Here is a 72,089-nt window from a genome sequence, read left to right as displayed (position 1 = left end):
AAGGATATGCAGAACTCTCCCCTCACCCCTCCCTATGGCAGTGATGGCGCCTGTCTTCCAGATAAACCAACACACGATGAAAGAGAGACTCTTCATTTCAAACCATTCTACATTTAATTCGGGCTTTATCAGCAATGAGAACTTAATTAGGGAAATTAGATCTCCCTAATCCCATCTTGGAATACAAAAAAGCATGTTCACAGCACTTTGATGAATTTGGGAATAGCTAATGGTAGACTTTCGTGTGCCACATGGAAATATTTTACATTTCCATGCCTGCACATTTTATCCTGTGAACTTTATCTTGTCTGCTAAATAAGTTGTTCACTTACTTTAAATAACTACTGAATTAAAAAATCTATAAGGTTGCCCTGGGTTCAGGCAGTCATTTGCATTGAGGCCACAGAGAGGGGCCATGCTAGGATGAACTAGTTATAAACTAAATTCACAGAGGTCCCCCCTCCCCCCAGTAAGAGAATGAGTCAGCTTTATTGTTCTTTGTCCCTGCAAAAGGGAGGTGATTTGGGCTGATCTGATCTTTTTAAGGATTCCTTTAATGCCTTTATTTCAATTATCCAAATGGATTAAAAATTATAGTCATCTAAACTAGGTGAATCTTTCTCACTTATTATTCTTGTTTCGAGAACCATTTCCGATGTCTAAAACTAATAAAATCCCACTCAGATTGTGTTGGGGTCAGGCCAACCTGAGTCAGGATGCTAAGTCTGATATATAACCAGAGTGGAACTGCAGACAACTTACTTAACATCTTTGAGCCACATTTGCCACCCCACTAATGTGGGATTGAGGAGGTTTACCTGAAGAGGTTGCGTTTTGAGATTAAGTGTACCCTTCCATAAGAGAATGCCTATACAGCCCCTGGTTCACTGTAGGGGCTCACTGGGGAGTAATTAAACTTGAATCCAGCTAATGACTAAGGAAGCAGGAGGAAGCCAATGTCTGGTACAAAGGGCCTGAGTTCAGGTACAATGAATTATTCCATCATTCAGTTGTCTTAAGTGCCCTGCAACCAATGCACCGAACCTCACTCTTCTGGTTAAAATGGTGTCAATCCATGGTAGCTCTTAAACTTTATTCTTCGAATCTTTCTTTACATAAATATTTATTAAATATCTACCATGTTCTAAGTGTTCAAAGCAGTTGAAGGTAATAGAGAAAATTTAGATGGGGATTAGAAATAGAGTATGTCCTGAAGAACTCATATTAAATGAGCTACATCTGAATAAACATTCTAATGTGGTTATAGGGCTTATGTCGCTGATGTGGATGACAGAGAAGGGGGAGAAATGAGTCTCGCTTTCTTGCGGCCACACGCTTCCAAGGGGGATGCCAACGTTTTCTTATTCATTTTGTCCTTGTCAGTCCCTAGTAGCAGAGGTCTGCCAATGAGACCTGAATGCATGTGATAAATGAGTAAGAGTCCACCAGGAAATGCCAGGTTTTCCCAGTGTCGCATTTACACACACTCAAAAATACCTCATTTGAATCAGTTTGAAGAGCTAATTATTTCCATTCTGTGCTGTAAAGAGGTTCTTTTACAAATGAAAAGCACTACAAAACAAAAATTGTAACACATGCTAAAATGTGAGTCAAGGCAAAGATCTCAAAGCCAACAACTGTAAGAGAAAAGCAAGAGAGGTGATTGAGAAAAGAAGTCAGGAGGCACAGAGAGGCTCCAGGATGGAGTTTGGACAACAAGCCTTCTGGGCCAGAGACCCCCTTCCAAGCATCAACAGTCAGACCTACTTCACTCAGAATGCTTCTGAGCTACACCCAACTCGGAGCAGTTGATGGATATTTTCACACAATTCTTTCTCACTGCTTCAGTCTCTGATGGCATGGGGGAAAGTTTGCTGGTTGGCTCTATCACCCAGCACCACTGCCAAGAAACACAGTTGAATCCGAATTCCCATCCTGGGAGCACAGCACCCCAATGTGCTTTTGGGTGAGCATCGAGAGTGGTAACCCCTGGAAATCATCAGGGTTGTCACTGTGGCCTTTGAACTCCTTATCCCTGAGGACTGTTGCCTCTCTGAGATAGGAAAGAAGACATTTCTGCTCAATGACTTCAATTTCACCCAACATACCTCACATACTGAGTTGTCCAACTCTCACTTCACCAGCCTTATCTAATTTAAGATCTGCTCCCCGTGCACTGGGCCTCAGGATGGTCATTGGAGCCCTCCTAAGTTTGGAATGCTCAATGGTTTTGATTATCTGAAACCGGTCAATGATGCTAGCCACCACCAGCCCCCCAACCCCACAGACTACCTTTTGAAAGTGTTTGGCTGTTTACTTTGTGCTTGCATAGGCACGATTTCTCTCGAGTTTTAATATCATTTTGAGGCAAGTAGGGAAGGAAGATTATGTGTATTTTATTACTGAAGAGGCAGTGGTTCAGAGAACTCATTTGATTCTTGCAACCAGAATCCCATGTCTAACAGGCGTGGAGTTGGGGCAGATCTGATGATGATTTCCATTCGAGCAGTCTCCATTACATGCCAAGTCAGTCCTTGTCCTCTAGGGACTCCAAGTTGGAAGAATTAACCAACATGGAAAATATGAATCTTGAATAGAACATTTTCCAGTTATCAACACCAGTGGCAATACTGATCGGTTTTCCAGCATCTCCCTGTAAAAGTTACCCAGGTAGTTACCGGCCCTTATTTCCAAAAATACCCCACACGAACAGATTAGCCAACCATCATGTTGTTTCCTGCTGTTAATTATGTTCTCCTGGAGAACATTAAGCAACTAGGCTAAGATGTAGCATTGAGAAGTGGGGAGCTGACCCCCGCTCTCCTTGGGGCTGCGGGCAGGTTAACGCTCACCACTGGCAGATGAAATAGGGCTCTTGGGCCCCCACAGAGCCTTCCAGCTACGTTGGCCTTTGCTCTGTGAACTCTGCCCTCTTATTTACAATAGGACATTTCTAAAACAAAACCAACATTTGTGAAAGGTCAGCCGCCAAGACGAGCAGAGACTATCAGTGAAAATGACAGGAAGAAAATAAACAAACTGGAAAACATCTCTCTCAAATATTTACCCAGGCTGGCCATTTTGGGATAATGGCCTATGGGGTGAATAGCTAAGATGCTGGAGAGCAAAGCCCCTGCTCCTTCCTCCCTACCCTCAGACATGAAGGGGACTCCTAGAGGCTCACTTGCCTACTGACTGTTCTCTTTATGGCTCTGATTATTTATATATGCTGCTGTCTAGTTTTAACAATTACAAAGGACCATGCTTGGGAAACATCGAGCATCTTGTGAATTCTAGAAATAATTCAAGGTATCACACTAGGGGCTGCATGAGGGGTCAGGCGGGCAGGGAGAAAAGGGTGGAAAGGAAGCATTGCTTTTCTGAACTGCTGGTGTTAGTTTAATTAGGTTTTTCGTTATTCTATTCTATTATTTTGTTTTATTTTGTTTTAGGGCTGGTCATCCCTACACAAACAGGAGCAGTGTATCTGGAAAGAACAGCAGCTAGACTGTTGAGCTACCAAAGCCCACTTGTTCCATGGCCTTGCCTGGGTCTCCTCTAGTGCAAGTTTGTCCTATTGCAAACATCGTGGCCGTGGGGAGGAGCCCTTCTGAAAGCCATCAAAATAGCCCTGACAGTGTGAATCTCACAGGTTAGAGGTAGATTATCACTCAATCCATCAGTGACAATTCCAGGGAGGAGGGGAACCAGCAGCATTTTAGGTGGCCTGTTTAGTGGAATTGTGCCCAGGATGCATGGGTTCCCAGAGACCCAGGCAGAGGACGTATGTGTTTACTGAGCCCATCTTGAACGCCAGTGGAGGGGATGATTTACTGGGATATATTAGGTGAATCTTATGGCAGCATCTATCATGAGAGACAAACTTCCTCTAGATTTACCATAAGGTTCTGGACTTTGTCTTTGAAATCAATATCATAAGATATTAATGTTTCTATATAGGTCAATGCCAAAGATTTGCGGTGTAGCACTACTAAAATTTATTAATTTATAATAGCAGTAAGGATAATTCCTGGAAATTTTCGCTCTTGCAAGAATAGCTAAAGGCCCTCCCCTTGTTAAAAAACGGGGCTGATTATAATAGTGATCTGCATATCCTGGGGGTTAAATCATTTTCCTTGAAATGAAGCAACTCTAACAATTAAATCCTGATAAAAAGTTGCCTATAACACTGGTAAGGATTCTGTCTCCTGCACCAAACTTAGAAAATAAATTATACTTAATAAGTGAATTTCTTAGGGTTTTGTGAAAGATCTTAATGATATCATCTGTGTTATTTCCCTTTTTTAAATATCTACTTTCTATGTGTTTACACAGTTATCTGTAAATGAAAATGGAGGCATAAACATGTATCATTTACACACGCACACCCCACCCACACACAGAGCCTTTCCTCATATAGACTTTGCTTTTTTCTGTCCAATTTTTCTCCTACACTAAGTGAACGTTGAGGGGGTCTTAGCATTGATATCTATCTGTACTTCTATTACCAATATGATAGGATATGGTAGAGCACATGTGTTATCAAGAAAGAAGTATGGCAAATAGTTTAGAACATTTGGTGTGGGGTCGAACTAACCTGGTTCAAAACCTGGTTCTGCCACCGATAGGGGCCATCACTTTAGGTCTTATTGAACTTCCCTGAGCCTCTGTTTACTCATCACTGAATTTGGTGCCATCATACCCACTGTACAGATGTTTGCACCTGTGTGCATGTGCAAGACTCAGGTGTTCAGAGCCACACCTGAATCAAAGTGCTCGATAATAATGGTGATTATTATTAGCATTAGAATTCTAACCATAAGGCATAAATTATATTAATGATTTCCATTTATAATATCTTACCACTAATAATAATTGCTACCAGGGAGGCAAGAGAACATGATGGAGAGAGAACACGGATCTACGGTTTGAGAACTTGGATTTTTTTTTTCCCCCCAAGGAAATGTTTTATTTTCCAAACAATGAAAAGGGATAACAATACTGTAATATCTCAAGTTCTCCTTCTTGTCCTGCATGTTCACGGTGCTACGGTGAAGATAATGAGTCAAAGAAATAATATAGGTAAAAATTCTTTTTGATTTGTAAAATGATCTCCAAATATTGGTTATTATTCTTGGCTGCATGTCATTATCACTGACATATAAGAGAGGGTCGATTTACATTAGATCCTACCCAACAAGTTATCAAATGTGCGTATATTATCTATATATGTATCCAATGGATATATACACTTAGATGGAGTGTTTAAAGATCCTCACAATATGCTACAAGATCCTTTTATGGTAATGGTTCCTTAGAACCATGGTATGATAAAATTTCAAGGTGAACACTTCCGTGGTCCACAGTAATGAAGGATTTCTGTTGATTGGATGAATTAAGAAAAGTCAGGTACACCAACCTATATCACAGATAATATCTTTAACAGGTACTTTTTGAGGGAGAGGTTGTGAAATTCTCGTCAGGAGACTTATGGAGTTTGGGCTCTATCTCCTTCTTTCCAGCTGATGATCCAAGGCAAACTACCTTAGTTTCCAAGCCTTCCATTCTTCCACCTAAGGGAGTCAGGGTGGTCAAGAACACACTAAGTGACCCTTTTTCTAACACCTCTTGGAGCTCTAAGATCAAATCATTTCGTGAAGACAGAGGTGAATATGCTTACATACAAGGAAGGTGAGAAGGTGAATATTTTTACCTACTCATATGCATATCACCCAGCAGCTAGAAGGAAGCCTCTCATTTTGAAAGTGGAACTAGAAAAAAAATATGTGAAATACTTTTGAAAAATTAAAATTAAGGTTAGATTATGCCAATTGACTAGGAAAAAAAAATAACCCTTTGGCTAACATCGCCATATCCAGATCTGATTCTTAAAATGCAAAGACTCGGCTTTAAATCATGGTTCTCTTAATTAGGGTCATTGCTACAAATGAAAGCTGATTTGGGTGCTCGTCTAATAAGAAAATGCCAGTTACGGTATATTATCAACCCCGACTTGCCAGGCATTGAATTTCCTGATATGGTCTGCTGGGAACCTTAAATGAACAAGAGCAATTATAAGCCTAAAGTCTGCAGCCATTTGTTGGCATTATCTCAGGATAATTTCCCTGAAACATTCATGATGAAATGCAAAGGTAGATAATTTAAAAATCCATTTAAAATAGCTGTGGTATAATTTAAGCTAAGATCTTTCTCTATACTGGACATTACAGCAAGGCCGTGCATTCTGCGAAATGAATCCTTTACAAATGATCTTTGGTTGGATATCATTGCCCTGGGAAGCACTTTAAACACGTCAAAACAATTTTCTTTGGTAGTATGAGTAAAACATAAACATCAGTACTGTTGGGTTTTTGTTTAAACGAAGAGAAGCATAAAAGTTCACCTGAACAGGAGTTTGCCAAAGGCTCGTTGTCACCCAAAGGAGAGAAAAAAAATCGTGAACAATCTCGCAAGGACATCACTACCTTTTCTCTTTCATGACTTTTGTACAGTGCTAAACTTCACGTTCCTTTTAAGTTTATTTATTTATTTTTTTATTGGAGTCTCGTTGACATGAAATCTCATGCTCTTTAGTTGAAGAGCAAATTAAAAGTGGAAGACGTGGTTATTTTGTGGACATGTAGGTGTGGCATCTGGGTTGAGGGAAAACTAATTTGACTTTACTGTTAATTTCCCTCTCTCAAGTAATAATTCCGCTACCAAATAAGCCCCATGATAAATGGAAACATAATGAAACAAAAGTGTACCTTATAATCAAAACACAGCTGAAATAAATTCATAAGTGCAGGAATTACAGTGCCTGTCCAATGGTTTGTTTTCCATTTCTTTCTATCTCTTTCCTTCTCTCTTTAATTTCTCCTCTTACGTTCTTGGGCAGGGACTGCATATCAAGATTAAGGTTCAATACTAGCCCAATTTTATTGTTGATCTCTCAACCCAGAAAAATATGGCTTTATAATGGAAGCCCTGACACAGGCTGTGCTCTAATAAACCACGAGATGGACCAATAAACTACAGCAAGAGCCTATTACGACAAACCATTACTACTCAGGGAACAGAGTAAAATTTATCGTGTTCTGAATCCTGCTGGAGATCTCTAGCCTAACACAGGCGAGTTTGGACTTGGCTCCATGTTGAAGAGAAGCCAGTCCATGCTTAGCCCAGAGGGAAGCCTTGGGCTCCTGAAGGAGGGACTCTTCCTGTAATATCCCATGTGTGCCACGTCAAAGTGGGAAGTGACTCATCTCTGAAGGACACTGACCTTGGGCTAAAACAGAAAAGGCCTACGGGCCATAGCTACCATTGGTTCTAAAGTGAACTCCTTGAGAGATGGTTAACATATTGTTTTCCAGCTATGGTGGTGTCGTGGTGGTCTGTGACCTTTCCGTCATCCTGGAAGCTACTTGGATGGGTTCCTTTAGAAGTGGTGCTCTGGTCACTGCTTCTTTGTCCCTTCTCATGTCTTCAAGTCCCATAGTACCTCTTACCCCTAGTTTTCCAATCACTTAGCAATGGCAACTTGTTGAGAATGGTCATTTGATGTTACCCACCATAGAATGACGAATCAGAATTGAACCTGCTGCCCTCCAGGCCCACCCTTGAACTTGTTCTTCTTTCAAATATCAGTTATTGGTCAAACACAGAGCCATTGCTATGTCCAGTATAAGGCTCATCATTTCTGGTGCTGAACTCCTGGGTCTTGCATTTCTAAAATGGGCTTTCAGCAAGATTAAATGCAAACAATTTCAGGTTCAAGGACACGACGCCCGGGTGACTACTTCCAACACTGTGAATCTCCTGCCTTTATCAGACTGTAGTGGCTTTGACTTCGATTCATCATAGGATTGTGCCTCTTGGTTTTGCCCCAATGAGGATTTAATTTCTCATTTGATTTCCCAGAATTGGGCATTGATCATTTTTTCTGAATCATTCCCTGTGGTACGGTTCAGTCTTGGCATCCAAATGCCTACCTTCTCTTGGTTTTACATTTACCTTTTGATTTCCAAACAGCCCTGCCCCTGCCCTCAGCACAGACAAGTCATACCAGTTCCACCTTGGCAAATGGTGACGTTTGGGATGGAGTGGAACTCTGTTTACCAAAGGCTGTACAAACTGTGTATCTATGTTAAAAGCAAATTCACAGACAAAAAGTCTAACATCATCATAAAATAAAACTCAAGCGACTGTTTTATGCATACTTGCAAATTATACACTAGAAATGAACAAAAAAAAATAAAAGAATGCAACCGTGGTGAGTCAATATCGCTGTACAAAGATCTTTCTTTACGACTTTGTCATCTTTCAGCTTGTTGGTTGTTACAGTAAATAATTAGAGGCAGAGCAATTCCGAGCCATTTTATGTGAACGTTGTTAAAGGAAATAAAGGTGAAGGCAGACAAATATAAAAACTACTAAGAAACCATAAACAGAAATGGCTAATTATAGAGCTTCTATTAAAGTGCATTTTCCCCTTTCTTGAAACAGAAGTTTTGTTTGGTAATTAATAGACCTACAGGTCCCATTACATTCTCAGACTCTGAAGGTATTGATCTCTCTCTCTCTTGCTGCCACATTTGTTCTTTCTGGGTCTTCTTCCCTCGAGAGTTTTGCTGATTTTATAACTGAGGGGTGGAGTTAAGACTGGTGTAGTCACCAAAGAGGACCCGCTGGGGTGGGGGTGGGGGGCGCTCTCTGGTTGCCTGTGCGATTTCCCTGCTTTATTTTGTTTTGTTTTGTTTTGTTTTATTTTATTTTGATTTCCATAGTATGGAGAGTCCATATCAGGGTATAGTTTAAAAAAAAAAAAAAACCCTCGGATGCAACATATGCATGATTAACCCAAACAGGTACTCTATCACTAGACATATATTTATCTTGTAAAACAGATGATTCCATTTAACCCAGGCCCTTTTCGTGTCTTTCAATTGAAAAGCATGAAGTGCAAGCAATTTCTACAACCATGAGTCCAATTCATAGCTCAGGAATGCTCAGGTTATAGCGAATTGGACAATGAGACACCTCACCCCATTTCCTAAGGAGGTTTCAGAGGATGCTTCCCTACAAAGACATCTTCTTGCCTTAACCGTAGGGACCCAGGAAAGAGCCCAGTGGACTCTGGATTCTCCTCTAAGCCGTGAATGGTGGGGTAAGGGACAGGCAGACTTAGCTTTGAAGGCTTATTAGAAGAAAGCTATGTGTCAGTCCATCTTCAAAGGAGAAGGGGTCTTGTCCAAATGACATTCTGACTGGCCACAGGCCATTTATTTAGCTCCTGACAACTTCTGGTGTTATTCCCTGGCAAACAGCTCCCCTGAATACTCCTCTGACCAGTGTGCAAACCATTTCATCTCAGATAGTCTGCACTTATGCAAACCCAAGATCAAGAAAGAGATGTGGTGGGAAAAATACAGAACTTATGTATTCTGAAAACATCAGAGTTCTTTTTTTTTTTTTTTAAGGTCTTATTTTAGTATTAGGAGACTCATTTTAGTAATGAAGGACAGTTCAAGACTGAATAGAGTGAAATGATTTTTCCTTTCCACTTCTAAATTGTAGATTTCTTTAATATGGATCTTGCGCATAGTAGGGCCTTGGTAGATTCTTGCTTTGGGATTTTTTTTTTTTTTTAAAACACACCCTGAGAGTGAAAATAAGAAAAGAAAATAGAGAAAGGATTCAGTGTTAAAATTTCCGTGTCTCATTCCACTGTCACACACCTGCTGGAGTTGAGACTATGGGTTGGAAAATTAAGGAGGAGGACAGACCCTTATTCCTTTATGCAGTGAGATTAACAAAACGGGTGGTCGAGGGAGGACGAAACAAGTGTCTGTTACTGGAGAACAAGGTCTGATCTGCCCTGGCAGACTGGCAATGAATAGCATGTTAATCCAGGCAGAGCCACAGAAACTCCATAATCTACCTGAAGGTAGTCCTTGAATGCCAAGAATTCAAACTGGACCTAAGTTCCCTTGTGGGGCTCCCCCTTCAGAGATTCCCTTACCATACTGGTCCATGGGGGGCAGAGTGGACGGCCGTGTGGCCTTCTCATGGGCTGCCTGCCTGTGTCACAACTGTTAACTTTAGCACTAGGGCCAGAGATTTATTCCTGACACCCGCCACAGGTCCAAGGCTGGAAGGCGACCAGTGTGCCCAAAGCTCTTGGCCAGGAGCTGGGCTGGTTCCCTGCACCCTGGACTAGCCGGACTTCTTGGACTGTGATCTGAATGTCCTTATCTCTTTGGCCCTATCTGTGGCTTCTTTCTTTCTTCCTCTCTCCCTCACTTCCTTTCTTCTATTTTTTTTTCCTTCTTCCCTTCTTTTTCCTTCCTTCCTTCCTTCCCTTGTTCCTTCCCTTTCTTTTCCCTAAATCCTGAGCAATAATTTGATTCTTGTGTTGTTTTAATTCCTGAGGTTTAGCTGATTCATAACCTCTGTAATCTCAGGGCTTGGCATTTTTCTTCCCGAAGAATCTAAGTGAACAGGCGGGAATCCATCCACATTATGGACTCCAGTCACCCCTCCTTTCATCCCGCTCTGTCCCACACATGCCCTCACTGCTCTGCTACTCACCCACCAAGGCCGGCAGCAAGAGGTCGACATCAAAGCTCGCTTGCAGCCCGCGGCTTGCCTCTAATGCTGGCATTATAGAGGGAAACGGAGTGTGTGAGCGAGGGGCCGAGAGAGAAAGAGAGCGAGGGAGAACTCCCTGATGGCTTGAATGGCCTCTCACACAGAAAGAGCCTGAAGAATAGAACAAAACCTTCAATTCTCCCGCTCTTTGTAATAAGCCTGGGCAGAATGGGCATGTGTGGTGCATAGCTGAGTTTGAACTGCATTAGCACTCTTTCAGTTTACAAACAAGAGGCCTAATTTAGAAGAAAAATCTCCTATCTGATTATTTCTTTGTGTTCATCCATGTGGAAAAAATGTCTGTTCAGGGAAGGGGGTGGGGTATTGAAGGTGGCTTATTAACTCTTCAGGTTGAATCGTGATTGTGAAGGGCAATTGGGAGATCATTATTCATCCTTAATTTCCAGACTAAAAAATAAATTAAGGATTGCTAGTCTTGAGCACTATATAAAAATATTAAGCAGATCTTATTGTCACTCTGCCTAACCAGCTTCTTCACAAGCAATGCAGCCAATACGTGCAGTATTTGATTAAATGCCTCCTTTCTCTTAATTATGTTTTATGGCAATACAAGAGGATGCAATTAGGGTCACCGAGAGACAGAAAGCTCCAGAGAATTTCTTGAAACCTCTCTGGGTTAGCAAAACCATCACAGGTGCTGATTCCCTGGGTCCTAACTGGCCGCAGGTTTTCCAGAGGTCATCAGCTCAAATGGGTTGGGAGAACACAACTGGGAGCTTCATGAGAAGGACAGATGATGGTTAAGTGTTTTTGTTTTTGTTTTTTTTAATGTCTGCCAATGCCAAAAGTCTCTACTGGGAAGAATTGATTTCTCAATAATGAAGGAGGAGAAGAAAGACAAAAAAGATTGTAAGACAAAAAGATTGATTGCATGGTAGACAAAGAGTTGGTTTTTCTTAAGATAATATCTGAGTCTTTCCCAAGTTAAGTGAGGTAGAACTATATTATGGAAGAACATCCCTTCTTGCATATTGAACATAAAATATGTTTTAGGGAAAGATAAACCCAGATACTCCTTTTAGAGGGTGTATGGTCTCTCTCCTCAGACAGTTGTGTGGATCATTCTCATACTGTCATCTTTTTCCCAAAATTCTTAGAAGCTTTTCTGAAGTTGAGTAGCCTGGGGTCTTATGAATGTGGTTCAAACACTGCACAGAGGAGGACGTTAGGAGGATTTAACCATTTATAGCTGGAGGCAGTCTCTCATCTATAGACAAGAATGAGAACTTGAATAGGGATGCCACGCTTGGAGAGTATCTTCATTGAAGATCAAAATCTAGGGGAAGTATTATTGGTCCTCAGCAGTTCAGATGTGTTCTTTCTCCAAGGTAGAAGGAATGCAAAGGTATTTCACTTCACATGTGACCACTGACTGATTGGTAGTGGTTATTTTTTTCGTGCCTTACTCAAATGGCTAGGTTACCCATACAATCTCGAATACAGATTTTGAGAGTAGACATTCTTGTCTTACTCCTGCCCTTAGGAGAATAACATTTAGTCCTTCACTTAAGTATGGTGTTAGCTATAAGTTTTTGTAGATGCCCATTATCACGTTGAGGAAGTTTGCTTCTATTCCTAGTTTGCTGAATATTTTTAATCAGAAATGCATTCTGCTAAATGCTTATTTAACATTTGTATTGAAATCAACCTATTGCTGTTCATTTTGGGTTGGTTAATATAGTGGAGTGCACTGATTGATCTTACCTTGTAGAGATCTTTTTCTACATTGTAGATCTTTTTCTACATTGTAGATCTTTGCATGTAAAGTTGGCTTTGCTTTCCTTTAATAATCCCCACTTGGCCATGATGTATTATCATTTGCAAATTGTTGGGTTTAATCTGCTAATATGTCTAGAATTTTGGCTTCTTTATCCAAGAAGTCTATTCTTATTTATTTTTCTTTTATTGTGATTTATTTGTCACAATCTGATCTGTAGGTAACGCTGGCCTCATAAAATACATTGGGAAATATCATTTCCTCTTCAATGTTCTAGAAGAGCTTGTGAACAATCAGTATTATCTCTTCCTTAAATGTTTGGTAATATTTACTCATGCAGTCATCTAGGTCTTTGCTGAAAAGTTTTAACCCTAAATTTAATTTTTTCAGCACATACAGGCCGTTCTGATTACCCATGTCTTCTTAAATGAGTTTAAATATTTTTCTTTCTTTTCCTTTTCTTTCCCTTCCTTTCCCTTCCCTTCTCTTTCCTTCCCTTCCCTCTTTTTTAAATTTAATTCCAGGAATGCCAGGTTGGCTCAGTTGCTTAGGCATCCAACTCTTTATTTTGTCTCAGGTTGCACCCTCAGGGCTGTGAGATGAAACCCTGCTTCGGGCTCTGTACTGGGCATGGAACCTGCTTGAGATTTTCTTTCTCCCTTCCCTCTGTCTCTGCCCCTCCCTCTCCCTACTTACTTTCTCTCTCAAAAAATTAATTCCAGTGTGGTTAACATACAGTGTTATATTAGTTTCAGGTGTCCAATATAGTGTTTCAACAAGTCCATATATTATTAAAGTGCTCATCAAGTAAGTGTACTCTTAATCCCCTTCCACTGTCTCACCCATGCACCTCCCCTCTGGTAACCATCAATTTGTTCTCTATAGTTAAGAGTCTACTTTTTGGTTTCTCTCTCTCTCTCTCTCTGACTCTCTTTCTTTCTCTCTTTTTCCTCTTTTGTTGGTTTGTTTTGTTTCTTAAATTCCACATGAGCGAAATCATATGGTATTTGTCTTTCTCTGACTTGCTTATTTTGCTTAGCATTATACTTTCTAGCACCAACCATGTTGTTGCAAATGGCAAGATTTTATTCTTTTTTTATTACTGAATAATATTTCATTGTGTGTGTGTGTGTATACCACTTACTCTTTTTCCATTCATCTATTGATGGACACTTGGGTTGCTTCCATTGTTTGACAATTGTAAATAGTGCTGCACTAAACATAGGAGTGCATGTATCCTTTTGAATTAGTGTTTTCATATCCTTTGAGTAAATAACCCAGTAGTGTGATTACAGGATCTTAAGGTAGTTTTATTTTCAATTTTTTGAGGAACAGCCATATTGTCTTCACTGTGGTGGTACCAGTTTGCATTCCCACCAATGGTACACCAGGGTGCCTTTTTTCCACATCCCTGTCAACACTTACTTCTTGAGTTTTTTATTTTAGCCATTCTAACATATGTGAGGTGATATCTCATTGTGGTTTTGGTTTGCATTTCCCTGATGGTAATGATGTTGAGCATCTTTTCATGTGTCTTGTCTTTCAAGGAACTGACCAATTCCATTTATGGTATTGAATTTATCGACATAATGTTGTTTGTAATACTTCCATATTACCCCTGTAATATCTGTAGAATCTGAAATGATGCCACCCCTCACATTCCTGATATTTATAATTTGTGTCTTCTCTCTTCTTTTTTACTGATAAGACTAGATAGAAGTTTTATGATTTTATAGCTCTTTTCAAATAACCGGTTTGGCTTCATTGATTTTCTCCCATTTTTTATTATCTATTTAATTGATTTCCACTCTGATTTTTATTATTTTCTTTCTTCTTCCTACAGTTGTTGGACTTTGCTCTTATTTTCCTACTAATTTTAAAGGTGGAAACTGAGATAATTAATTTGATACATTTCTTTTTATTATAATGTAAGATGTTAATTGCTATAACTTTCCCTGTAATTATTGCTTTAGAAACATCTAACATTTTGATATATTGTGTTTTCGTTTTAATCCAATTCAAAGTACTTTCTACTTTTCCTTTTTTTTTTTTTTTTTTTTTTTTTTTTTTAAGATTTTATTTATTTATTTGACAGACAGAAATCACAAGTAGGCAGAGAGGCAGGCAGAGAGAGAGGAAGGGAAGCAGGCTCCCTGCTGAGCAGAGAGCCCGATGTGGGGCTCGATCCCAGGACCCTGGGATCATGACCCGAGCCGAAGGCAGAGGCTTTAACCCACTGAGCCACCCAGGCACCCCTCTACTTTTCCTTTTGATGGGTTATTTTTATGTATGTTATTCTGTTAATAAATCTTTGGGGATTATGCAAATATCTTTTTGTTAGTGATTCTTATTTATTTCCTTTGTTGTCAGAGAACTTACATGATTTGCTCTTTGAAATTTTGCCCACCTTTTATCCATATATTTTCTTTTTTCATGGTCCAGAATATAGCATATCTTGGTAAACATTATGTGCATACTTGGAATAAATGTTGTTGAGTAGATTTTTTGTAAATGCCAATTAGATCAAGTGTATTGACAGTATTGTTCATCTATATTTTTACTGATTCTTCTAATTGCTTTATCACTTAGTAGGGAAGGTTGGATAAATCTCCAGCAATCATTAGGGTTTTGAAAATTTCTCCTTGCAGTTCTGTCAGTTTTTGATACTTGTATTTTGGAGCTCTGTTACTGGATACAAAAACTTTTAGGATTTTTATGTTCTGTTTAGGAATTAACCCATTTATAATCAGGAAATGTCTCCCTCTATCTGTAGTAATATTTTTTCAAAAAGCCTACTTTATCTAATAAGAAAATAACCACTCCTGCTTCCTTTTGACTACTTTTAGCAGAGTGTTTCTTTCCCAATTCTTTTTCTTTTAGTCAAGTTTGTGTCTTTATATTTTATTTCCTGTTGGATCTTTCTATTTTATCCAAAAATGATAATTTCTGGTTTTTCATTGGCTCTTAGACTATTTATACTGGACAATTACATATCTGATTAGATTTACATATACCAGATTTTTATATTCTTTTATATGTTGCATTTCTTCTTTTGTTTGTTTTTGTTCCCTTTTTTCTGCATTTTTTAGGATTAATTTTTAAATTTTTTAAATTTAAAATTTTTAGTTTGGGGGATTACTTTTTTTTATGATTTTCTCCATCATCAGTTTATTAGCTATTACTTTTTGAATTGCTTGTTAATGGGTGCTTTAGGGTTTATCATAGTCTATTTTAAATTATATCATACCAGTTAATATGCATCACAGTAACCTTACCATGTTATATTCTTGCTTCTTCTTTGCCTTTCTGTTATTGTATATTTTGCTTCTACATATGTTACACCCTCTGACAGCATTATTTTTTAAACCCTTATCTTCTTTCTATGAATAAGATAGTAAAATCAACACTTTTATTTAAATAAAAGAGAAAACTTATTTTATATTTCCCCATGTACTACTTATTTCTGGTACTTTTCATTAGTTTGTATAGGTTCATAGCTTGCTATGATATCATATTTCTTCTTCCCAAATAACTTTTAACATTTATTGTAGCAGAAATTTGCTGTTGCTGACTTTGCAGCTTTTGTGTGTCTGAAAACATCATTTATTTTGCTTTCATTTATGAAAAATATTTTTGCTGGATATTCACCCTTCAACACTGAAAGAATTTTCTTCACTGTGTTCTGGCTTGCATTGTTTTTGACAAATCTTTGTTTCTCTGTTAGTAACATGTCTTTTAGCCTCTAGCTTCTCTTAAGATATTTTTTATTATTTCATAAAGAAATTTGACGATAATGTATTATGGCATGATTTTTGTCTTATTTTTTGTGCCTGGATTTCTTTGAACTTGGATCATGAGTTTATCATTTTCATCAAATTTGGGAAATTTTCAGTCATCATTAAATAAATTTTTTTCCATTCTCTCAGGGATTGCAATTACATGTATATTGAGTCAAAACTGTTTAAATACAGTTCAAATAAAGTTTTCTGATACCTCAATGAAATTGTGCACTGTATTCAGCCTTTGTGTGTGTGTGTGTGTGTGTTTGATCTTGGATTATTTTATGATTTCAAGATCACTTATCTTTTCTCTTTTGGTATCTGATATGCTGTTAGCTGAATCCATTGTACTTTTCATCTTCATACAGTGTTTTTCATCTTTAGAAGTCCAAACATTCTGTTTATTTTTTATATTCCAACATCTCTTTTTAGCATGATGATTCTTTCCTTTAACTTCTTGTATATATGGAGTACAGTTATAATAACTTTTAAAAAAAATTTTTTTTAAAGATTTTTATTTATTTATTTGACAGAGAGAGATCACAAGTAGGCAGAGAGGCAGGCAGAGAGGGGAGGAAGCAGGCTCCCCGCTGAGCACAGAGCCCGATGTGGGGCTCGATCCCAGGACCCTGAGATCATGACCTGAGCCGAAGGCAGAGGCATTAACCCACTGAGCCACCCAGGTGCCCCCAGTTATAATAACTTTTAATCCATCCTTGCCTACTGATTCTACAGTCTCTCTCATTTCTAGGTCTATTTTTATTGACTAAATTTTCTCCTCATATAACCCATATTTTCCTGCTTCTTTGTTACCTGCTAATTTTTCTGAATGTCAGATTCTGTACATTTTCCTTATTCAGTTCTAGATATTTTTGCATTTCTATTAATATCTTTGAATTTTTTCAGGGCAAATAACTCGTTCAATTTACTTAGGACTGTTCTAGTTTTTAAATTAAACATTCTACATGCCGGGAACCTTCCTATTTAGGGAAAACTTGGGTCATTAGTGAGGTAGTCTAGCTAAAAAACTAGAAAAACTTTGATGCTTTTGTGGCTCACTTTTAAATTTCTTACCATTATTGTAGGGCCAAACTGCTCCACGACTGAGGAAATACCTTTCTGAGTCATTTGTCTGATTCCCTTTGGATTATGAAGTTTTCCATACTGGCAGTGAGGGGAGGAATTGTGTAAGGTCCAGGGGTTGTTCCTTTTGTTAATTTCAGGTGGTTCTTTTCCTTGTTTTTCTTTCTTCACACACGTGTGCTCAGAAATACCTTGTTGAAGACTTGATCAAGGGTGACCCTCTGCCGATCTCTGGAGCTCTCTATGCAGCTCTTTCTTTTCTAGTATTCTGCCCTGTGACCTCTTGCTATCTTTGTTTCCCTAGAATTCTGGTGTCATCTGCTTATCTCAGGGAGACAATTAGGCTCTAACTGACTCACTTTCTCTGAATTCCAGCCTGGAAAGTTTTTCCAGGTTGTAAACTGGTGAAATCCTATGACTCAACTTCGTTTCTTCTCTCTCAGAGATCACTGCCAAGAATAGTGTTTTTGGAAGAAAACCGATGTTAGCATCAGAATACCTGGGTTGAAATCTCGCCTTCACTTTGTATGACCTGAGACCCTTCACTAATGCATTAACACCCTGAGCTTCTGATTCCTCATCTGTAGAATGAAGATCATAAGAAAGCCTGAGGAAGACTCTATTTTTAAAGTCTTTGTCAAGTGTAAGCTTTATTCAAATATAAATTGGTTCATTGATTATTTGAAGTCTTTCAATAAAAATAAAATTACAGGAGCCTTTTATTACCATGTGAAAAGAAACATACTGGTATACAGCTTCAGCTTCACCATTTGCAAGATATCAATTTTGTCAGAAATTTCATTTGACCTCTGTAGTAATCTATGGTGTAGTCCACAACACCAAAGTTGGTACATTTAGGAGTTTAAATGATTCGTTCATGATAACACAGTTGGTATTTGGCAGTAACAGAATTCTCCACTGTAATATATAAGCGTACCTAATACTTTAAAGTAATGACAGAACAATATATATAAGGAGAAAATTTGGACATCTAATGAGTAATTTAATACACCTGATAACATCGAATGATATTCTTTTCCACGTACATCTGCAGTGATAATTCAGTAAATGCATAAAGAATGAGGAAATCCAAGGGGCCATGTTTATTTCACTGTAGCTTCTAAATCTGTAAATCACCCAGCTGTGCAAGTGAGATTTAGTATGCTTATATTTGGTGATTCTTTGAGTAATCACATTTTTCAAGTGACCGTTTTAGGTAGACGTCATGGATTGCTTATTCAGCAGCCATTCCCACCTTTCCTTGGTGATAGATATATATCTATATTGATATATAAAGATAGATATAGCTATAGATCTGTTTCTTTTCTCTATTTCTTTTTACATATATTATATATAGATATATTTATATTTCTTTTTCATATTTCTTTATATCTCTTTATGTCTATATGTATATCTATGTATAGATATATACATTTTTTTGGTGGCAGAGATTTTGTTTAGATACTCATCTATCTTCCCTTCTCCCAACTCAGTTGTAGATCCTGATTAGAGTAAATCAATAATGACCATATATTTTTAAAATTAATTCCTTTTGAGGCATGTGGCTATAAATCATTTTTTTCCACCATTGATGTAAACATTTACTGTGTGCATATATTTAAATGCTTCAATCTGGGGTGCCTGGGTGGCTCAGTGGGTTAAAGCCTCTGCCTTCAGCTCAGGTCATGATCCCAGGATCCTGGGATCGAGCCCCACATTGGGCTCTCTGCTCAGTGGGGAGCCTGCTTCCCCCCCTCTCTCTCTGCCTGCTTCTCTGCCTACTTGTGATCTCTGTCTGTCAAATAAATAAATAAAATCTTAAAAAAAAAAAAGAAAATACGTCATTCATAAATAAATAAATAAATAAATGCTTCAATCTATTTACTTGTAAATGTTAAAGTGGTTGTTATTATGATTTTAATATTACTGTTTAATGGTTACATATGAATGGTTGTTATTGTTATTATTATTACTACTGCTGTTATAACACTAATGTCATGAACATTCTTATACATGTCCCTAGGAATTATAATTCATAATTTTATATCTTTTGTTACTTTTTCTATTTCTATTTTTTTTCCATTTTTGAATAGAAGTTTGTCCTGTTTATCTAAAATGTGATTCATTTTAAGCAGAATCCGACCTATAAATACAGAGAACAAATTGATGGTTGTTGGCGTGAGGTGAGGGGCTGGGCAAAATGAGTAAGGGGAATGGGACATACAGACATCCAGTTATGGAATGAATAAGTCATGGGAATAAAATGCACATCATAAGGAATATAATTAATAATATTGTAGTAGTGATGTATTGGGACAGATGGTAGCTACACTTGTGATGAATATAACATAATGCATAAACTTATTGAATCACTATGTGGTACACCTGATACTAACATAATATTGTATGTCAACTACGCTCAAAAAAATTGATTTTTTTTTTTGAGTGGGGGAGAGAGAAAGTGCATGAGTGATGTGAGGGGAGGGGCAGAGGGAGAGGGAGAGAGAGAATCTTAAGCAAGCTTCACACTCAGCACAGAGCCCAAGGCGGGACTCAACCTCACAATCCTAAGATCACGACCTGAACCAAAGTCAAGAGTCAGATATTTAACCAACTGAGTCAGCCATGTGCCCCCCCCCCAAAATTGATTTGTTTTAAATATTTGTATGTTTTCTTCCTAATATTAATTGGACTTTCATGAACATTTGGCAGTTTTAGCACTTAACTGGCACTTACAAATGCTGTTTCCTGTCTTATTTTATTTTATTTTTTTACTGAGGTATAATTGACATAAAACATTATTAGTTCCAGGTGTACAACATGAAGATTTAATATTTGCATATATTGTGAAATGACCAAAATAAGTTTACTTAAAACCCATCCCCACCCATAATTACAAAATGTCTTTTTCTTGTGGTGAGAACCTGTAAGATCTACTCTTTTAGTAACATTCAAGTATGCAATACAGCATTATTAACTATAGTCGCCATACTGCACATTATATCCCCATGACTTATTTTATAACTGGAAGCTTTTACATTTCGGACCCCTTCACCCATTTTGCTTATTCCCACACTCTGCCTCTGATAACCACCAGTTTGTTCTTTGAGCTCATTAAAAAACCCCAAAAACTTTTATTTATTTATTTTTAGAGGGGAGATTGTAGGGTGAGGGGCAGAGGGAGAAGAAGAGAAAGAATCTCAAGCAGATTCCATGCTGAGCATGGTACCCATGTTTTGTTTTACTTTAGATTACACATATAAGTGGAATCGTACAATTTTGGTCTTCCTTGGTCTGACTTATTTCACTTAGCATAATGCCCGCCATGTTCTCACAAATGACAAGGTTTCTTTTTCACAGCAGCATAGTATTCCACTGTACATAAATGCCACATACTCTGCATCTATTCATCTACTGAGGAACACTTAGGTTGTTTCTATATCTCGGTTATTGTAAATAATGCTGCAATGAACATGGGGGTGCAGATGCCTTTTCAAATTAGTGTTTTTGTTTCTCACTATTTCTATTCAAGAAAAGTGCTGAAGCAGTCATCCAAGGCAGTAAATAATAAAAAAAGAAGAAAAAATAGACATTTTTGCATTGACCATTTTAATTTTATCTTTATATACGTCAGTTATTTTACAAATAACTTATAGAATCAAGTCAAAAAGGATAGTGATAAACAAGGGTATTAGAAATTTTAGAAAGAATTTTAAAATGGCAAACTGAAAATATTATTCCAGATTTTCCTGGTTTTGAAAATATATTAATAAAGATAAATATGCCTTGAAGAAGAAATATTTTCAAATGCAACCAACTATCCCTATAAATACTCATCCAGCTTGAAAATATTGATTTATTTATTATTACTTCAGTTTTTTCTTGTATGTGCATTCTCAAAATCAATACTTTAGAAAAATTGGAAGATTCATCATTTTGCTAAAGAGGATTGCCTATCTTCTTTGCCCCATAATTGCAAAACATTTTCTTTTTTCAGAATTATAAACACCAATTAGGAAAATCAATTCAATAAGCTTTAAAAAACATTTCTACATCCTTTATTTACTTCTAATCATCTCTACACCTATCTTCAGCATGTCTCCATGTGAAAACTATATTTTGGAGGCAAAAGCTAGAGCTATTTGCTACAAGGATCACTGGCAAAAATGGGGGAGTGTCAGACAAACAGCATATATTTGAAAAGGAAACAGAGAGAGGGCATAATAATAAAAGAGGATGTCTCACAGATTTTCTTTCTAATTTGCATTTTAAATGTTTTATGACAAGTCCACCATGCTTCATAAAAAAATGAAATTGTTTAAATTTTAAACTTATTTTCTGACCAAGATAGAGCTAATTTTAGTCCTATGGAAATTACTATTTATTATTCTTTCATTGTACCTATTCAAGTGCCTATTTAGGTACTTATTTGATCTTCTCAATTATTACTTAAGATTTGACTTCCCATAAGTCAATAAACTTTGTAAAGAAGAAATACTATCTCATCCTATTTTCATGTAAGGTTATTTTGATGCAAAGGTCATTCACTAGAGAAGTTTATGACAAGGGATGATGGTGGAATCTAGAACCAGGTTTATAAAAGCATGACAGAGCTTAGCCTCTACCTTCTTCAGCTATCACTGCAATAGTGCTGTGTAACAAACAGTCCCAGCCCTGTGGCTTAAAACAACAAACTCTTATTTCTCACAGCCTACTGGGCAACTGTAACTGTTCCGGATAAGTATGGACTCCAGGCAACCAGAAGATGCAGGTATTTTGTCCTCATGGATCTCCTTCTCAGGTCTCAAGGTGATCACTACAGCATAAGTGTTCAAGGAGTTAACATAAACATGTCTGTGGCTTCTGCTACCATATGGGCTAATATTCCATTGGCCAAAGTGATTCCCAAATGCCACTATCAGAGGGGTGGGAAAGTAGATCCCACCAAAGGTGGGAGGACACTGAAAGTTACATGGCAAAGTGTGTGACTCTATTTTTATTACTCTTCACAGTACTGGAACACATAATCCAATCTACCACAGCTTTCATGGAGGGTAATGTGGGATTCAAGGCTATTCTGAGGTTCTTCGAGAAGGATTTTGTAGCCTTAATTTGAGAGAATTACCCAATTCATTTAACCTATACTTCTTCTCTCTTCATTATCCTCTTGACAACCAGGATCATTGAGACTTTGGGCAGTAACATGATCCCATTCCTCACCTACTTGTCTAAAACTCCAAGGAATCCCAAATGGCCATGTGCCGGTATCAGCTTTCAATTTAAAGAAACTATTATTCGCTCTGGAAGCATCTCACTCTTAGATTTAAAACTTTCAGATTGCAGAGCTAGAGTCTTTTGTCAGAAGAGCCAACATTTTTACTGCAAGTCATGTGTTGTAATTGTGCATGGTGCATCTTTGCTCTCATGTTCTTTTATTTTGACTATAAGAGAATCATTCCTACATATTGGTTATTTACTCAAATAATATGCTATATCATTAGGACAATCTTGCAGGATTCGTTCATTTGTTCGTTCATTCATTCATTCATTTTGGGTTCATCTTGGATCGGTAGCCAAATATTAACAAAGCATTCTGATAATTTAATAGATCAACTGCTTATGGATGATAAATACATGATGTGACCAGTAAATGCCATTTCAATTTTAATTGGCAGCTGCAATAAGAATGGGAATTTTTAACATGCCTAAAAAATGCTTAGTTTCCTTCAGTAATGCCCTTAACTTTTCCAATTAGATGATTCAACTGGAATCTGTTTGGGGCCCAGCCCAGGTATTGGTTGTGTGGATTTATGTCACTTAATTTCTCAAAGGAATTCTATTCCCTTATTTACAAAATGGCAACAAAGAAGTCTAGTTGGCTTTTGTAGATCACACACACATTCATCTGCCAAAATCCGATTTAAAGTCCAGAAAGAAGTTTGCTAAAAAGTAAAACAAGAGAATGGAAAAGATGAGATCAACTGGGAAATCAAGAAATTTTGTTGCTTTTAATTAAAATTTTTAAACAGAATTTTATATTAGGAGTCCTACATAATGTTTTTATATACGTTAAATAATTACTGCAGTCAAGCTAATTAATATATCCATTTCCTCACAGTCACCTTTTTAAAAATTTTTTTGTTTGTTTGTTTTCTTTTTTTTGCGGTGAGACCACCTGAAATGCCTTCTATTGTCTTAGAAGCGTAGATGGAAAAGGAGTCAATGAGCAGAAAACTGTTCCATAAAATTGGTGAAAAATGAAAGCCAAATGTTTTTTTAACTAAAGCGAACCCTTTGCGTTGTGGAAGGCTAGAAAATCCCACTAACTAAAGGACCCCAAAATTGTAAAGGATGAGATGGATGAGTAAATGAGAAACAAGAGGGATGGTGGAAAGTCTGTGTGAGGAGTAGCTGTCTCTATGACTACCTCTCCCTGCTCCTGGTCTTCCTTCTTGACCGAGGCATATGGACAAAACTATCAACATGTGCCCATAGTGTTCCGTCCTGCTTGTGATCTTCCCTTCCCTACAAATTTGAACTTACATCAGCCAGTCCCAACAGTTGTGCAAGCCAGTTCCTTGGATGAATCTCTTTATATACATACATATATGGATAACCATGTCTATATCTATCTATATTCTTATCTTTATATCTCCTACCGGCTCTGTTTCTCTGGTTGCTCTATGACTTATAGAGGTCATCAGTATGTTTCTAACTGAGCTTTCAGAATGCCGACTGGAATAACTGGTACTGCCACTCGGGTGAAGTATTGGGTGTCCCCAACATTCATTCATTCATTCATTCATTCATCCATGCATTTTCCCCAAAACTAAGAGTGTGAAAGGGCAGAAGGTGTTCAGAATGTCTGGCCAAGGTGCCATTTCTCATCCTAACCCGGCCTGTCACCACGGCTCCTTGGCTCACATGGGTTTACTCTTCTTGTCTGTATCAGCCAGGAAAATAGGAACATAAATATTTAACCTTCAAAAAAGGGACTCGTTTACTGGAACTCTGAATGTATGAACGAGGGTTATAAATCTTTCTGAGGTATTTCAATATGCATAAGGGAATGAAACCACATGAATGACAGAGCTAACTTTAACCTTTGATTGTTTAAAAGCATGATCTTTTTCCCCTCTCTCTTAAAAAAAGGCCCTCTGAACATATACTCTATTGTCAGACATCCATGATGAAATTTATCTTTTAAAGTGGCCCTTCTTTCTTTTCTTTCCCCAGTACACTGAAATTTATATCAAGTCTGTCAAGAAGCTGAAAGGAAATTATATTTTACAGTTGCCTATAGGTTTTGTTATGCTGGAAGAGAATCATTTTACTTTGCTCACAATAGATTGAAAGGCGAATTCTTGTTCTTTGGCTGTCTGTCAAGAAGAAGAGGGCAGAGGGGGGTCTTGAGGACAATGACAGGCGACAGAATCCTGTAGACCAAGGTCCATTGGACTACTTATGTGGTCTTTTGGAGGGTTTATATTTAATTAAAAGAATCTGTTAATCAGCAAAGAGGCATTGAATTTCTTCTCTACGTACAATGCTGTCTTAGATGCTAAGACAACATTTAATCTAAGAAGATGCAGAGATTGTGCAAAAATGCTTATAAGACTCAAACTTGGGAGCGAACAATAGAGCTGAAGAGACAGGATGGATTCAGAGACTGGAGAGTCTTTTCCGTAGAGAGCTGGCTTTATGTGGTATTTTATTTAAGCGTTATGATCTTGTTATCATGCTTATTTCACACAGGAGAATATTGAAATTCAACGAGTTTTAAATTCCCCAAAGTCACTCCTTTGGGAAGTGGAAAGAACCTTATGAGTCCAGAAGTAGGTTCTCTCCAACTCTTGGCTTTCGTTTGGATTTATTTTCACAGACTTTTACTGAACACCTAGGACAGATGAGTCGCTACACCTGACCTCAGGATCTTTAGAGTATTTTTATTAAAAGCGCTATTATTATTATCATCTTATCAAACACTGAATGTACAGCACAGGCATATTTCATTTTATTGCCTTTTGCTTTATTGCACTGGGCAGGCATTGTATTATTTTTTAAAAGATTTATTTATTTATTTGAGAAAGAGAGAGAGAGAGAGCATGAACAGAAGGGGCAGAGGGAGAAGAAGAGAGAATCTCAAACCAACTTTGCACTGAGCATAGAGCCTGGTGCAGGCAGGGCTCAATCTCATGACCCTGAGATCATGACCTTAGCCAAAAGCAAGAGTCAGATGCTTAACAGACTGCACCACTCAGGTGCCCTAACATTGCATTTTTTTTTTTTTTTTTAAGGATTGAAGGTTTGTGGCAATCATGTATAGAACAAATCTATCAGTGTCTCTTCATTACTAATATTCACTCACTTGATGTCTCTGTGCCACATTTTGATAATTCTCACAATATTTCAAAACTTTTCATTATTCTTATATGTGTTATGGTGATCTGCGATCAGTGATCTTTGTTGTTATTCTTGAAATTGTTTTGGGGTGCCAGTAACCGCTCCCACATGATGACAAACTTAACTGATAAATGTGTGTGTTGGAGGGTACGCCTGGGTGGCTCAGTTGTTAAGCGTCTGCCCTCGGCTCAGGTCATGATCCTAGAGTCCTGGGTTGGAGCCCCACATCGCATCGGGCTCCCTGCTCAGCCGGAAGCCTGCTTCTCCCTCTTCCACTCCCCCTGCTTGTGTTCCCTCTCTCGCTGTGTCTCTCTCTGTCGAATGAATAAATAAATTCTTAAAAAAAAAAAAAAAAAGTGTGTGTGTGTTCTCACTGCTCCACGAATCGGGTGTCCCCCATCTCTCTCCAACTCCTCAGGGTTCCCCACTCCCTGAGACACAACAGTATTGAAATTAAGCCCATCGATAACCCTACCACGGCTTCTAGATCTTCAAGGGAAAGGAAGAGCCATGTGGCTTTTACTTTACATCACTTTAAAAGCTAGAAATGATTGAGCTTAGTGAGGAAAGCTGTCGAAAGCTACGAGAAGCTGAGAGCTGGGTCTCTGGTGTCAGTTAGCCAAGCTGTGAATGCAAAGGAGAAGTTCTGGAAGGAAATTCAAAGTGCTGCTCCAGTGAACCCACGAATGATCGAAAGAAAAATAGCCTTATTGCTGCTATGGAGAGCGTTGCAGAGGTCTGGACAGAAGACCACAGCAGCCACAACATTCCCTTAAGCCAAAGCCCGGTCCAAAGACAGGCCCTAACTCTCTTCAATTCTGTGAAGGCTGAGGGATGTGGGGAAGCTGTAGAAGGAAAGTTCGAAGCTAGCAGAGGTGGCTTTGTGAAGTTTAGGGAAAGAAACCGTCTCCATAACATCAAAGCACAAGGAGAAGCAGCAGGTGCTGATGGAGAATCTTTATAGCAACATGGAGGCAAGACCCTCTACCAGCAAAAAGATTATGACTTGCAGAAAGCTCAGATAGTGGCTGGCAGATTTTAGCAATAAAATATTTTTTCAAATATTGTATTTATTTATTGGAGAGAGAGAGCATGAGCACGGGGAGGGGCTGAAGGAGAAGCAGACTCCCCACTGAGTATAGAGCCTGATGTGTGGACTCGATCTTAGCAGCCTGGGATTATGACCTGAGTCAAAGACAGACGCTTAACCAACTGAGCCACCCAAGCGCTCCAGCAATAATGTATTTTTATTTATTTATTTATTTATTTTAAAATTTTTTATTTATTTGACAGAGATCACAAGTAAGGAGAGAGGCAGGCAGACAGAGAGGAAGGGAAGCAAGTTCCCTGCTGAGCAGAGAGCCCTATGTGGGGCTCGATCCCAGGACCCCGAGATCATGACCCGAGCTGAAGGCAGAGGCTTTAACTCACTGAGCCGCCCAGGCTCCCCAATAATGTATTTTTAATTAAGGTATGCACATCGTTTTTTCAGGCCTAATGCTATTGTACACTTAATAGACTACAGTATAGTATAGCCATAACTTTTATGTGCACTCGGGGACGAAACACTTACTTGCCTTGTTTGTTGTGACATTCGGCCTTCACTTTATTGCCATGGTCTGGAACCAAACCTGCAACATCTCTAAGGTTCGTGGTATTATATTTATCAATGGCTAGAACTCACTTCATATTAAATCTGTACAAGCCCTGATTTGAAAGACCGTTTCCGTCAGGGAAATACATTTAATAATACAAAATTATTATTAAAATTTTAGGTTTTGACTTATTCTCCTTCCCGTCCTCTTTCCTGGATATTTTTCATGGGAACACCCTGCGTCCTTTGCACCCTAATGCTCAAAACAACACTCCAGGTGACATCCCTGAGTCCTCCCTTTCCCTTATCCGCCAAACGCGATGCATTCCCAAGTTTTATCTGCACGGACTCTACCTGTCAGCCTCTTGCCACTTTCTCTTTGCTTCTCCTGCCTTCTTACTCCTAGATTCTCTGGCGATAACCTTGCTGCCTCCAACTTTTCCCCTAACCGATCCATTTTCCTCATGGAACCTAGAAGAATTTTTTCCCAAACATAAATGATCCCCTGCTCTGAGCTCTTCCGGGTTTCTTATTTTTCTTGGATAATCTCCGAAGTGTGCCATGGACACCAGGTCTGCATGGTCTGGCCCTTTCTGATCCTTGCTTGCACCCTGTGTCCCTTGCCCTTTGCCTCTTTGCCCCTTTGCCCAAGAAGCTCTATTAGTGCTGCTCCTTCCTGTTCTGGGAGCATGCCGGAGCCTTTCCCGCATCTCGGCCTTCACACATGATGTTCCCTCTGCTGGGAATGCCCTTCCCTACTCAGCTCGGCTGAATGCCTGACTTCTTCCTAATCTGCAAGTCTTCATCCAAATGGCTGCATTCTCAAGGAGATCTGCATCTCCTGCTTATTGACCACCCCCCATTACCCAAGGCCCCAGCTTGTCTTAGCAGCACTAATGACAACTGTAATTGACTTGATCAATTGGTTATCACGAAAAGGCCCAGTCTATTTGTTTTCTGCTATAGGTCCAGCAGGAGGAATAGTGCTTGGAGTTATAGAATACTAAATAGACAGAGTATGGTACTGAGTAGTTTGCTCTGAATGTTGAAATTGAGAATAAAGAACCCATGAGCTCATATGAAACTGAACCTATTTTTACCAGTTACTCCTGTTTGGGTCAGAGTGCAGGCTTTGGACCAGCAGGGTTGAGACTGGATTCTGCTCAAACAGAAAATATAATTTTGCAATGTTCCATCTCGAAGCCAACGTGTGTCCTTAGGCCTCTAAGGTTGGTGCCTGGTGCATGGTCTGCATTGGGCTGGGAAGAAGGTTTGGGACACAGGCATGGAGGACAGTCTTCCTTTTAGGGAACAGAATAATTAAGGGGGTAGATATGGTGACCAGGCTCCCTGGGGCAAAATAAGAGTACCTACCTTATAGTGTTATTTGGAAGATTTGATGAGTTTATATTTGTAACTTCATATTGTCTGGTGTGAAGTACCTGCTAAATGAATGGCAAAAACATAAAAAAAATTAAAAATAAAAATACTCCCTTCCTTCCAGAAGCTGATAGGTTTTCGACTGCATAACCCTGTCTTGGTTTTAAGCTTCAACAAAAACCCTCTTGGCTAACCCACTGAGCCACCCATTCGGCTAAGGTCATGACCCCAAGGTCCTGGGATCGAGCCCCACATCGGGCTCTCTGCTCAGTGGGGAGCCTGCTTCTCCCTCTCTCTCTGCCTGCCTCTTTGCCTACTTGTGATCTCTCTCTGTCAAATAAATAAATAAAATCTAAAACAAAACAAAAAACAAAACATCCTCTTGACTAAATTCTTACTCACTCTTCTTGCTTAGTCCCTAGAATGTCTGTGACCCCTGGGTCTTAAATTGGGTCAGCTCTAGTCTGCTGATGGTCTGCTTCATTTTCCCTTTTGTTTTCTTTCTCTTTTTTCTTTTTTATTTTTTTAAATATTTTATTTATTTATTTGAGAGAGTGAGAGACATAGCAAGAGAGGGAACGCAAGCAAGAGGACTGGGAGGAGGAGAAGCAGGCTTCCCTCTGAGCAGAGAGTCCGACGTGGGGCCCGATTCCAGGACCCCAGAGCCACGACCCGAGCCGAAGGCAAATGCCCAACAACTGAGCCACCCAGGGGCCCCCCTTTCTCTCTTTTTAAAAATTTATCTATTGGCCTAATAAAGCGTATATCTCTTCAGAGCAGAAACTGAAATTATTCATCCCATTTCTTCAACACATGGCACAGTGCCTCACTCATGATGGTTGTATAGTGGATGAAAGAGAAATAGTGGTTGACTCCGCTCAAGATCAGTCAGACCCCACGCTCTGAGCCCACTGCCCATCCAGACCGCTCTTCCTTAAGTGACTTTTCAACTTTTAAGACTTTTCTTAGCATTTCTGGTCTCTCTGGTCCATCTCACCACTGTTACAACTGAATTTTATTTATACATATATATATGTATCCACATATATATATGTATAAATAAAATTTATATATATATATATAAATAAAATTCTGTTGAATTATATATATAAATTTATATATATATTTATAGTTATATTTATATATATATATTTTTTAGGTGGGGGGGGCAGAGAGAGAGAGAGAGAATCTTAAGCAGGCTTTATGCTCAGTGCAGAGCCCCAGGTGGGGCTCAATCCCAGGACTCTGAGATCATTGGCCTGAGTTGAAATCAAGAGTCAGTCACTTAACTTACTGAGCCACCTAGGCACCTCCATACAGTTCTTTTCTTTCTTTCTTTCTTTCTTTTTATTTATTTTTTTTTAACATCCTTAAAGTCCTTCTTTAAAGCTTATTTAGCTGAACTTTTGTTTGAATTTATTTTTCCTTGTGACAAGGAAACCTCTGGCAGCTGAAATGGTGCCATCTGACTCCAACTTTTTTTCTGGAATTCATCGCGGTCCCTCAGTGAACTTAATTGTCATTTTGGCTTCTGAGAGCAGAAACAATATTTGAAAAGTCTCACTTTTTAATCAGTTGAGTTAACATGAAACTTTGACCTGTAAACCAAACCTTGAAACATTCAACTTGGCAATTTATTACTTCTGTAGTTATTGCTATTAGACCAGCCCTAGGAACAAGGAACTCATCTAAAACACATTGTTCTCCTGCTGTTGCTATTAATACAGGAGCAAACCTACATGACATCAAGCAAGTGGTCATTCGGGCAGACAGCAAAATGGGGTGACCCAGAGTCACCATCGACACTCTACAGTGTGACCTCATTGTCCCTTAACCAACTAGCCATAAAAATCAGTCTTTTAGTGAAACACATATCTTTTCCTGGAGATGAGAATGGTTATGTACATGAATTCTACTCTGATCTCTCACAGGTAAACTATACTCATCATTCAATTTGAAAAATCAAAAACAGCCCAAACCCTTCAGAGAAGATAAAATGGAAGAGAAACTTAATATGAAAAAAAATTTTTTTTTGTAACCTTTGTGGATATTTGAGTACTCTTTGATTTCTGGTTAAATGCAAAAAAACTTTCCTTCTTGGAAATGCACTTAAATAAGCCGTAATACTGGTGTGGCCATTCCAGTCTAAGTAGGACTTCAAAGTTTCGACATTGCAAAAGTCTCCATGCCCAAAAGTCCTGATGAGATGCAAATGGTGTAAGCAGCTGACTGTTTTATCTTCATTATTTTCCTGAGTGCGTGGAACTGGTCGACTTTTCTCAGAGTGAATGAGGTGCTATAGATCTCTTATTATAAATTAAACATCTTTTAATATAAAAACCCTTATTTATTTATTTAAAGATTTATCTATTTTAGAGAGAGAGAGAAAGTGTGAGCAGGGGAAGGGGAAGAGGGAGGAGGAGAGAGAGAGCATCCTCAAGCAGACTCCCGGCCAAGCATAGAGCCTGATGCAGGACTCGAACCCATGACCCTGAGATCATGACCTGAGCCAAAATCAAAAGTCGTAAGCTTAACCAACTGAGCCACCCAGGCAAGCCTAAAATGCCCTCAAAACAGACATTGTAATAGTAAGACTTTGATGGAGGGAATAGAAACCATAAACATCGGAGCATGAAATGCATGGACTGTTCTCATTGCAAAGTTTTCCTGAAATCCTCACTATTCTTTTCCCTACACAGCAAGCTTATCTCCCTGGGGTTGTAATTCACCGCACAGTAACAATAAAAACAGAAGTTTGAAGTTACTCCAGGCAGGTAAACCAGCAGGATGGATTCACATGGATTGTCCACCATTCCCTTGGCAGCAAAGAGAGGACTGAAAAAAGAAACAGCAACATTGTTTTTACAAAGTAGCAATTGGAGAAAAGGAATTCTTTAGGGCCACTGAGTGCAGGGGTAAACTGTCTTCCTGAGGACACTCCTATTGCAGCCGAATGCCAAATTTGATACTCAGTATAATAATTCCTAGAGGCAATTGCAATTATTTCAATGTGTGTTAATAACGGATTTCACAGTTAGCAGGGTTCCATTCCAAAATGTTCAAAAATGGGTATGTTTGGCTGCTCAAAGTGTTAAGCTTTAATCACCAGAAAATTTCCTCATTAGAAATATGTTATCCTCTAGTAATGCTATACAAGCATGGCAAAGTAATAATAATTAATAAAAAATAATTAATAATCGACTTAACCTTGAGAGCTTACTCCCTTTCCAGGCTCTGTCTGGAAGACTTAACAGGACTGTCTCGTCTAATTCTTAAAGTGATCCATGAGATACGACTGTTTTCTTCACGAGCACACCAGAGAACAGAGAAGGTAATAAGCATCTTGCTCCGCATCACACAGTCGAGGAGAAATTCAAACCCGTGTTAATGCTCATGCTTCAAACTCCATACCTGTCATCTCTGAGGTCAGAGAGGGATCCAGTTCCAAGTTCCGGGATGAAGGGCTCGTGTGGAGTTCCAGGGGGGGAAAACATCATTGACATATAAATACTGGCAATCTGTAATTTTTTAAAAAAGATTTAAAGATTTTATTTATTTATTTGAGAGAGAAAGAGCAGGAGCAGGGAGTAGAGGGGACAGAGGGAGAGGGAGAAGCAGGGTTCCTGCTGAGTTGAGAGCCCCAAGGGGGACTCGATCCCAGGACCCTGAGATCATGACCTGAGCCAAAGGCAGATGCTTAACTGACTGAGCCACCCAGGCACCCCTGTATTTTTTTTTTAATTATTAAGTCTAGAAAATAAGTATATTGCATGAAATTTTAGTGCCAATGCATTTTATGATATCATACAATATCTAATCATATATAACTGGCATTACAGTCAGCTGTCATCAGTGAACACATGGTTCCATGAAACAGAATTTTAGGAACTTTAAGTGAATTGATTATTTTAGATAAGAAAAGGAAACGGGAAACCAAACACTAGGAATCCTGTGGGTACACACTTTACTTCTTCAAAGACTTAATTTCAAGAAACCACCGTTCAATACTTTTTTGGAACCTACTACAGAGAATGAAAAATTCACTTGTGAGTACTAAGGACTGAAAAGTTTAAGCAATATAGGCTCATGAGGGACATAAAAATGCCCTTGATAATTTATTCATTACAGAACAAAGAATGGATGGAGACTTGTGTAATATGCAAGATTTTCTTCCCAAAAAGCATATGTTGAGTAAAGGGGGAAAAAAAAAAAAGCAGACCTTATCCCTTATCCTTATTCCTATTCTTATCAAGTGCAAATTCTCTACCACATCCCCCAAGTGCTCTTTGATCTGGCCATATTCACCCTCTGTCTTCTTCTCTTCCTGTCTGCTTTCCTTCCTGAAATGCCCTGGGCACTTCCTCCCCTCCAGGATCCCGGGGCCTCCTTCCCTCTGTCCAGGACCCTGTCTAATATAAAAACCTCAATTTCAAGTTTCAGGTGCTATTTCCCCTGGAAAACCTGCCTTGGGGAGGATACCACTGTGTGATCCTTTGGGACAATGTCAAACAGCACGTGGGGGCCATGGTAGAGAATTTGCACTCGACTGTCACTTCTTGATGGAGCGTGCCTCTGGTCCTTCTCTCCTCGGGCTGTAAGATCTGTGTGCACGGGGATGGTATCTGTCAAGTTTGTCATTGCAGCCCCAGTGCATAACATATGAGAGGCAATGAATGTCTTTTGTTCAAACTCACAAACACATGTATGGTTTAATTATAACCTCATGGTGTTCTACTGAGGGTTCCGTTGATGAAGTTGGCTCACCTGTTCACCATCACAGCAACACTGTGTCCCCTAAGATGGTGTGCCTGAGATTTGCCACCGGAGAGTGTCTGAGTGCCTGAGATTGCCACCCTGTCCCTGTCACACGTGACCCAATACGGTGGGTTTCCCCCTCCCCTCGTTTGTAAGTTCATTCATCTGAGAAGTTTTCTAGGGAAATTTAAAATAAAATTATGTTCCATCAAAATTTGGTCAACAACTTTTCATGAAGAGAATAACATTCTGTGAGCTGTGTCTGGAGACCCTGGGAGCTATGGCCCCATAGCCACAAAGCTCTCATTTGTCAGCAAAGGCAGTGCCTCCCCATCCCCAGGCACCAGCACCAGAAAGGGTTCTACTGTCATGTGAATTCCTTTTACTGACAGTCTTTCTTTATCACCTGGTTTTCTGGAGGCTTGACAGGTTTTGTTGTTGTTGTTCTTGTTGAATTGTATTCCTGAGCTTGGAGCGTGGGTTTCCCTCATTTATCATTCTGTCCTTGGTGTAAGTTTCTCTTCAAGGTCACTTTCGCTTTTGCAACAAGTATATCTAAATCAAGAAATGTAGGCATTAGCAAAGCCTATTTGTCTCTAGTAATTGAAACATGAGTATCGGTTCTAACAGCTGGGCCCTGGGAATGACACCGGAACAACAGTTAAAGCAGGGGGGCACTTCATTGTCAGGACATTTATTTTGGATCTTTCCCAGAGATGCAAAAGAAATAAGGCCCAAGCTCCTCACCAGGGCATTCGAGATCTTTCATCTCTGGTCCCATTCCCTTTGGCAGCGTCATCTCTTAGTCCTGTGCACATACAAATACATGTGGGCTAGGCAGATTCCCTTGTCTGCAGCTTTGCTCATTTCCTCATTTGCTCACATCCCCCCACCCCTAACAATCTACATGTCGAAATTACATTCCTCCTCCTCCTCCTCCTCCTCCTCCTCCTCCTTCTTCTTTTTGAGAGAAAGAGAGAGAGAATGAGCAGGGAGTTGCTGAGGGAGGGAGAGAATCCCAAGCAGATGCCACACCTAGCCAGAGTCTGGTGTGGGATTCGAACACACGACCCGGAGATCATGATCTGAGCCAAAATCAAGAGTCAGAGCTCAACCGACTGAGCCACCCAGGCATCCTAAAATTACACTGGTGCTTAAAAGTCAGTAGACAGCACCATGGCTTAGCAACCTAGCATAGACTTCAGGATAACTTGGAGTAATATTTGCTCTGAAAAGGATGAGTGTTCTTGTTGGTGAAATCAACAAGATGAAATCACTCCTAGGACAAAGGCAAGAGACACAGGAGGGAAAAACAAGTACCTCTCTTGAAATAGGTTTAAACTGGCCCAGACTCCAAGTTGTGAAGATACCCAGAGCCTTTCTGGAGGAATCTACCCTTGGAAAGTTGGAGGGAGGTCAGAAGCAAGTCAGGAAGCTTGCCCAGAAATGTCCTCACAGCAAATTGAGTTTTGGCAAATATATCAGAGGCCCCGAGGCCACGATAGTAGAGAATAATGGCCCTTAGGTAAATGGCAGCTTTTTGTTTGTCAATTTGGAGAATAACAGGCTCTCTCTTTGTTCAGGTCCAGAAGAGCTATTGGGGATCTGAATTCGCACTGGAAATCTGACTTGTTTTTCAGCTAGGAACATGGCAGCCTTCTGGGTACTCCCAAATTATTATAATTATTATTACAGTTTGAGAACAAACCCCACTTAGTTTCCTGACAGCCTCTCTGTCTGGAATGGACCATGCCACTGCTCTCTCTCCTAGCCTCATGTAGAACAATAGAATATGCCTTTGTCTTAACAATGTCATGCATCCTATACGCTTTTGAAGATAGCCAGGAAGGAGAGGCAAATGAACGGGGAATAAGGAAACTTTGGGAAGACAGGGATACAACTTTAGCTTTTCTTTTCTTTTCTTTTTAAGATTTTATTTATTTATCAGATAGAGATCACAAATAGGCAGAGAGGTCAGCAGAGAGAGAGGGGGAAGCAGGCTCCCTTCTGAGCAGATAGCCCGATATGGGGCTTAATCCCAGGACCCTGGGATCATGACCTGAGCCGACAGCAGAGGCTTTAACCCACTGGCGCCCCTAGCTTTTCTTTTTGAAGATCAACATTGATAGAGCATCTTTGATGATACTGATACCTTATCTGAAATGCCACAGGGATCCCCTTCTCCCAGGAGAAAGTCAGAAATGGATAACCAAAGTTCAAATGCCAAAAACTGAGCTGTATGGGGACATCGTACTTCTGGACACAGAATGTGGCTGAGGTTACACTCCTAATCAAGCCACTGGGAATCATAGTTATGCATGAGATCTTTCATCTCTGTGCTTTGAGAATCAGTTATGCATGAAGAATAGAATACAGGATTTTGCTACAGTTCATTCAGGCTTATGTTGCACCGAACCCAGCTGAACAGGAGGAGGGTCTCTACCCCAACCCTCTGCACCTGGAGAAGTTCCTACAGGAGAGAGACTCATGAAGCTATGGAACACTGAGAGGCAAAGACCTGGAGGGAGAGTGTTCTCAGGTAGGGGGAACAGAACACACTAATACTCTATTACTATGAGGGGGTGAGCCAGACCACAGGAGGAAAATAGGGAAGTGGCTGGCTCAGGTATTTTCAATATACTTATGAAGCACACAATGGCTCACACATAGCCAGTCCTCATATCCTGGTGCATTTTTAAATGTGTTATTCTGCAAAAAATTGCTGATTTACATGCAGTCATAAGAATAATACAAAGAGATCCCACATACTCTTCACCCAGTTTTCTCCATGGATGACGTATTGCATAACTACAGGGCATTATGGCACCCAGGATAGTGGCAGGGATACAATCCACCACATCCTTAGTTTTATAAGCACTCTTTTGTGCATGTGTGCATGTGTGTATGGTTCATTGTCATTTTATTACCTGTGTAGATTAGTGTGGCCATCACCTCTATCAAGAGTTCTTCTACCAGAAGAGTTGCTTCACATAGATCCCTCCATTTTCCCTTTTTTGGCCACCGTCACCCTTATGCCATCTACCTCCAACCTGGCAACCAGAATCTATTCTCCATCTCCCTAATTTTGTCATTTCAAGAATGTTATACAAATGGAATTATCCAGATGTAACTTCTGGGAATCACCGTTTTCACTCAGCATAATTCTCTTGTGAGTCATCTTCATTGTTGCCCGTATCAGTAGTTTGTTTCTTTATTATGTTTTTTGGCTGAGTAGTATTCCATTGCATGGATGTACCACAGTCTGTTTAGCCTTTCACTCATTAAGGGAGATTTGTTTCTAGCTTTTGGCATTTGTGAATAAAGCTCATGCATGAGTAGACATCTATGGACAATTATTTATATAATGTAAATTTTTGTTTTTTTTGTTCAATTGCTAGGTTGTAAGATAAGTATGTGTTTAAGTTTTGTATTTCCATCAGCAATATGATGTTGTTAGCTTTTTTTTTTTTAATTTAATTTTATCCATTCTGATAGATGGGTACTGGTATCTCAGGTTTGAATTTGCACTTTCCTAATGGCTAATGATGTTAAACATCTTACCATGTGCTTGCTTGCCCTCCCTATATCTTCTTCAGTGAAATGTTCATCCATGCCCTTGGCCTAGTTTCTAATTGGATTATTTATTTAGTTAGTTTTTTTGCTTTTGAGCTTTGAGAGCTCTTCATTTAGCCTCAGGACAAGTCCTTTCCTGGGTATGTGTTTTGCCAATATTTTCTCCTACTCAGTAGCTTATCTTTTCATCCTCTTAGCAGGGTCTTCCATCGAGCAGAAGTTTTTACTTTTAATGAAGTCCAAGTTATCAGTTTTTCCTTTTATAGATTGGGCTTTTGGTGCCAAGTCTAAGAAATCTTCTATTTTTCTTTTTTTTTTAATTTAAAAAAAATTTTTAAAAGATTTTTTCTATTTATTTGACAGAGAGAGAGATCACAAGTAGGCAGAGAGGCAGGCAGAGGGGAAGGGGAAAGCAGGCTCCCTGCTGAGCAGAGAGCCCAATGTAGGGCTCGATCCCAGGACCCTGGGAGCATGACCTGAGCCAAAGGCAGAGCCAAAGCCAAAGCCACCCAGGTGCCCCAGAATTCTTCTATTTTTCTAAAAAATGTATGTTTTACTTTTAAAGTATGATCCATTTTAAGTCAACTTTTGTATAGTGGGTGAGATTTACGTTGATATTTATTATTTTGCTTGATATTTATTTTGCCTGATATTTATTTATTTCCTGCCCCATTTGTGGAAAAGCTAAACTTCCTTCATTAAATTGCAATATATTTTAAAAATCTACACATTATGTTAATCTATTTACATAATTTATCACATGCAAATGTCACGTGGAAATCTGTCACTCTTTCTACTCTCCTTCCTCTATTCCCATCCCTTTGTCTCTTTGCAAATTGTTACATAGACTTGCTGTTCCAGCAAAATGTATTTAAGCAAACTTGTATAAATGTAACCCTGGGGAAAAAAATGGCCATATTATGTTGGGGTTATTAGAGGTTCTACCTCTGAGTAGTCCTTTTATTATCTTCACAGTAAGATCACTAAAGGGCAGTTCTATAAGGGTTTCAGGCCGGAAGACTACGTGTTCAGAATGCCCGAGACATTCGAACAAATGCACAGATACCTAGCTACCTCGACACTTAGCCACCAGAAAATGCGCTGGAGGCTAGAGCTAGAATAACTGTAGGGCTAGTTCAGAAAGAATAAACTCATTTGGAACAGGACAACCTTAGAGATGCTGTACCTTTGCTTGTTCTTCAAAACAAAAACCACATGCACACACAACTGTTCCCTCTGACAGCAACACATAGGAATTCGGTAGCCAGCCAGTAGTGGTTGCAAATGAGGGCAGGAGAATTATGCTAGGACTGTGGAATACTTAGGTATCATACTGGAATGAAAGGACTCATATTGATGTATTATTAAAAGTGTGATGTGGTTGCCATAATATTGTAGACTCCTAATTATGAGACTGCCATGAACAAAGGCCAAGGTCCCTTGTGTTTCCTGCTGCATTTCCTCTGGAAAGGATCACTAAGGAAGAAGGCTGGGGGGGTCAAATAAAATATGCTAGGTAAGAGCATAACAGGACCCAACAGAATGGGTCTGGTATTGGATAAAGAAAGATTAGGGAAAGGGCATGTGGTAAGGTTCCACCGAACGGTTATAAATGGTACCAGATACCCTCTCTCACCACATTCAAGACCATTGACCTCTGAATCCATCACCATACTCTCTTATTTTCCTTAGCACTTCTACTTCTCATTCCCCCGACCTCTGGAGTAGATGGAGGCCTAACTCATTCTCTGGGAAATGCTTTTCATTAACGCACATTACAAAAGAGCTTAACCTTTTTAACAATCTGGATACTGGGAATTTATTTATTTATTTATTTATTTATAAAGATTTTATTTATTTATTTGACAGAGAGTTAGAGAACACATGTAGGCAGAGTGGCAGGCAGAGGGAGAGGGAGAAGCAGGCTTTCCGCTGAGCGGGGAGCCCAATGCAGGGCTCCATCCCAGGACCCTGGGATCATGACCTGAGCCAAAGGCAGCTGCTTAACCAATGGAGCCACCAGGTATCCCTGGATAATGGGAATTTAAATGAAAAAGCAGAATGCCTTGGAATAAGGAGTAATCTTGTACAAGGAAGGATGCGGCATATTTGTCTCTAAACAATGCACCTTTGTTCCTTTTCATATTGTAAGGTAGATTTTAATTCTCTGGGCACAGCAGAGATACAAATTATAACTTAGTATTTTTGATACTTAAAGACAGTACTGTCCAATGGAGTTTCATTTATGAGAATTCCCTGAGTTGGCTGCATGTGGATGGGGGATGCATGTGGGTGTGCTGTGTCACCCGGATTTGGAAGTGTCACCTCTGTCTTTGGAGATGGAATGACCTCCATTCCCTGGTGATAGAAACACAGACACTCCAAGGTGGGAGGCACTGACAATGCCTTCTAAGCTAACCTCTATATGATTTGCAAATTCTGTACATTTTTTCTGGAAAAGAAAAAGCCAAGATCTGCTTGAAAAAAATCTTTGGAGAAATTTACTCAGTTCTCTCCAGTTCATTTATGCTTCATTCTTGTTTTTTTTTTCCCTTTCTTTTATTGAAGTAAAACTCACTGCCTTGTAACTTCTTGACAGAAGCTCTATGCTCCAGAGTACACAGAAAAAGCTGAAACTTACGTGCATATGACAGGCTTTTAAAAACGTGAAGGCACTTCTCATGTCTCTCTCTCCAAGCTTTTTCTTTTCTAGTTGAAATAACTGCTTCTATTTAGCGAATTTGAGCCGTGCAAGGCACACGCTTGATGTGTTACCCAAACTGTCTTCGGAATGCTGTCAAGAGCCCTGCCTGGGAGAGAGAATTATTGACACTTTCAGATGAAGAGACTGAGGTTCTGAGAAGCAATGGCCTCAGGGCATTGTTAAACTGTGTTAAACCTGAAACGAGAACCCCAAACTACTCACTGCAGCATTGACGTTTCCCTCACGGAGGTTGACCCCGATGACTGAAGACTCCCAATTCCTTTAAAGTTGTCCTCATATCCCAGATTCTATATTATCCTTATTCTCCCTGGCATCTCCTCCAGTGGACACCTCTTGTTCATTCGGCCCTTCCTCTGGCTTCCACGGCAATGACTGGTCCCTATTTCAACTGAAGGGTTGCTTAGGAGAAGGCACTTCCATGTGCGACTCCATGACTTCCACCACATTAGATACAGATAGTGGTAGGAACCTTACCCAACACAAATATAGTCTTCCCTAGGGTTGTGGTTTTTTTTGTTTTTTGTTTTGTTTTGTTTTGTTTTGTTTTTTAAACTGGATCTCTGAAGGAGAGTCATCCTCTGATGGGAGGAATTATAAGACATAAAGAGTGGGAATTTCTGGCAGCTGCTTTATGGCGAAAGTTTGTCTACAGAAGTAAGAAGAATGGTGATATGTCAGAGGTGTGTGTGTGTGTGTGTGTGTGTGTGTGTGAGAGAGAGAGAGAGCGAGCAAGAGAGTGTGTTAAAGTAATACCACCTGTGTCTCTTACCATTTGTTCCTAAAATGAAGCTGTGTCCTACTGTTGGTATATTCAATGTTTGATTTTCATGAGCCAATTTCCTTCATATGGCTATTATTGGGTTTTGTTTTGATTTTTTTTTTTCATTGATAAAAACCGATTCCTGTCTAAGACCAAAGTGGGATATTTTATGTGAAAGACCCTAACATGTGGAATTAGCTAAGTTCAGGTGTGGTGTGAAGCAGTAAGAATCCTTCTGTTTCATGCTGGGAAGTTAGCTTTGTCTTCATTATGCCATAGCTAAGCAGTTGGTTCAACTATTGCCTGTAATCCCTTGGGACTCAGACCATATGCCCACAAAGTCTGTAGCTTTAGGCAACTTGGTGCAAAAATGTGGAAGTACTGAGTATGCCAGTTACTCCTGACCTTTAATAAAGTGCTACAACATAGTTGCAGGGAAACTGGCTTTTATGAAAGAAAATAGGAAAGAGCAAGACTGGTGTACGTAGTCAAAGAGCATCATTTTGAGATGTAAAAACACATAATTTTAATTCAAAGACACTGTGATGATTATCAAAGTTTTCCACTTTCAGAGAAACATAAGAAAATGATGCATATATACTTAGTGAAAGGAAAACGGATTTTGGACATAAGATGGCTAAGGTAGGTAATCAATGGTTGATATCTGCACAGGAATTATGCTATAACCTTTAGGGTCATCTTTCAATGAACAGAAAGCATTTCATCACTATAAGGGAGAAACCATTTTCATTACTATTGAGCAATCATTGGCACTGCGATTCAACAAAAAGCATTTACAGTTTATCAGTTTTCTCCTAATGAACACCAATTTTTATTTATTTATTTTTTAAGATTCTATTTATTTATTTGACAGAGATCACAAGCAGGCAGAGAGGCAGGCAGAGAGAGAGAAGGGGAAGCAGGCTCCCCGCCAAGCAGAGAGCTCGATGCGGAGCTCCATCCCAGGACCCTGAGATCATGACCTGAGCCGAAGGCAGAGGCTTTAACCCACTGAGACAGCCAGGTGCCCCTGAACACTAATTTTTAAAAGGTTGCAAAATATCTGGGCCCTAAGAAATAGCAAATGGCCCGATGGTCCCCATGTAAGCTTGTTAGACAATGACCTAAGTCAATAATGAAGATCATTCTATCCCTTTTACTTCTTTGCTTTATTTGCAAGTATCAGACTTTTTTTGTTATCAAAACAGTATTTGTATGAAGTAAAGCACTTTCTGTGTGTAGTTCATGGTCTTTGTAGAAGATCAGCAAATTTTTGCCTTACCCTAAGGCTAGAGCACAAAGTTGGAATCCTAGAATCTTTCATTTTGAATAGCAATTTTCCAGAAGACCCTGAAGAATCACAGAAAATACGATTCACAGTGTCTTATATGAGTGCCCACTCCCGTTAACCCCTTGCCTCACAGGAACTGCCGAGGACTCTCATCAGCCTGGATCAATCCAGGATCATCACTCTCTTGAGGTGGTTTGGAGTATTTTTTTCAATTACAGCCCAAAGCAGATTGCCGAAGTTTGGGACTAAGAAACTAAAATTAAAATGTAAAAATTCAGATTGAAAAGGCATAGCTAGGCCATATATATGTACATACACTGGTGATTATTGGTGAGCTTAGAAAGGTCATCAATTTCAAGTTGATACACAAATGACTAAGGTTTAATCAGAAGGACTTCATTTGATTAATCCTGGTAGGAGTAGTGCTCAAGTTTTACTGCATATCAGGGATCATGTTAAAAATCTCATTGCTAGGGGCACCTGGGTGGCTCAGTGGGTTAAAGCCTCTGCCTTTGGCTCGGGTCATGATCCCAGGGTCCTGGGATCGAGCCCTGCATCAGACTCTCTGTTCAGCGGGGAGCCTGCTTCCTCCTCTCTCTCTGCCTGCCTCTCTGCCTACTTGTGATCTCTGTCTGTCAAATAACTAAATAAAGTCTTTAAAAAAAAAAAAAAACTCATTGCTAAACCCCATACCTAAATATTTGTTTGGTTTGTGTTAAGGCCCGATAATCCATTCTTACAACTTTTAACCTTCATGGATGTAGATGCTGGTGGTCTGGGGATACCACTTTGCACCATTGCTTAAGTTTATGCTAGACACTTGTACTTGCTCTAACTGTAAACGCAGTGCTTAGAGAGCACGACCTTGCAGGAAGAGTCTTTCCATTCTCCTTCTGGTGTCTGCCTATGCAAGAACCGAATGAGGATAGTATCACACTGGCCAAAGGGTGAGGGTGCCAGTTTGGCTGATGAGAGAATTGGTTTCACGATTAAGAAAGCGAATCAACTAATGGATACCCAGAGGCTTTTTTGAACACATCTTGTCCCTTTGGGTTCCTGACCGGAAGGAAATGACATACAGTATAACAATGAACACAATTTCCTGTTTCTACTTTTCTCTTTTGCTAACTGAGAGCTTTACGGAAGTTATGTCTGTTTTTCCTTCGCCATTGCATATCAAATGTTCTGGGCTTATGAATTTAAAATTTTTAGAGCATACCATTCAGATGCATAAAAGGCTTTATGTAGATTGAATAAGATTAAATTGTACAAGGAATAGAAATACCTCTGAGAGGAAAGAGGGGACCTGTGAAATAGCCCGTGGACGAACTAGCTAGTTTGCATTTAAATCTTTCTTATTTGGAAGGGCTGGGGATAAATGCATTTGTGGTAGTACATGATATTAAGAGAAATTATCCAATATTTGAAAAAAAGGGGGGAAGTACTCCTGCATATCATGTTGAAGGCAGGCCAGAGTAGCCCAGGACATTGTAAAAAAATATCATGTATAAGAGAAAAAGAATATGCGTCTAGTGGGAACCCAAGTGCTAAACTGTGGTAGAAACTTTTAACTTAATTTAATTAACTGACTAATTAGTGGATTTATTGATGGTCTCACCTTCTGCAGGTACATTATTATTTTCCTTCTGGGGACTGCATGTCCCCCAATTCTAATGATGTGGTTCTTGGTGTCGATATAAGGGACAGTGCTCTTTGGCCACAGTCAACTGAGCCAGGGAAAAGCACTTAATTAAAGCTGCACAGGTAAGTCAGTAAATAGAGTCTCCTTCAGGATATTTTAAAAAATAAAACTTAAGAGGCCATCTCTTGTAGAACTGGAAGTTGTCAGATGTTAAACACAGGATATGTTAGTTTTCCAGTATTCATTTGTGACAGGAAAAAAAAAATATTAGGGAGAAAGATTGTATTCTGTTACTCTGGAATTGAGACTATGCTTTATTGAGAAAATGACAATTAAAATGCAGTTATGGGGCACCTGGGTGGCTCAGTGGGTTAAGCCTCAGCCTTCGGCTCAGGTTGTGATTAGGGTCCTGGGATTGAGCCCCACATCCGGCTCTCTGCTCGGCAGGGAGCCTGCTTCCCCCTCTCTCTCTTTCTGCCTGCCTCTCTGCCTGCTTGTGCTCTCTCTGTCAAATACATAAATAACATCTTTTAAAAAATGCAGTTAATTATTTGATTCTAAAGGGAGTTAAAAGAGGCAAGGTGTGCCATGATAACAAGGTCAGGTTTGGGTCAGAAGAACTGGGTGTGGGGTGCCTGGGTGGCTCACTTGGTTAGGCAACTGCCTTCAGCTCAGGTCATGATCCCAGGGTCCTGGGATCGAGTCCCACATCGGGCTCCCTGCTCCATGGGGAGTCCGCTTCTCCCTCTGACCTTCTCCTCTCTCATGCTCTCTCTCACTGTGTCTGTGTTAAATAAATAAATAAATAAATAAATAAATCTTAAAAAAAAAAAAAAAGAAGAAGAAGAAGAACTGGGTGTGTACCATGCATCATGGCTTACTATTTAAGAGAACATGGACATATTCTTCTAGAGCCCTGTGTCAGTGCCCTCATCGATAAAATAAGGAACATCACTTTCCTTAGGGTTTGTTCTGAGGTTCGAATAGTGGAAGAGCCTCATGAAATGAAATGTGTGCTACAAATAGGATGAATGAGAATATGAAATGAATAGAGTGAGGGAAGATATTCATTGGCATGTTCTGTCTTAGAATAATTCTTTATGACACAGTTACCATTGACTCAGAGCCGGTAATGTGACAGGCACCCAACCATTCTTTTTATGGAGAATTATTCACTTCATTTAATGTCACTCTTGCCCTGTACCCTGGATCTTATTATCCAAAATCTAAAGATAAAAATTGGTGTGATTGATATAATTAGGTCCAAATATTTTCAAACAGTGCATCATGGGGAGTGATGGGGCCAAGTATCCTAAACAGGGAATGGAGGGCCAGACCACTGGCCCTCTGTGTGGCCAGGGCTTATCTCTGGACTCCTCAGAGGCTCAGTTAATTCACCTGTAAAATGGGAAGATAACAGCTCAGTGTATCCCAAAGTGATTTCCAGCAAACTTTAGTTCTCTAGAATATTATTAGTTTTTTTTTTTTTTTCACTAATAGAGATATGTTGACAGATGTGGGGAGCACTGCCTTTAAAGAACCTAAACAGGACTTCTCAGAGCCTTTGGTATGCTGAGCACTGTTAATCTCTGAAAAGCAAGACACAGTATACAGGTACTTATTCATCTGATCTACATTATTGAGCAGGGAGCTTACACCAGGCACTATTCTAGGTACTGGGGATGTACTCTTAAACACAGGATGTGAGTCCTTCTGTTAAATGTTTTCATTCTAGAGAGGAAACACACAGAGACAGTTAAAAAAAAAAAAAAAAGAACCTGAGACTTAAAGAATTTGAGTAATCTAAGCAAAGTCACCCCCCAAATTTGCACCTAGCATTGATACCAAAAGCATGATCCATAAAAGATGTTGATAAAATTGGACTCATCGACATTAAAAATTTCTGCTCTATGAAAAGCCCTGCGAAAAGGCTGAAAGGATACGCTACAGACTGGGTGAAAATATTTTCAAATCACATAAGCAACAAAAGACTTACATTGAGATACATGAAAGAAGCCTCAAAACTCAACTATCGATAGAACAAACAATCCAATTAGAAAAACGCATAAAAACGAAAACAAACAAACAAACCAAACCAAACAAACAAAAAGAAAAATGCACAAAAGACGTGAACAGAGAATTCATTGAAGGGGACATGCAGATGGCAAATAAGTCCAGCAAAGCTGCTGAACATCGCTAACGGTTAGGGAAATGCAAAGTCAAACCACGGTGAGACGATATGATGCACCTACTGGAAAGACCAAAATTAAAAAAAAAAAAATAGTAACACCAAATGCTGGTGAAAATGTGGATAAACTGTATCCCTCATACATTGCTCGTGGGAATGTAAAATGGTACAGCCATTCTGGAAAAGGGCTTCTCAGTTTCTTAGAAAAGGAAGCATGTGTTCACCAATGACTCAGCAATTGCACTTTGGGCATTTACCCCAGAGAAGTGAAAATTTATGCTACACAAAAACCTGTGCGTGAATATTCATAGCAGCTTTCTTCATAATAACCCAAACCTGGAAACAACTCAAATGTTCTTCAACAGTGAATGGTTAAACAAACTGGCACATCCAGACCACAGACCATAAAAATGAACAAATTATACATACAGGCACCGACATGAGTGAATCACAAGGGGAACTGCGGGGTAAAAACAGCCAGTTTCAAAAGGTTACTTTCTGCAGAATTCTGTTATTCTGTTTGTATTACACTTTTGAAATGAGAAAGTTGAGAGATAAGAAGAAGAGATTGTGGTTGTGGTTGTTAGGGTTTAGACAGCAGGAAAGGAAAAAGAGGGGACTCCCAGTAAAAGGCAGCATGGGGGCGCCTAGGTGGCTCAGTCAGTTAAGAGTCTGCCTTTGGTGCAGGTCATGATCCCAGAGTCCTGGGATCGAGTCTCACATCCAGCTTGCTGCTCAGCGGGGAGTCTGCTTCTCCCTCTCTCTCCCTCTCTCTCAAATAAATAAAATCTTAAAAAAATAATAAAAAAATGAAAGGCAACACAGAGGATGTTGACAATTGAACTGTTTTGTGTCTTGTGTCTTACGTATCCACACAGCAGCTAATGTTGCATCAAACTAACACATACACACACAAATGAGCATATGTAAAGCTGGTAAAATCCGAATATGGTCCGTTGGTTTTATTGGTGTCAGTTTGTTCTATCAGTTTCTTGGGTGTGATATTCTACCATAACGTGTAAGATCTTACCAGTGGGGGATGGGCGAAGGGCACATCGGACCCTTATTATTTCTGCATAACTGGATGCCAACGTCCAATTCTCTGAAAGAAAAAGTTTTAAAAAATGAGTTTACACTGTGGCATAAACACTGCGTCCACATCTGGGACTCCTGGTGGTTTGGTGAGTGACAGCAAGCATTTTACCTAACCATTCATGACGACATTTTCGTCATCTGGAAAATGGGAGTAACCCCAATCTATCGCCTATAGAGGTGTTGATTCAGTAGTGACAATCTGTGTAAAGCACTAACTATAGTGCCTAGCACAGAGTCAGCAATCCATAAATGTTACCTGTTGTGTGTAACTATTATTGATAATAAAAGAGAATTCTGAAATTTAAACAGACCTATTTAATTACAAAATTTTGTTATTTTATTAAACTTCAAATGATGGACAAACTGATTATTCTTTCCTCCAATTTCCTTTAAAGAGCGCTTAGACAGGGATGCCTGGGTGGCTCAGTCGGTTAAGCATCTGCCTTTGGCTCAGGTCATAATCCCAGGGTCCCGAGATTGAGTCCTGCATCGGACTCCTTGCTTACTGGGAAGCCTGCTTCTCCCTCTGCCTGCTGCTCCTCCTGCTTGTGCTTTCTCTCTCTGACAAATAAATAGATAAAATTTTTTTTAAAAAAGAGCTCTTAAACAATATCAATACTGAGTGTTCCCCGCCACTCCCCACGAGAAGTTCTAATTTAATTGGCCTGGGCTGGGACCCCAGCAACTGTTTTTTGTTTTTTTTTTTTTAAATATTTTTTAAGTGTTTCCCAGTGTTTCTAACGTTCAGCCTTGGATAAATGGTTAAGCACTACTACTGTACACAGTGGTTACCTTTTGATTCTGTCTGTTTAAAAGTTTCAAGTTGAATTAGTCCCGACCATGATGACATTACCCATCTTGCTATCCCTGCTGCGGCCAAGGGCATTGTTTCTCAGAAGCATGCTCACCTAAAAGACAGCAACACCCCCCCCCCACCCGCCCTCCAACCACCACGAATGCGAATGCATGCAGCTTTGTTGCGTGTGGGGTCTTTCCTCATCCATTGCCTACCCCGCAGTCAGATGGAGGAGGCGTTTTCCCAGGAATGGAAGGAGGAAGCAGCCACCAGAGCACTGATGACTCGCAGCTCTGCTAACGCGGAGCAGACAGGAATTGAGAACATGGAGAGGAGAATTTCTTCCTCTCCTCACCTGTGAATGACAATCCTGGGCCTCTCTTCCAGAGCAAACTGCGCTTTTCAATTCAGACCATTCAAAGGCAGACAAAAGACATGGGAAATATTCTAATCAATACGCTTGGCAGTTTTCAGCAGAGATTTAAAAAGAAGAAAATCTCTGTTTCCCAGTTTTTCAATACTTTATGTGTTCTAACAAAACAGGGGATAATACTATAAATTCAAAGGGGCTTATTTTTGTTTGTTTGTTTGCTTTGCTTTCTTTTTTTGTAAAAAATGGCATGAAATTAATATAAGGACAGTCTAAGTTAATTTACTTATTTCAAAGAGGATCTCTTCCTTCCCACCTGTAGCACGCCCTCAGGCTGAACACATAGGCTGTGCGGGCTTCACATGGCTCCCGCAATCCACCCGCAAACCGCCCCCCCTCAAGCCCGCACACCCTTGCTGTAGCTGCAAGCCAAAAGCCATCTTCCTCCGAAGAGCCGGAGAGAGTCCTCCTCAAGCCTGGAAACTGGACTGGCCCTCGGCCTTGCTGTGACCACGTGGCTGATGACAGCCCCTGGCATGGCACCTGAGGAGTTCAGAAGATTGTGACTTTGCTGGTCTTAAAATCCAGTTGTCCACAAGGACGCCACGTGTAGAGGACCTAAAGATAAGGTAACACCTAGAGAGAGAGGCCACGCCCTGGAGCACTGGATCTGGCTGACGGTCAGTGTCAAGTCCCAGGTGGGCGCTGGAGGCCTGTTTGGAGACCTTACAGCTCAGCCCAGCCCCAGCTGAATGTCTTCTTCTTCTTCTTCTTCTTCTTTTTTTAAGGTTTGTTTATTATTTATTTATTTACTGATTTGAGAGGGAGAAAGCACATGAGCCGAGGTGGGGAGAGGCAGAGGAAGAGGGAGAGGCAGACTCCCCCCTGAGCCGGGAGCCGGAGAAAGGGCTGGATGCCAAGACCCCGAGATCATGACCTGAACCAAAGGCAGATGCTTAACAGAATGAGCCACCCAGGTGCCTCCAAATGCCACCTTCTGAGGGGTCCCTGTGAAGGGTGTGGGGAGCAGAACAGTCCTGGCCAATCACAGAACCACGAGAAATAGTGTCATTCTGGGTTTATGGTACCAAGTTTGGAGGTGGTTTTGTTATGTGAGGTGAAAAACAGGCCGTCTTCCGATTTTAGGAAGAGCTGATACAATTTGGTTGGCTCCCCAGGGTCACACATATTTTAGTCAGTGCTCATTTGTTCTCAGTCTCCAAGAGCTCTGTTGATTTTTCTCTTAAGAAACATTGTTCCTGGGCCCCTGGGTGGCTCAGTTGGTTAAGTGACTGCCTTCGGCTCAGGTCATGATCCTGGAGTCCTGGGATCGAGTCCTGCAACGGGTTCCCTGCTCTGTGGGGAGTCTGTTTCTCCCCCGACCTCTCTCCTCTCATGCCCTCTCTCATTCTCTCTCAAATAAATAAATAAAATCTTAAAAAAAAAAAAAAAGAAACATCATTCCTGATAATTATCAGTGGAAACACATCGAAACAGTCATGACCACCACCGCTAACAATAACAAAAGTCCAGTCCTCTGTTGTGATTTGCTTTTTGAGCATCCCTCCAGCCTGAGAAGGGAAATCTGTCATTGTGTTAGAGAATCAAGGGGGCGCAGTTCGTAGATAACGCCTGGGGCCGAGAGGCCAGCCTTTAATGGTGGTTTAAACTCTGGTTTGCCTTGCCTGAGATCAGCAGTTCCCAGTGTCCATGCCCCCCCAACCCCCCCTTCCAGACCAGTTCCTAAAGCCAGATTACACATCTCTTCCTTTAATGCAGTTTTGCTAAATTGCGTTAGTATGTATTTGTCAGATCAATTTGAAAAATACTGAGCGTCTAATTAATTAGGCCTAAGACCTTTGGTAAATAGGTGTTTTTGGAGAGAAGCCGTGTGAAGGAAGGGATCGGACCGTTTCCTAATACAGATTAGATGCCTGATACTATAAAGCTGAGCGGAAGGAAATGTATCTTGAGGTCCGAAATGCTTGGGATGTTAACAGTGAAGTTAATACTCATGTTTCTGATGCCGGGGCTCAAACTGAGCCCCATGGATTATTCTAGGCCATTAATAACCACAAACTGCTTGGAATAACCATGGCAACAACCAGTAGCTAAGTACAGTACAATCACCCTGATTACCATAGAATTAGAACAAAACAAATGTTTATTCTTTTCCTAAATAGATGTATTATTATGATGATAACAGCTTTCTATTTATCCCCCGTTTTCTCCTCAACCACTCCTGCTCCAAACAATGGGAAGACACATCTTTGCCTGACATTTGTTTCTGCTTTCTTTTCCCAAGAACCAAGGAGAGTGTCGGGGCGGCCGGGGGGAGGTTGGGGGGGAGGATGGGTGGTAGCTGACCTTTCCCTTTCCTTCCCTCAATCCGATCCACCAGAAAACAGAACACACACATTGATTCATTGATCACTCTCTGGGTGCCAGGAGGGGGAGGCTAACCTTTAAAAATGTGCTTTGAAGCTTCAGATTTAAATGATCAGCCTGAATTTCTTATTAATTGAAATCCTGTAGCTTTGATTTCTTTGGGATCCAAGGAGCAGAGCCCCGCATGCCATTTGCTCCTGGCATATATGGTCTGTGGGGAGGCAGACACACCAGAGCCCAGGACATGTTACCTGCCTCCTGGCTCTGCCATGGTCTGCACCTGCGGAAGACACAGTCAGCCAGCCCCGGCACAGTGTGGGCCAGCCAGTGGAGACCGAAGTCTAGTTGGAGCCCCCGCTCCCGCCGCCCCCCACCCCCAGCCTTGTGAGTCCCGCCACAGCTAACACTCAGCTGTCCCCCAGCCCCCTTTCATAGTACCCAGCACCACGCTTCCTGGGCGATTGAAGCAATTAGCTGCCGTGTGCCTGATGTACCCCGCAGAGGACTGGTGGCTCGTCTGACACATCTGGGCACTGAAAGTAATTGAAACAGCTGCTTCCGCCCATATGGCAGCAAAAGCTGGTCGTGCAGAGTCTGCTGCCTGGGCTGCACCAACCTCGGGCAAATTAGCCGTCATTAATGCCCAGATCTGACCAGCATTCTCAGAACCACTAATCAAGACAGCTGGGTGGGGAGGGGGGAGTGCTGAGGAGGAGAGACTCCCTGTAAGATTTCTAAATGGCATCCCAGGTTTAAAGGAAAAAAAAAAAATGAATGCACAAACCCAAATTACAGCCTTCCTCTTCATGAGCCCTTTCACGAGCCTCCACCCCCCGCCCCCCATCAGACGAGGTGGGTCTGCCTGTTGGTGTTCTTCCATTAGGCTATTGCTAAAATAGCAGTGCGACTTTCTAGAAGTGTCAGTGCAAGCCTGTATGCAAGCCTGGCATCCTGTAGCTATAAATAGCCGGACATGGGGAGAGCAGGAATGAGGGGATTGTGCAGTCTTGGTGCTCGGGCTCTTAGACCGAGAGAACCAGTGCTGAGCTAGGAGAGAACCAGTGCTGAGCTAGGCCGGCTCGCAGAAGGTGAGCTGCCCCGCTCCGGAAGGAAGAGCGCAGGCAGCTTCCCCTCCCCCATGGAAGGTGTGATGCGGGTTTTTGGAGGGATCGGTTTCCGCATCTGGACCTCCAAGGGATGGGTCTTCCTCGATATGGAATTTTTAGGCTTTTTTTTTTTTTTTTTTTTTTTAGGAGTGAGTTGTTGCAAGGGAGCCTCGGTGACAGGTGAGAGGTCAGGTGCCACCAGACCGGTAAAGGGGGGGCTCATCACTGAAGCGGAGATTTATGACAGCGCCCGTCTGCGGCTTCAAAGGAGTGTGTTGACTCAACTTCCACAATGTGGGAGAGGGGCAGGCAGCTGTCTCATTTACACCCTACGACTGATGTCATTATTCAGATGGCTTGTCATTATGCCTGACAACACCCCCGCGCGTTAAATAGGTGATGCGCAGTGCATCTGGGGGAGGCAGGGAGGGGGTGGCGGTGAGCCCAGCTCTGCGGATGTGTAATCCCCGAGGTCTGAGGCGGTCTGGTGTCTGTGTGGGGTGTGTCGCCAGCCCCTGAGGCCGGAGTGCAGACACGGCGACTGCAGTTCTTTGAGAAATGGAAATTTCTATAATGAATTATATTTGAATAAGGAAATAGAGCTGCTATTAAATCCCTCCTCAGGTACCCTGGTTCCTGATTTCCTCTCCAGTTCTGTAGGGCAATACCTTCCCAGGGACAGCGACTCTCGTCTCTGCCTTACAGGTCACCCATTTGCTTTCCTGGTGTCAGAATCATGGCCACTTGCCCAATTACGAACGTTTGCACTTTCTCCCCACTGTTCACCTGTGCTAAGCTGGCCTAGGTGATGACTGGCATAAAACAAAGAATAAATAAGCCCCGTTATGGGGGAGGGGGGTTGTGTGACTCAGCTCATTGCGGAAATGACCCAAATGAGTTGACAGAATTATTATTATTTTTTATTTTATTATGTTCGTCACCTTACAGTGGAGAATTATTTTTTCCCAATCTTGATGTCACTGTGATGACCACTGTCTTCTGGGATTTTTATTTTATTTTATTTTATTTTTTTATTTTTGGGATTTTTATTAGGGGCCGGAGGAGGGAGTAACATCAGCCCTTGTAAATGCAGCAGAATAGCAGTTGGTCAAACAGCTACTTCAAAAAACATGGTTAAAGTTGACAGTAGGAAGACGTTCTCTGATAGAGCACGGAACCTGTCCCATCGTGGCTTCCTATTAAGAGGGGCTAACATTTTCTTCATGCAGAGATCAGTTGTGCAAGGAATAGTATTCCTCAGCACTTTTTCCTCCCTCAGATGTCCCTTTAAGTGGATTCAGGAGCACAACGGGCATGTCCTGTAAGCCCATATTTTTAGTTTTTGTCCTCACTTCAAATTTATTCCCTTCTGGCTGAGTTGCTTTATTGGCCAATTGAGGAACTTACTACTCTTTAACAATAATATTTATAGAAAAATAACAGTTGCCCACACCGATTAACTTGTTTATCTGACAAACACTTATCAAGGGTCTACTGTGTGCTGGGCACTCTGTGCAGCAAACCCTGTGCAGCAGGGCATATCCATGTGAACCAATCCCGGGCCTCGCGGAGCCTGCAATCTAGCAAGGGAGATAGATTAGCAATAAGTAAAACCCACACAGGGTGCCCGGGGGTGGTGAGTGTTAGGGAGAAAAGGATAAAGTAAGGATGAGGAAAAGTCATTCTGGGCACGTCAGGCAGGACTCCCTGAAAGGTGGACATCTTAGCAAAGAGCTGAGGAGACAGAGGGCAGAAGTCATGTGACTCTGGCAAGGACACACCTTCCGGTGGGAAGAGCAGCTAAGCTAAAAAGGCCTGTGCTCAATGGGTTGGAGATTATTAGCCTGGCACTCAGGGTCTGCGGAGGACAGTGGGTGTCAAAGAAAAAGTCAGACACTAGCTAAAGTGGTAAGGACAGAATTTAATCAGTGAGACAGTATGGTGATAGGGAAGAAAGCCCATCCTGAGCTGAACCCCACTTCATTTTGTACCGAGGTCATGGCGTTTTAAAGGGAGAATAGGGACTAGAAGGGGTCAGTGGGGCATCAGATCAGGGAAATAAAAGATTACAAAAAGCGAGAAGTGGGGTTGGTCCATGTGAAACCCACCTGGGATTTATTATCTGGAGTTTATCAAAGTGAGGGACCCCCCCCCAACCTCTCCCTGCAGAGATACTCAGAGACAGGGGCCCTATCGTTGGGTGCTGGCTGGAATACACAGCACTTTCCCCTGGCAGTCTTGAGTTTTCTCAGGCAGGCACTTTAAGGGGACTATGGTCATCCTAGGGATGTGGCCTTGAGCTGGTAGAAGCTATGGCATTTATTCAAATCTTTATAATAGGCCAAGGTTGAAGCCAAGTTGAGGGCTCCCAGGAAGCTGGCTAGGGTTTGGTCAATGGTAGAATCTTGCTGGGGAGGTGGGGGTGGGAAGAGGAGGCAGGAAGAATTGTAAGCCTTGAAACCAGCATTAAAGGAGTGATGATGGTAGGAGTGTCCTCCCTGTCTTTGTAGATGGAAAACCACTGGAGTTTTGAGCAGGAGTGGTTTGTTCTAGCAATACTTCAACGGAATGTGGTAATTGCTTTCAGGATTGTCTGAAAGGGACAAGGGAAAAAGCAGGAGACCAGATAGGAGGTTATTGCAATAACCCAGGCAAGTGACGTGCACCATGGACCAGGTGGTCATGGTGCAGGAATGAGGAATGGATCTGCGTACATGCTGAAGGCAGAGCCAAAGGATCAATGGAGAATTCCAATGTAGGATGTGAAGAGAAGAGTATGGAATCATTCAAGGACATTTTGGCGGCACTTTACTGAATCCTTGCTCTGTACCAGACTCCAAACAAAATGCATGCATTACTTCACTCATGGAATCATCAGACAGTAGCCTGCATTAGGTGTAAAGACCTTCCCTTTGACATCGTTGAAGTAACTTGCCGAGGTCATGACAGAGAATCAGCCAAGGTGGGAACCTGGGACTGGGTGACTTGGGGACCCAAGAACTTCATCCCTGTTCTGCTTTGAGGAGCCAAGGAGGGTGCAGAACCAAGAACTAATTCTCAGTCTGGCATGACACCTCAGTCCTTATCTGCCATTAGCCATCATCTCCCCAGTTTCAACAGCAGTTTCCTGATGAGTGAGAACAGGGATGGAATGATCTTGATGCTACCGTTTAGTCTGCAGACCTTTTACAGCAGTGATGTTTCTAATTACAAACAACAGAACATAACTTGTTTCAGTGTTTTTTTTTTTTTTAATGATTTTATCTATTTATTTGAGAAAGAGAAAAAGAGGGACCGAGCACAAGCAGGGAGAGGGAGAAGCAGACTCCCCACTGAGCAGGGAACCTGACACGGGGTTTGATCTCAGCACCCTGAGATCATGATGTGTGCCAAAGGCAGATGCTTAACCAACTGAGCCACCCAGACACTCCCTCAGAGCTCTTTATATCTTCTTAATAGTGAGACCCCAATCCCCCAGCACGTTCTTAATTTTTCTCCATTTCCCCCATTGATTACATCATACGCTTCCATTTCCTTAGATTTTCTTCATGGGATAAAATTCCTGACCTAGTCATGATAGCATGACTTCATCATAGAACAGAAGTCTCCCCACATTATCTGGCTTGGGCATTGGGAGGACTCAGCTCTCTGAAATTCATTTTCTTGTATATCCCCACATAGCTTAGGTGGTATAGTTTGGAGTTACATCCTGAAATTTCTCAGATGATTTTAAATGGGGGATTTATCTCCTCCAGGAGTTATCTTCACAGCACACTACTTAAGAGCCCATGATCTGGGGTTAAATTCCCTGCGGATGAATCCTTACTCTGTACTTCTGGGCTGTGTGCTCTTGGGTAAGTTTCTTCACCTCTCTGTGCTTCTGTCTCCTCTTTTATGAAATGGTGATAAATAATATCAATATTGTGGAGTCGTTATGAAGACTAAATGAATTATCATTTGGAAGGTTTGTAGAACTAGACGTTGGTAAATGCTTAATAGATATTAGTCACTTAAAAATAAATATTAGCCCCTTGAAAATAATAATTTATTATGGTATAATCATTGTGGCTATTATCATTATCACCATCATAATCATATAACACAATCCTGGCTAAAAAGTACCTCACCCAGTTGGGGTTGAGTTGAAGACACTCAGCTGGAGATCAGTAACATGGACGTCACGTGCCTCAACAGTTTAGATGTGCTTTCTGTCCAGATACAGGTACCCTACTTGCACCTGTATCTTAAACAATTACTTAAAGAATATGTTTTTCAGTTATGGACTTACAAACAATTCAGAGACCATGACTTATTGTGATTTAGAGTTAATAATTACTGCCAAATCTAACCAAGAATTATGAAGCACAAACCACATCTAACATTTATGGGCCCAGGGAAGGAGGACAAGTTGGAGACATACTTAACATATATATTTAAATGTTTAAAGGATACCACACCCTGGACTGTATAGACCATCTCAGACAATGGGCACAGACTTCCGGGTTCTGGGTGGCCTTATATAGGGCCACTGGAATTTCAATTTAAACTCGCTGCTCTATTTGTCTTCTGTCCCTGAAATTTGGGTGACAGGTCCACAGAATATGTACCTCATGGAAGGAAAGAAACAGTGTAATGGTTTCAGACAACTCTTCTGGTAGGAGCCTTTGTATTAACAGGTCCACAAAGCCCCAATATCGCATCCTGAGACATGGATCTTGAAAAAGAGAGAGTATGCACACCCCAAGAGTCTGATCTGTTTGACTTTTCTAGAAATGCACAACAAATGACCTTTGGGAAAAACAGCAGAGGGCTGGCCTCAACCCACCCACTGGGCCTTATCCTCCCTTTGTTTCTAATATTAGTCTCCTAGTATGGCTCTGTTTAAGAATGAGGGCCAGAAAGACATAGAAGAACATACCATAATCAGGGAGAAAGGCAGACCTAAAAATCCCCCTCACCCTTCAGAGTTCTGCTGCTTCCTCTGCCCTTTCACCTACCTCCATCCCCATCATGGGCAACATTCTAACTAAACAGTGATCTTGGGGCACCTTGGTAACTAAGTGGCTTAAGTGTCTGCCTTCAGCTAAGGTCATGATCTCCGAGGTCTTGGGATCAGATCAGGTTCCCTGCTCAGTGGGGAGCCTGCTTCTCCCTCTCCTCCCCGCTTGTACTTTCTCTCTCTATCTCTGCCTCCCTCTCAGATAAATAAATAAAATCTTTTAAAAAACAAAACAATGTGCTTCCCTGTTCCATCTCCAAGGTAGACTTTTGTCTTCCTCCCTTTGCAACAATTGATTCAGAGGGTTTTTTTTTGTTTGTTTTTTATATATATTTATTTATTTGACCGAGAGAGGGATCACAATTAGGCAGAGAGGCAGGCAGAGAGAGGGGGAAAGCAGGCTCCCTGCTGGGCAGGGAGCCCGATGTGGGGTTCGATCCCAGGACCCTGAGATCATGACCTGAGCTGAAGGCAGAAGCTTAACCCACTGAGCCACCCAGGTGCCCTCAGAGTTTTAATTAAGTTATCTTTACAGCAGGGGCAGACACAAATTGTCCCTTCACACAGAACACACTAATGGAGTCCAAGAGGGAAGAAAGACCTAATAGTGTATATTAGAAAGTGACTTGGAATCAGTCACCAAACCCCATCCCGTTGGCCAAGAGCAACTTCAGTTCACCTGCTCCTTTAAGGTCTTTGGGCAGAAAACCTCTTTGCCAGTCAGCTTGGGGGGGGGGGGTGGGCAGGGAAGGACCCTGCAGTACAACGGTATTTTGTGTGTGTGTGTATGTGTGTGTAATGATGGAGCTTCTCTGTTCATAAGCTTTTCTGGTGGGGTGGAATATGGGGGTGGAGTGAGTTGTAAGCAGTGATAGTCTCTACTTTTCAGTTTAATACTTGAGAAAAATGAATAAGCTCCTCGACATTGCTAAAGAGGCTGACAAATTAGTTTTTCTCTCTTTTTCTGCTCCTATCTCTGGCTCCTAGTCTTTCATGGCATTGTGATAAATTGGAGGAGGAGGAAATCAATTCATAGGGTAAAAGGACGCAGTCCAGTTATTTCCTCTTTCAGTTCTACGCATCTCTCCCCTCTATTGTGGTCCCTAGGAAAGGTGCTCTTTATGCCCTTTTGGAAGGGGCGAGTCAGCAGCCTAGTCACAAAGAACCTGAATGGGCAGCCAAGAATCCAGTATTATTTTGCAAATTTCCTCTACAAGCTGATAAGTAAGCAGTAGAGTTGGAAAATGAAATCCTCTCTTCTCTTCAGATGCAAACTTTATCTCAATCACTGAGGAAATGTAAGATCTTTTAATTATTCAGAGAGGAATTGCTAACAAAGATCTTATGTTTTGGTAAACTTCCGTCACTTCTCTCCTGGTGTATTTTTGTAGCCTAACAGGACAAGAGCTTGCAGATACTTTTACTTAGCAGAAAATACTCACTTTTCCATTGACTACAAGATTTTACACCCACAGGTAGGAAACAGTATTTTAAAAAAAAATGCAGTGAGTAAACCCCCGACTAGAATTCTCTGAAATATGATGCATACTTACATATTCGTTTTTTTCAGATGTCAGGTCAAAACTGTACTGCTTATGGGGTGCCAGGGTGGCTCAGTGGGTTAAAGCCTCTGCCTTCAGCTCAGGTCATGATCTCAGGGTCCTGGGATCGAGCCCCGCATTGGGCTCTCTGCTTAGGGGGGAGCCTGCTTCCCTCCTCTCTCTGCCAGCCTCTCTGCCTACTTGTGATCTCTCTCTCTGTCAAATAAATAAAATCTTAAAAAAAAAAAACAAAAACAAAAACTGTACTGCTTCTGTCCAAAGGCTGGTATGAACATACAGGGCAGAAGATAGATCCACTGTGATCTTTTTCTGTTTATTTTTTTAGTGACCCATAAACTAATATCATACGTATCAGAAATGACTAAATTATATTTCTGAGTTAATGAAGAGATAACAATTTAGACTGACTATATCAGAGTAGCCATTAGACCTTAAAATGTTGTCTGTATTAATTTTTCTTTTCTTTTTCTTTCTTTCTTTTTTTTTTTTTTCTGGAAGTGATCAGTGCTACATACCCCTAGAGCAGATAATATCTAACTCAGTATGTTTCTTGAGTGAATTCGGACTCTAATAACGCTTCCCTGAGTAATATTATTGGATGTGAGGGGAAGGAGACTAATGCAATGCCAGTCATTTGCATATCGTGTCTGCTTCAGCCCTGCCTTCTGTGATATCCAGAGGGAGACTAAAACCACATTTCTGCTTTACCAGCTGCCCACGTTATAGGCTCTGCCAATAGGGGGCGATAGAGAGACACAGCTGGGCTGGAGGAGGAAGGATGGGCTGAATCTTGCCTGTTGGTCTCCTGTCCTTTTCAGTATTGCTGCAACAATGCAGTTGTTTCTTAGCTTCATTGCCCCGGGCAGAATCAGCCCCATTATGCCCTGTTAAAGGTGTGAGCCCCTCAAACAGTGTTCTCGCAGTGCAGCTCTGAGCCTGAGCCCCACGGAGCTCCTCCTCCCGCTCCCAGGTTCCCATATCCACAATCACTTCTCTTTTCGCTCCCAGTTATCATCTTTTGGTTATTTATTTATTTATTTATTTGTTTGTTTTCATCTTTGGGTTATTTAACCCAGTGTTCTCTTCTGGTTCTTTAAGCACCCAGAACACATACTTGAAATTCTGGACCCTGGAATATAATAAAGATTACATATATCTGATGGTGTAGAGGTCCTACAGGGAATGCCTAAAAAAAAGAGTTGTAGAGAGATTATAATAGACACATACTGTCAAGTTTCATTATTTTATTTATTATATACAATATCTTATTATTAACGTTGTAGAGTCAATTATATATAATTTATATATAATTACACACACACACACACACACACACACACACACAGAGTCAATTCTCATTGTTTGTGGTAGTTATGTGGTGAATGCAGGACCCTTGTCCCTAAGGGGAAATACAGAGTTAGTTTCCTATGAGTCTCTGGTCTTTTGTTGTCAACCCATCAATACATAACCTCTTTTATGTATACTTCTGTTTTAAAAATCTTATTTAATATATTCTTACTGAATAACATGGCACTCATGACCAAGAGTGACCGTGTCTGAGTAAAGCTTCTCTAACATACCTATTTTCTCCATGAAGCACATCACAGCCTTCTTGTGCTTAGGAACATGGCTCAGAACCTCAGCACTATGCTTGAGGGCGTTTTAAGCAATGAAACCACCAACAGGAGGCACAGAAATGCAAAAACGAGTGAGATCTATGGTGACAAGGGCGCTTATTTACAGTAGGAGAGCTGAAGCTACAAGACAGAGTATCACTGGTCAGTGTTGGGTCAGGTGTCAGGTGACTCAGTTTTTGCCACTTTGCCCCAAATGCAAATGACTACAAAAGCCCCACAAGTATTGATTGTGGGGTTCCAAAGCAATTTTAACAAGTAGGAGAGTTGGCCAATGCACAATCTGCAAATAATGAAGATTTGCTCTCTATTTATCTGTGTGTCATTGGTCTTTTTGTCTACCTACCTAAAGACTCCCAAATAATCGCTTGCTCTTAAAGCAAACATGGATTAATAAACTTATATTTTCTGCTCTTGCCCCAGGCTGCTCCTGAGGACGCCAATTTTCTTGCAGTGTCACGACATCCCACTCCCCTTATTTGGGGGAGTGACAAAATGGTCTTCTGGGGTACTAATGAAATAGTTGTCTCTAACCTTGATGTTGTAGTCTCCACTTGCAGCATTGTTTGAAAGGGCCGTGCCAACTTCACTGAAGGCAGGAGTCACTCTCAGCAGGACAACGGGCCCACCCCCAGGTCCTCCCAAACTCATCATATCCTGGATGGGTTCAGGGTTATGTGCAGAATAGAATAAAGGACCACTCTAGAAGCACGCATTATTACATACTGTTATGCCCCAATAACGGGTCCGTGATTAAAGGAGCGAGACTGATACAAAGTGAAGGTCAAGCAAAGCTTTATTTCGCGCCAAGCATCAAGAATCTAACCGAACGTTCGGGGCCGCACCTCTTACAAGAGAGGGCGACCCTTCTCTGTTTCACAGTCTAGCTTTTAAGGGCAAAGGCCATGCGGTTGGGCCTGGCCACGCACAGGTGGCCAATGAGATTGTAACACACACAGGAAACTCTACAGTGATGTTAGGTGACCAACTGAATTATAATTTACCCTAGTAGACATTTGAATCAGCCTATTACACCTTGATTAGGATTGGCGCCAAAAGGGTACCCAAAGGGCGGGGGCCCATACTCCTTGGTAGCTAGGGAGACAGTATGCAAACCCCCTACTGATCGGATGTCTCCACCTGGCCTGACCCACCTTTGTATCTGGGCATTGTTACCTGGAGCTGGTTTCCGGACCCGCCTTTAAGTGAATACCCTGGGGGAAGGGGAGCAAGGACAGTTCAAGGGCTAAACAAGGTTTTGTTTAACCTCAATGAAAGCCTCTTGACAAAATATAAACATAAAATAGGTCCTTACAATACTTAAACATGTGGCGAAATAGAACCTAATGAAATTGAGGAACTCAGGAAATTGCTTTTCTACAGACCTGTCTGTGCCAGAGTGGCTGCCTGAAATTTACCAGGGGATGTCTGAAATATGCAGGCTGTTATGGACAGTTTTGGTCGCCGATCCAACGGATACTTCCCCACAGCACCTCTTGTTAATAAGGCAGCCAGATAAGTCAGATGAGACTGGATCCTGCCCAAATCCAGGACGGAGAATCTTAATTGGTTACAAATTATGTTAATTCTATTTCCATAACCAGGGGTTATTTAGGAATGGAGTTGTGATGGGATTCTGGCCAAAGGGGAGTCAGGGAAATCGAATGGGGAAACTACGGACCACGGAACACGGTCTGGTTGTGATCACGTAGTGTAAAGATAGGAGCAGTAACTATAGTGCAGTGGGGGTGGGAGGAAACACAGCCTGAGGTTGTCACACTGAGAATAAGTCAACATACTGAAGATGGTATTGAGGAAAGTTCTGGGGTCTTTTACCGTGTTGCTGAACTGCTTTGTTAGTCGACACTGAATGGCTCTCCTGAGTTACTTGTGTGAGATAATAATCCATCTTAGTTAAACCACTTTATTTTAATTTTATTTTATGTTTAAAGAGTTTTATTTATTTATTTGACAGAGAGAGAAAGAGGGAGTGCATGTGCCCTATCACAGGTGGGAGGAGGGGCAGAGGGAGAGGGAGAAGCAGTCTCCCCACCAAGCAGGGAGTCCAATGACTCAGGGCTCCATCCCAGGACCAGGGATCACGACCTGAACTGAAGGCAGACACTTAACCGACTGAGCCACCCAGGCGCCCCTTTTTTAAACCATTTAAGATGGGTCCTCTTTCACTTTCATAAATAGTCCCCTAACTGACTCACAGATTTCTTTGTGGAAATCCAGACTCAGTAGGTGTAGGGTACTGTGGTCTCAGGAAATTGTGGTTTCACAAAGTTTGTCTACATGGGCAACCATTCATGCCTGTATCATGGAGTCCCAATAAAAACTCTGGACTCTGGGATTCAGGTGAGATTCCCCAGTGGACAGTAGTTGGCTGCAGACTTCAGTCCCTCTGGGTGTGACCCAAAGCCTCCACTCTAAATCACATCGTCTTGTCTTTCTAGTGCAGGTAGTCCCACCGTAAGTCACATTGTTAGACTATCCTGTGTGAAACAAGGCCCCTATGAAAACGACTCCCATCAGGCATGACATTCCAGGGGCGTAGAGGTTGCTTCTTAGAAGACAAGGGCAAAGACCAGACATCGCTTTGGGCGAGGCTCAATTCTCTACTACACAGGTAGAAAAAAGTCAATATTGGTCACAAACTCTATTTTGGCTAAAACATGCGGGAACTCTGGGGAAATGTTGAAACTAAATGAGGATTTTTTTTTTTCCCAAAACATCTGGGTTTTGAGGATTTAGGGATTTAAGGATCACAAGGTTATGTCCATTTTCTATGCAGAAATTTTTAAAATTCTGTCTTACAGAATACACATTGCTAGAGGTAAAGAGATATAATTTGAAAGAAAATTTAGGGTCAGACATGTTTGGAAAACACTGGGCTCTAACAAAGTTAGGCAAGTTTTTATATCAGTGGACTCTTCATGGTCTTTAATATGCTAATATAACAGTTCTGAAATGTTTGGTCTTAGGACACACTACACTCTTAAAAATTATCATCAACTTTGAAGGCTTTCCTTTAAGTGGACATTATCTGTTGATATTTACTATGCTAGAAGTCAATCTGAACATTTTAATATTTAATTAACTATTAACTCATTTAAATGTAACAATAATAAACTCATTAATGTCAACACAAGTAATTTCTTTTTACGAAAATAACTGTTTTCCAAAATTAGAAAAAAAATTAAACAAAAGCAGCCACATTGTTTTACACTTAGAAACTTAGTGTTTGGCCTTACAAAAGTCAGCCGGATTCTCAGTAATACTTCTGCATCTAATTAGTAGTGATACGTGGTTTCAGTTGAAATATATAAAGAAAATCTGGCACTATAGCTATCTGTAGTTAGAAAAGAGTAGACTATTTTAATAGATTTTATGCATAATTTTGGATATGGTACTTTGATAATATATCAATGAAATTTTCAAATTCTGCTATATTAGCATCCAGTATTCTATCTTGTACTTTAAATGGTTCTCCCACCCATGTGTGATTTTGTAACATCATGCATTGATTATTTGGAAAACATTGGATCACTAAGTTATGCAGATCATCCCAATATTAACACACTTCAGTATACAATATCAAAAGTTCATATTTTTTTAATATCAACACCAATTTCATTGGCAGCTTTTAAATATTTGGGAGCTGTCAAGATCAAGATACAAGTTTTTCAAACTTCTCAGTTTTTCTAGAAAACCTACATTTTATCACAAGCATTAAAATTAGAAAGAGCACAATAGTAGTATGTAATTGATAATTATGTATGTTTTAATAGTGATTATCACTGTGGAAGATCAATGGTATTTGAATCACCTGGTATTTCTTTATGAATTGAAGTAGAAGAAATTCTTCAGTATTACCTCTTTATGGCTTTTGGGTTTCCCAACAATGGCGTCCTCAAAGTCTATAAATCTAGGCATAGTGTGACCAAGGCACTTTAAGTTTTATGAACCCTTTCCTCAAGCCTCACAGTGTGGTTCCCAAACCTATTCCCTTTTTAAGTTTTCATTATAATAGCATTTCACTTTCACAAACCAAAATCTGTACTGTTTATCTATTGCTGTGTAATAAATCAGATCAAAATTTAGTGTTTAGAACAACAAACATCTCCTCTCTCATAGTTTCTGTAAATCCAGGCACAGCTTTGTGAGATCCTGACTCAAGTTCTCTCCTGAAACTTTAGTCAAACCGTTAGGACCGCAGTTACCTCAAGATCTGGGAAGGGGAGAGGATTTACTTCAAATGCACTCAGGTGGTAGGGGGCAGGATTCAGCTGTTAGAAGCCTCTTTCCGTTTCCTGCCATGTGGGCCACATGGAAGGAGAACTCACAACATGGCCGCTGGCTTCCTTCAGAGTGAGTGAGCAAGAGAGAGTGAGTGCCCGAGACAGAAGGCAGGCAGTCTGATTGTAACCTAACCTTTGAAGAGCTATTCTGTCATTTTTCCATAATATATTTACTAGAAGGGGATTCCAGAAGAGGAGTTCTAGAAGCCATGTTCACAGGGAGGAGACTATAGAAAGCCATGAATGCCAGAAGGTGGGGTCATTGAAGGCCATCTTCAAATTTGCCCATTATAAACACGAATGTAGAATATAAAGCACACTTCTTAATAACACATGAGTTGCAGGAGAAATGAGAATGAAAATCTCTGAAGTATTTAGAAATAAGAAACAAAGCAACAAGAATAGTTGTATATAACAAAACCTGTAAATGTAGCTATAGGAGTATTCTAGAGTGAAATCTGAATGTTAAATGCTTATTTTACAAGACAAAATGAGCAAAAATGAATGAGCCAACAGAAGTTGAGAGTTTCTTACATCAAGAATAGACTTTTTGGGAAAAAAAAAGGGGGGGAGGAGAAAATTAAAACTAAAATTAAAAAAATAAGATGAAATAAAAAACAAAATAATCACTGAAGGTATCAGGCTCAGATGGTTTTACAGGTAAGTTTAACAAAGCTTCAAGGAAAAAATTTATGAATCATTATATTTGTAATAATTCAGAAACTAAATAAGAAGGAAAGCTGTTTCTGTTCAACCCATTTTAAGAAGCCAACATAATCCTACTATTAAATATAGACAATGGTAGCATAATTCACTGATAGGTATAGAAGTACCACATAAAATATTAACAAGACAATTGTTAATTAATATTAATTAATTATATATTAAAATAATATATCACAAAGCAGTAGAGTGTAACCTGGCGTTGAAAGGGTGTTGTAATAGTGGGATATTTATTACTGCAATTACTGAATTGCAAGATTAAGGAAAAACACAGTGAAATCTCAATAGATAAAAAATATTAGCTAAAATTCAACACCATTTATGATAAAAACTTTTAGTCCACTATAAATGGAAAGGCACTTCTTTACTTGGTTAAATGGTTTCTACTGAGCTGGAAGAGGTCCAAGTTGGTAGTGTCAAAGTTCCTGAACTTACCTCTTCCCACAGAAACATCAAATTTATAGCTACGTATGATTAATTCCTCTCTGAAAAAGGTCTGAAAACTAGATGAATTTCTCTACACAACAAAAGATAAACACATTGAGATGGGTAGGAGAGGCAGAGTCATAGTTTTGAGAAAATCCCACCTCTGGTGTGGCAACACACAATAGGGAGGGATCTCAGCAAACAGGCACTGCTCCTAGGGGAGCACGGGGTTGGTGCCCCACATCTGGCACCCAGCACCTAGGATCTGGACCAGAGAGATGAGCCCCCAAGAGGTCTGGCTTGGAAAACGCAATGGAGCTGACATCTGGGGGTCCCAAAGTGTTATAGGGCACCGAGATTCCCCTCTTAGGGGACTAGCATGTGGTCTTGCTCAGGCCAAGTCCCAGTGGGGGGGAGAAAAAAAACAAACCAACCAGCATTCGAGCACCTAGGCTATATCAGTCACTGATCTGGGGGCATTGGCCAGTGAGGTGGAGGACAGTTGAGACAATCCCCGGAGACGGAGGCACTAGAACATGCCATTATTGCTCTCTCTGCATGACCTGCTCAAACAGACCAGCAAGTGCAGACAAGGCACCCTCCGGCCACCTTGCTGAGATGGGTGGCGACCAGTGGTCAAGGTGATTGCTGAGTTCAGTAAGTGCGATTGGTTGTCACACTCCCAAGGTCCCCGGCTGGGGCCAGCAAGCATGAGCAATCACAGACTTACCCACTCCCTCGCTAATGAGCACATTCCACCCGGGGACACTGCCCCTGGTCACTCTGTTCTGGTGGCCAGGAGGGCTAGTTTCCAGAGCTCCATGGGACTATAACAATCAGAAAGACAGTTCTTGGCAGGCTACCATCCCCAGGGCACTGCAGAGACAGCGGACTGAAACACAACCCTGCTATTCCTGGGGAAAAAAAGTCCTATTTACTTAGTCTGGACCTTCAGCCTCAGGGAAAGGCTTCAGGTTTTCGTCACATCTAAAAGCTAAGGAGGTGCTCCCAGGAACCCACCATGACACTTGTGCATCTCCTTGGCCTTGTGACAGCTCAGCAAGACTTCCGAGAAAGGGGCTCTGGAGACTTGAGTTTTCCAGTTGTCATCCAGGGAACACCTCCCATCCTCCCGGCCTGGAGGACGCAGGGATGATGACTGTGGCCCTATAATCTGTACATATTTGCATTACTTTGAAAGCTCCTGCCTGAGGGTCTGCCTTCCAATCAGCCTGAAAGTAGGCGCTAAATGAGATTCCTCCCCTTGGATCACCTTATACCTCTCGGAATGGCTATTATCAGAAAGATAGGGAATAGTAAGTGTCGATGAGAATGTGGAGAATGGGGAACTCCCGTGCCCTCTTGGTGGGAATGTGAACTGGTGCAGCCAGTGGGGAAAACAGGACGGTGGTTCCTGAAAAAATTAAAAATAGCACTACCCTATGATCCACCAGTTTTGTTACTGGTAAGTATTTGAAGAAAACACACTGATTTGGAAAGATATATGCACCTCTATGTTTGCTGTTGCATTACTTACAATAGTCAAGATATGAAACAACTTAAGTGAATGAATGGATAAATGAATGGATAAAGAGAAAGTCGTGTGTGTGTGTGTGTGTGTGTGTCTACATCTAAAATCGAATATTACTCAGCCATAAAAAAGTGTGAATTCTTGCCATTTGCAGCAACATGGATGGACCTTAAGGGTATTATGCTAAGATTATGCTAAGTGATATAGCTTAAAGCCAGATAACATGATAGCCTCAGCTTTGTTTTTCTTTTTCATCATTCCCTTGGCAACTTGGGGTCTTCTCTGGTTCCATACAAATTTTAGGATTTTTTGTTCCACCTCTTTGAAAAATGCCAATGGGATTTTAATAGGGATGGCATTGAAAATGTAAATTTCTCTGGGCAGGATAGACATTTTAACAATGTTTATTCTTCCAGTCCATGACCATGGAATATTTTCCCATCTTTTTGTGTCTTCCTTAATTTCTCTCATAAGTGTTCTGTAGTTTCTAGAGTGTAGATCCTTTATGTTTTTAGTTAGGTTTATTCCTAGGTATTTTATGGTTTTTGTTGCTATAGTGAATGGAATTGATTTCTTAATTTCTGTTTCAAAAGTTACATTGATAGCATATAGAAAAGCAACTGATTTCTGGTCAGTGATTTTGTATCCTGCCACATTGTTGAATTGCTGTATGAGTTTAAGTAATTTGAGGGCAGGGTCTTTCAGACTTTCTACATAAAGTATCATGGCATCTGCAAAGAGGGAGAGTTTGACTTCTTCTTTGCCAATTTGGATGCTTTTTATTTCTTTTTTTTTTTATGATTGCTGAGGCTAGGACTTCTAGTACTATGTTGAACAATAGTGGTGAGAGTGGGCATCCTTGCCGTGTTCCTGATCTTACGGGAAAATCTCCCCCCACTGATAATGATATTCACTATGGGCTTTTCATACATGGTTTTTATGATATTGAGAAATGTTCCCACTATCCCTATACTCTGAAATGTTTTAATCAGGAATGACTGTTGTATTTTGTCAAATGCTTTTCCTACATCAAGATGAATGGATAAGGAAGATGTGGTCCATATATACAATGGAATATTATTCAGCCATCAGCAAGGATGAATACTCAATATTTGCATCAACATAGATGGAACTGGAGGGGATTATGCTAAGTGAAATAAGTCAAGCAGAGAAAGACAATTATCATAAGGTTTCACTTATATGTGGAACATAAGGAATAACGTGGAGGACATTAGGAGAAGGAAGGGAAAAATGAAGGGGGGAAGCAGAGGGGAGATGAATCATGAGAAACAATGGACTCCAGGAAACAAACTGAGGGTTTCAGAGGGGAGAGGGGTGGGAGGATGGGTTAGCCCGGTTACAGATATTAAGGAGGGCACATATTGCATGAAGCACTGGGTGTTATACGTAAACAATGTATCATGAACACAACATCAAAACTAATGATGTACTGTATGGTGACTAACATGACATAATACAAAAAAAAGATTATGCTAAGTGAAATAAGTTAGAGAAAGATAAATGCCACATGATTTCACTTATATATGGAATCCAAAAAAACCAAAACAAACAAAACAAAGCAAAACCCAGACTCATAGACACCAAGAAGAGATTGGTGGTTGCCCAAGGGGGAGGGATAAGATGGGGGGAGGGAGTGGAATAAGGAGGGAGTAGAATTAAGGAGAGAAAATTCTAGCTAAAAGATAAATAAGTATCAAATTAAGTATAAGTGTAATAAATAAGGATTAAATTAATTAAATAAGTATTAAATAAGTAAGAAAATTCTAACTGTAAAATAAATAAGTCATGGGGATGTAATACACAGCACAGGGAATATAATCAGTAATATCAGTTGGTGTCAGTGGTTGAGCCTGGCATAGCTCTGACCATTGTTCAGAGACCTCCATCTTAAGGAAAAGAATGTGTGCAGTCCTAAGTCATCAGCTCCCATGGGAGCACTCAGACTTGTTTACCGCCTCTTCCCTGGAACCTTCATCTAGATGTCTGGCTGGGAGTCTATCTTGAAACAGCTCTTCCTACTCTTGCATACATCGTGAATCTAGGATGAGACAACGCGTGGATTCTCTGAGCCTCCATGGTGAGTCCCTCATTTCTTCTGAATCCTCCATAACCACACTTTTTCCCACACCAGTTTTCCATTGCCAAGGTATTGATTGATGTCTTAAGATTGTTTCCATGGTCAAAAAATATATCTCAGTATTTTTGGGGGATTTTTTTTCTGTACAATTCCTATTGTTACCCTTAACAGGAGATTCCAGAAAACCTTTTCTGAGTGACCATCTATATGTTAGAACATGTTTATATCTAGATACAAATTTAAGCTCCACTGAGGTCTGATGGAGAGATGAAGATTGAATGGGTGGGTAAGTGTGTTGGAGAGAACTCTTGGCATGCTCTGCCTGTCCTTGAGTGTCATTAAGGTGCTGATAGAATCCCAAGGTTAGCTGGTATAAGGGTTGCCTCCCCACAACACACTTTTATGTATCAGTAACGTACATGATAAAGAGATACTGCCAACTCCATACGACTTAGTTTTTTCCTATATCACTTAGGCTCCTATATCACTCATCCTCCATTTCAAGGAGAAGGTACAAGATTTAATGTTATGGAGGAGAGCATGAGAAGGTGATGGTGTAGGTGAGGCATGGGAAAATTACATCTTTGAGGGCCAGAGAGTAATTATTTTAGGTTTGTGGCCATGCTGTCCCACTTCACCTAATTTCTGCCATTATTGCATGAAAGCAGATAAGGACAATATTGAAACAAATGGATGAGGCTGTACTCCAGTAAAACCTTATTTACAAAAACCAATTTGACCTATGAGCTTAAATCAGACGGAGACTAGTGAGAAGGTGCATCTAAAATCTTATTTCCTTGAGTCCTGAGCTTGGAACTTCTAATGAAATATAGAAAATGGGAAGAAACAAAGTCAGGCAAGGAACTTCAGGAGGGCAAAGTTTTTGGAGTTAAAGAATATAAAGACCAAACGTAGGAATTAGCTTTTATTAAAAAAAAAAAAAAAAAGGAATATTTTAAAAAAGAGGGAGAGAGAGCCCATCCCCTGCTTACTGATGGCTCAGGAAGAAAAATTTTTAATGATTTTATTTGGGTACTGTAGAACAAATGGTTTCTAGAAAGTCTCATTGAACTTTTGCAGGAAAAGAACCATGCAGAAATCCATCCAAAACTGTAAATAGAGTGGAGTAAAAGACAAAACATACTTTTTGATTATGCAGTGGGGTTCCGTCTGAAATGAAGTTCCAGATCACTGGTTTTCCCACTCAGACCAGGTTCTATTTTCTCAGTGTGATCTCTTCGGAGAGCAAAATCAACAATATATATGTCTCAAAACCCCCAGTTGTGGTATGTTCAAGGCCTATCTGGCTTTTAAAAAAAGAGCAATAGATGTCCAGATAAATGAGCAATTCTAAATAAAATGTGAGTATTCTCTTAATCTGGCCAAGGGTAGTATCCAAAATGGTAAATCATCTCCGTGGATCAGAGAAGCCATGACTAGCGTCTGCATTAAGGTTTGGTTTGCCAAAAAACAACTTTAGCAGAACAGCCAATTAGCTATATGAAGTACGATTAAAATAAGAGTTACAACATGCCGAGTTTCTTCTAGTCTGTGAATAAGGTCAGCCAGTAGAGCATTTTAGTCCCAGGGTGATTTCAGAATTGTGAACTATGTAATGGTCCTTAAAGGCATCGTAGGAACTTTCTTATGGCTATGAGTAGCGCTGTAGGCAAGATGAAGCCAGCAAAAGGAAAGGTTTTGGGGGGAGGGAGAGAGAAAGTGGAAGAAAGAGGGAAAAGAAGAGAGGGGGAAAGAGGGGGCAGGAGAAGGAGAGAGGGAAGAAGAGGGAGGAGGAAGACGAAGGAGGGTAAAGGAGGGAGAGGGAGGGGGAGGAAGAGAGCAGCCTCATGACCCGGTCTGAACTCTGGGATTCAGACATTCCTGAAACCAATTCATCTCCTGGAATTCCAGGTACATAAACTAATAAAAATTATTTAGGTATAGTTTGCATGGCAATACAAAGGAGAAATATTAAGAGTAAAGTTTGATACGTTTTAGCAAATGTATATATTCTTGTAGCCCATCATCCCTTTCAAGACCTAAAACATTTTCATCACCCTATAAAGTTCTTTTGTGACCTCTTCATGTCAGCTCCCATGCTTTACCCAAGAAGCAGAAATTGTTCTGATTTCTAACTCTGTAGACTAGTTTTTGTGTTTTTTTTTTTAAGATTTTTATTTATTTTTTTGACAGATCACAATTAGGCAGAGAGGCAGGCGGGGGGGTGGGGAGGGGAAGCAGGCTCCCCACTGAGCAGGGAGCCTGATGTGGGGCTCGATCCCAGGACCCCAGGATCATGACCCAAACTGAAGGCAGAGTCTTTAACCCACTGAGCCACCCAGGCGCCCCTGTAGACTAGTTTTGACTGTTCTTGAACGTTGCATAATAGAATCACTGAATGCTTACACTTCTGTGTTTTTCTCCTTTCATTCCATGATTTTGAGGTACATCTATGTTGTTGCAAGTAATAGGAGTTCTTTTTATTGCTGAGTTTCAGTTTATTGAATGAATATACTTCAAGTTGTTTATCCATTCACTTGTTGATTGACATTGGGTTATTTCTGGATTTTGGCTATAGTAAACAAAGCCGATGTGAACATTCTAACATAGGCGTACTTTTTTTTTTTTTTTTTTTTGTGGACATGTATTTTAATATGGTGGGAAGGTAGTATAATCCCTAGTAGTATAATTATTGTTTCCTGGGGTAAGTACAGAGTTAGATTTATTAGAAACTAAGAATTTCAAAAGGGTTGTACCATTTTACACTCCTACTAGCAATGCATTCATATCTGTGTGATCTAAATGCTTGCTAACATTTGGTTTTCTCAGTTATTTTAATTTTAGCCTTTCTGTCTATAAAAGCCCTTTGTCCTCCCCTCTCAATTTTTGTATTCTAGTAAAATACACAGAACATAAAAATTATAATCTTAACCATTTTAAAGTGTACAGTTCAGTAGTATTCAATCATAATATCGTGCAACTATCATCACCATCCATTTCCATAACTCTTTCATCTTGTAAAACTGAAATTACAAACCCATGAAACAGCAACTCCCCATTCTCCCCTCCCCCCAGACCTTGGCAACTACTATTCTGCTATCTCTGTCAATTTAACTACTCTAAGAACCTCATATAAGTGGAATCATACAGTATTTATCTTTTTGGGAACCAACTAGTTTTACTCAGAATACTGTCCTCAAAATTTGTCCATGTTGTAACATATTGCAGAATTTCTTTCCTTTGTAAGCCTAAATAATATTCTGATCAATGTATAAAGCACATTTAACTTATCCATTCATCCAACAATATACATTGTTTTACTTCCATGTTTTAGCTATTGCAGATGATGCCGCTGTGAATGTGCGTGTACAAATGCCTTTTCGAGGCTCAGAAGTGGTGTTGCTGGGTGGGCTGGTAATTCATTTTTAATTTATTGAGGTACTGTCGATCTATTTTCCAGTGGCTGCACCATTTTGTATTCTCACCAACAATGCAC

This window comes from Martes martes (genome assembly GCF_963455335.1).
Source record: "Martes martes genome assembly, chromosome: 7".
In the NCBI taxonomy this organism is placed as follows: domain Eukaryota; kingdom Metazoa; phylum Chordata; class Mammalia; order Carnivora; family Mustelidae; genus Martes; species Martes martes.
This window is presented reverse-complemented; position numbering follows the sequence as displayed.